Source organism: Dipodomys spectabilis, unplaced genomic scaffold, assembly GCF_019054845.1.
Source record: "Dipodomys spectabilis isolate Male_0828 unplaced genomic scaffold, ASM1905484v1 ptg000593l, whole genome shotgun sequence".
NCBI lineage: Eukaryota > Metazoa > Chordata > Mammalia > Rodentia > Heteromyidae > Dipodomys > Dipodomys spectabilis.
Genome location: NW_024871270.1, coordinates 1 through 72,089, shown reverse-complemented (window position 1 = coordinate 72,089; position 72,089 = coordinate 1). Strand labels below are relative to the sequence as shown.

The following is a 72,089-nucleotide window of genomic DNA, read 5'->3' as shown; positions in this document are numbered from 1 at the left end:
CCATTCCTTCTGTTGGGTTCCATTCAGCATTCCCTTTGTGGTCTCCCTGACTTCCTTCAGCTCTTTGTTAATGGATTCCATGAATGCCTTTAGTGATCTTTGTGTGTTCTCTACCTGGTCTCTCAATTCCTGTATTACTCTTTGATTAGCTTCCTCCTGTTCGTGGGATTCCTGCAGATCTCTTTGAGTGTTCTCAGCCTGCTCACGCCATTCCTCTCTTTCTCTTTGAGTATTCTCAAGTTGTTCACGCAAATCCTGTATCAGTTTTTGAGTAGCTTCCTCACGCTTATGATATTCCTGTATAAACTTCTGGGTTGCCTCCTCTCTCTCCCTATCACGCTCATACAAAGTCCTTTGTACGTTGTCAAACTTTTCATTTATCATGTTTGCCACCAGTGTTTGTAGAGCTGTTTGGGAACTCTCCTCTGGATTATTCATTATCTGTTCTAACCCCTGATTATCAGGATTGGGAATTGAGATACCCAAATTTGCCATTTTTCTTGTGTTCTTCCGGCTTACTCTGCCCATTTGAGATGAAGATAGCACCAGTTTTGTGCTAGAACACTATCTTAAGGCAACCATCAACCAAAGTTTGCATTTGTACAGTCAATAGTCTACAGATACAATCTAGTTCAACAGATACATCTATTCGACATCAAACAACTATATGTTAAAGGACTTCGAACCGCAGAGAAGAATTTTGAAAACCAGAAATTATTAGCGTTAGGGAGAGATGTGGGTAAAAAATAGGAATAGATTGGTGTGGGGAGGCACAGGGAGAGTTAACTATGTCCTAATCACAATGCAGGAAATAGGTTGGGTAGGATGTAAGTAGAGAGAGAGAGAAAAAGAAGAAAGGGAAAGGGAAATGAAAAGAGACCAGAAAATAAAATAGAAAGGTAAAAATTAATGTTATTTTAGAGATTAAAAGACCATCTATTTATAGAGGAATATGAATATGTTGAGAGAAAGGGAGGGACATAGAGGAGATGAGAAAAACTTTAAAAAAATGCTTAAAATATTATATAGGTATAAAGAGGTAGTACTGCTATTAATGAATTTAAGTCTCAGAGGTTTTGAATTGAGTAATAAGTTTGTGGATTAAGTGTGTACACAATGGGGGATAGGGTCTACTGGTTAACTACGGGTTTATCTGAGGATGTGCAGGACAAGAGTTAAGTCACATACAGATGAACAAAGAGGAAAAGATGGAAAGGATAAGAAAGTGAGAAGAAAAGATCAGAAGTTCAGTAGAGCTAGAAAAAAAAAACAAAAAGATAATTAAGAATGAAAGAAAAAGAGAAAGAAGACAAGAAAAGAAAAGAAAACACACATTCACGTATTCCTAAAATAAAAATTATAAGAGGAGAGAGAAAAAAAAAAAGTTAATGGAAAACAATTATTTTTTCAGAAGAGGCAAAAATTAAAGATTAATAAAAGTTTTAGAAAAGCAAAAAAAAATTTTATATATATATAAGGTAACAAAAAATGAAAAAAAAAAAACCAAAACAAGGAAAAGAAAGAGAAAAAAAAAAAAAGAAGAAGAAGAAAGAAAAAAGTTCTTTGATTTTTTTTTTTTTTTTGGGAGGGGTGGGAAGAGTCCTGTATCTCCCTTTTGTCTGTAGCCAGAGTCTGGTTGGAGTCTCTGGTCAGCTTGAGGTCCTGTGGCTTGATTGGTTTCTTAAGTCAGTTTGTTGGAACAAGCAGAAAAATGCTCTGCTTTACCCAAGTTTTTGAGATCCCCCTCCCAGGTTAGTTTACTGGGAGGGTGGTCTGCTTTGAGAATCACAAAAGAGGGGGATGCAGTGATGAGGCTAGGTTCTGGGTAGAGTTGAGGCCTTTCAAAGAACAGTAGCTTTTCCCTGGGGCTATTTTGTGAAAAAAAAAACTCACAGCACCCAGCCTGGAGCCATTCTCAGGGTTTCTGTTTTTCAATTGATTGTGGTGGCTGCTAGAGGGCGGGGCAGCCTCTGGCTCTCGTTACCAGGTGAGGAGAGCCACTCCAATGGCTGGCGCCTGAGCTCGGTGACTTTTCCCTGAATGGAACTGAGTCTGTGAGGTCACTTCGCCGTTAAGTTCTTGTGACCTGCTAAATGGCTCGTTTTATTCCAAGGCCTGAGCTGGAGCTAGCCGCTCCTCCGAGCTTTGTTGGTATCCAAGATGGAGATCACCGGTGCTGGGGGGGGAGGGGTGGCCTTCCCTCCTCTGCTCGCAGAGGAGTGAGGAAGTGGGGCTTCTACTCACGCGGAGTCTTGGATCCCGGGTCGTCTCTGGTCTGCAAAGTGCAGGATGAAGTTGTCCGCTCCTTGTCGGTTCTTGGTGGTGTTGAGTAGAATCCGCTCGTCCGCTGCGTCTGGCTCCTTCGTCCCGGACTGCGTCTTGGGTATGCCTCCGCGGCGGTGGTCGCCGCTGCGACCCTGCCGCCGCAGCGGCAGCTGCTCAGATGTGTCTGCTTGGCTTCCCCTCTCTTGACTAACTCTCTGTCCTCTGATGGCACACTTGGTGTGATTCTCTGGCTTGGGACTGTTCACTGGAACTCTGAAACTGTTTTCTATGCAAGAGCTTGTTCAGAATCTAGCTTCTCCTCCGCCATCTTCCCGGAACTCTCAATGAGTACATTTCTTATCAAGCATTGTAGCCTCCTCCTTTCCCTTCCTATCCCTTCCCATCCTCCCCCCTACCCCCTCCACCGGTTCCTCTACCCCCCTCTTCCCCACCAAAGTTGTAAAATTCATTTTTCTACATAACGACTTATACATCTCATTGTGTCTTGCAATAGCACAAGAGCTCATTGTAATAGCCCATTGTTATCTAGAGATTTTGTTTGGGTGCTGGTCCTGAAACTTGATCAGAACTCAGTTGTTATTCCTATTTTTCTTCCTCAAGGCTACTACTCTATTACTTAAGCCAAGGTTCCACTTGTGACTTTTTGGTGTTTAAATGAAGATAAGAGTGTCATGGACTTTTCCTGGTTCACCTGGCTTCAAAATATGATCCTCACATATCAGCATTCTGAGGAGCTAGGATTACAACTGTGACTCACTAGACCCAGAGAAGCAATTTTTTTGAGTGAATGGAATTAAGAATACAGATCATCCAGGAAGATTCACTCTCAGTACTAAATAAATCATCATGACCAATTTCCATGAATACACACACATACACCACACACACACACACACACACACACACACACACACACACACTCACACACACACACACACACACACACACACACACACACACACACACACACGGAACTCAGTGGTCTGTATCATCTTTCCCCAAAAGAATAGTGCCTTCTTAAGTGGCAAAGTATGGTGTCACAGGCCCATAATCCCAGCTACTGAGAGGCAGAGGTATAGGAGGATTGGGTTCTGAGGCTGGCTTGAGTGAAGCTAGCACAAGACTCTATATGAAAAGCAAATTGTAAAAAAAAAAAAGGTTGGAGCCTTAGAGGGCTCCAGTGGTAAAATATCAGCCTAGTAAGTGAACGGCCCTCAGTTTTATCCTCAGTTCTATGGAAAAGACAATAAAGTATAGCATCTCAGTCCATTTTGTCAAGATTTAACAAAATCCCGAAGCTGTATACTTCATACGGAAAAAGAGGTCTATTTCACTCACAATAGTGGTGGCTGGAAATTTTAAATAGCATAGTAGTGCATGGGACAAGGCCTCTAGGTGCATCACATCATAAACGATTTTGGAATCATGGCATGTTCTAGAATGAGAGTGAGTAAGGGCTTAGGGTGTTTTTTTTAAAGTTTATTTTATTTGTGAACATACTGTACAGAGGGGTTACAATTACATGGGCAGGATAATGCATACATTTCTTACCAAGCATTGCAGCCTCCTCCTTTGTTTACCCTTCACATCCCTTCCCAGCCTCCCCCCCACCTAATCCTCCCCCCCCCACCCCCACACCGACCTTGTAAAGCTCGTTTTTAGCATGACAACTTGTACTTCTCATTGTTGCAACAGGTCCACCTGTATCCTTAAATGACTTGTTTTTCCCCATCTCCTCCACAAGTTATAGTGACATCAAATATAGTGAAAGCAGGGGTTATACTGTGGGGGAGGGACATACAAAGCAACAAAGAAATAATCTTTAAATGCGTTAGAAACACATGCATGAAAGAAAAAAACATTAAAATATATATCTAAGGGTTCATTTTCCTAACATCACATTGTCTGACCTTTTCCGCTTGACTCATACACATACTAGATATTGCAAATAAGGGAAACCAAGGGACCTATGTTTCTTTGGGCCTGGCTTACTTCACTTAATATAATTTTTTCCAAGTTTTTCCATTTCTTAGGGTGTTTTTTTACAACTGCTAACAGTGATCATGTTAGTCCCTTGAGAGTTAATGAGATAGCATTAATCCATTTATGACAGAATCCTCTATTAAAGGTTCCACCTCCTGACACTGCTACATTGAGAAGTTAAACTTCAGTGTGAGCTTTGATGGTGACAGGCCATTAACAGGCTTCTGGCAGAGACAGGTGAGACCATTGGAAGCCGAGGACATTCATACAACTAGGAACCTTGGACTGCTGCTTGGCTCTCATTGATTCTGGTATTTGCTATATTTGGGACCATATCACAGCCAGGATCCATCGAGTCCATGTCTGTTCCATGTGCCAGCTTCAGTTATGCTGACTGACACAAACTGCTGGACAATAGGGAGGACAAGGATGGAGATGGGCACGAAAATGGAGGTTTGGCATTCTTCGTGACACTTAATTAACATTACTTGATTTATGTAGAAAAAAATCATTAGAAAGCTGAATGTCTACATAGAGCCATGTAATAACTACTGTATGACCCAGAAAGATACCTTGTAGAGCAGTCTGTTTACACATAATGCAGACATTCCTCTGAACACAAAAGATAAAAAAAACCAAGTTCTGGCCTACAAAATTAATTTTCATTAAATATATGGTTATGGACCAGTACTAGGTCTTGAACTTATGGGCCTTCTTCTTACTTCCACACTTCCAACTGGGATCTATACCTGTCTTTAATATTTTATTAATTTTTTCAAGGATAGATCTAAACACTGACCCTAATTTTTGTCTAAAATAAATTTTGAAAGTTTTCCAGTGAGTGAAGTGTTCTATTTCACTTCGTCATTCTATTATCTTCAAGTTTCTAGTGTTTCTTGGAAATTAAAGACAGGCTCTAGGTAGCATTTAAAAGGAAATCTTTTTTGCCTAGTCCCGGTCTATAATCCTAGATTCTTAGGAAGCTGAGATGAGGAGAATGTTGCCTTAAAGCAAAGGCAGAGAATTCCATGACATATCATCTCCAAAATTGTGTATTTTTTACATATATAATATTATATGATATATTTAATATGTAATATATTTGTGAAATATATACATACTATGTATGTATATATATACTGTGTGTGTGTGTGTGTGTGTGTGTGTGTGTGTGTGTGTGTAGAGCACATGGGCAGCAAAGATGGCGCTGAGAGGGAGGAGAGTGGGCAGAGCCCGATTTACTGTAGAGCACATGGGCAGCAAAGATGGTGCTGAGAGGGAGGTGAATAGGCAGAGCCCAATTTGCTTTATGTTCAGTGTGTAAACAGACCATGGAAGCTTAGGTGCATGATAGGGTGTGGCCTTGACAATGATTGGTTTCTCTTCCTTTCCTGCCATGCCACCCACTCTTTTTTGCTTTAAAAATGGCTTGCTCTGTGTTAATAAACGAGTTTTCCTGCTTGACGACTCCCCGCTGCGTCTGATTGTCTCCCCGGCTGAGGGAGGCTGGGGAATGGGTCTGTGGCCGGCTGCACTTACCTTTCCTCGGACCCTGTCCATCTTTCGTGGGATGGACGGACGAAGACCCGACATCTGGTGCCCAACGTGGGGCACGAAAGGAAAAGATACCGGCCGAGGCTAAGTGGTCTCTCAGGGTAAGTGAAACCCTTAGTATGGGTAATACTATCTCACAGAAGAAGGAGGAGGAGGCAACATTAGGCTTAGAAGGAGTAAAGGAGGATTAGGACTTGGGAAGTGAGAAAGAAAAGGAATGGGTCAAATTCAACGGAGAACGCACTGAAACATACACAGTGGAAGTCAAAACAAGGGTGAAGGTTACCCCCTCTGATTCAGGTGCCCCTGATGGTCCTAGGCCCCCTCCCTATTCCCCTGATTGGAGAGGAGGTACGTGACCTGCAAGAGGGACCTGCAAGACTCGGACCCCTACTGACCTTCCATGGAGGGGCCGAGGGCTGGGGAAGTAACCTACTCGGAGGCCGACCCTGGAAGTAAAGGGCCACCGGAAAGCCTGGACCCTAGGCCACAGAATTCACTTCTCTAAGCGTATCCGGTCACTCTGGCACCAGGAGCTTATAGGTCCTTGGAATGGTATCCATGGGAAGCTAAGGATCTTAAAGAGCTCTGTAAGGTGGTGGCGGAGTACTGCCCAAATTCTCCTTGGGCTCAAACCCTATTACAGGACATTGCTTTTCACCCATGTGTCCCTAGGCTGGATGTGGCCAAAGCTGTCCTTACTAGTTCTCAGTTTATTAAACGGTGTGCTTTCTTTAAGGGGGAATGCAGAGTGAAAGCAGAGAATAACCCGTGATACCTATTATTTATGCCATGTTAACAGAGACTGGGGAAGGGTACTACACTGGTTGTCCAACAGGCAACAATACCTGGCCCATACTGTGACCAGGTGAGGCAGGCAGGACTTGCTGCTTGGTACAAACTGGATGATTGGACTACTGAGTCCCCCATAGCAGGAGTGAGACAAAAACCGGGTAAGCCTCTAGCTGAGTTTGTAGACCAACTCTAACAGAGTATTAACCACAAGCTGCCAGCAGGAAACCTCCGAGATCAGTTTATAAAGCTGCTAGTCTGGGAAGGGATGAATGCAGACCACCACATGGCCTGCAAGGGATTGAGAGAGTGTTCCCTGAGCAGGTGGGTGGTGGCCTCACAGGATGTGGTAATGCAACAGGACCAGTCCCAATCATTAGCTTTAGCTTTACAGGTTCAGACATCTGCTATGACTGAGGCTATTACCCAGGCACTGGAAGCCCAGGGTCGAGGAACTCCAGGACCAATGAGGAGAGGGACTTGTTTTAAATGTAGGCAGGAGAGGCACTTTAAGAGGGACTATTCACAACAATCCCTCCGACAACCGGCCTGGGTGGTCCAAACCGCTCCCTACACCCTCCCCCAGGTGCAGGAAGGGGTACCATTGGAAAAAGGATTATCGATCCAAATTTTTTGTAAATGGGAAGCGTTTAAACTAGGGGAGGGGCATCCTCCAGCCCCGTTAACTCAAGGAGGAACCCCCTCTTCTGTGAGGCCCAGGCAGCCTCGTGGCTGGGTGACTGAGGTCCATTGGACCGTCCCCCTGGTAGAAGGAATCCACCCTAAAATGAGTATTCTCATAGGCAGAAAGAGGTTTCACTGTTTAATTGACATGGGGGCAGATCAAACCATACTCAGGGAGGAGGAAGTACCCTTGGACTTTAAGCTTGCACATGGGCCCCCGATATTGGGGGGTAGGGGGCAACTCCCAGTCCAAAGAGACAGTCGCCCTTATGAAATGGACTAGCCCAGATGGAGAACAGGGAAAGATATGCCCTTTAGTGGCAAAAAACCTCACTGCCAATTTACTAGGGCAAGACACGCTAAGACAAATGGAAGTCGTGGTCACTACAGACCATTGAGCAGCCTATGATGATATCCTGGATGGAGAAGAAGCACAAAGACTTAATCAGGATCTAGAGGGAGTTAAGGAAAAGGATTTTTTTAACTTTCATAATTACAGAGAAGAACATTGGGGACCCGCTCGGTGCACCCCCAATCCTAAAGGCCACTGTCCCCAGAAGCCCAGAAGCCCTATCTGGGTGGAGCAGTGGCCATTGACCAAACCTAAACTTGTAGCCCTCCATGTTTTTACTGATGGAGGTAAAGCAGGCTCTGCATATGCAGCATTTGAGGAGCAACAAAAGACCCCGAGCCAACAAAGATTTCAACCTTGTCAAGGGTCAGCACAATATAAAGAAATGCAGGCCGTAATTATGGCTCTTCAGGACATTCAAAAGCCCTTTAATTTGTATTTTGATAGCCTATATATGATTAACTTGCTTCCTCATATTCCCCAGGCACATAGTAAGCTGGATGAAAACAATATTTCCCCTCTTATGGTTATCCTTAAAGGCCTATTAGAAGGGCGGGAGCCCCTATTCATATTCAGCACTTGAGAGGGCATTCAAAACTTCCTGGGTTTTTATCCCTAGGCAATAATTGGGCAGACCAGTTAGCGACTTGCATGCAAGTATTAATGTTACAAGAGGCTACCTGTTTGCATGATTTAACCCACATTAATTGGAGAGGTGTTCAGCATAGATCTCCTCAGATTCCTGTAAAGGACCTCAAAAGGATATTACATACCTGTAAAACATGCCAGCCCTTCTTAAAAGTACCCCCATTACAACCACCAGGGGTAAATCCCAGAGGCCTTAAACCTAACATCCTCTGGCAAATGGATGTTACTCATCTCCAAGCTTTAGGCAAGTTTAAATGTATCTTTGTCTCTATAGATTCTACTCAGGAGCATGGTGGGCCACATCATATACAGGAGAAAGAACTAAACATTCATAAGCACATTTTCTTCAATGCTTTGCCATCTTGGGTCTACCAGCACAAGTTAAAACCCATAATGGACCCTGTTTTGTTAGTAAAGCAATGTCAGAGTTTTTTGACAAATGGCACATTAAATATTACAGGAATTCCTTATAATCCCCAAGGCCAAGCAATTATAGAAAGAAATCACCAATGTCTTAAGGAGCAATTATTAAAACAAAAAGGGGGAGTTAGCCCCCATATACAGTTACAGATAGTTTTGCTTACCGTTAACATTTTAAATTTTTCAAAAGGGGCAACTGAATCCAGATTACGGAAGCAATGGGGACAACTAAACTCTAAGCCCCAAGTGAATGTCAGGTGGAAGGACCCCCTGACACAAAAATGGAGAAGACCTGACTCCCTAGTTACTATGGGCAGGGGATTTGGATTCATTTTTCCCATAGGGGAGACAGCCCCCATTTGGATCCCTGCCAGGAACCTTAAGTTTTTACCAATCTCCTCTATACAGTAGAATGCCTAAGGATAAGCTAACCAACAAGGAAAGAAAAATGGCTATGGTGGCCGAGGCTGGTGTTTAAAAGAGAAAAGCCAAAAAGATAACTACTAACCATCCCCAAGGGCAACCAGCCCTTGAGAAGCTCTTGTGTTCTCTAACAATTGCAGTTGTTGATACTACAGCTGTTGGCTGTCCTGACCCTCCCAGTCTTGGCAGTGGCCCTATGGAATCTGCATCAACCTCAATGGGTGACCTGGGCAATGATCAGCACTGGCAATGCAGAAATCATCAATAGCACCACAAGAGAAGCTGTCCCTTCGACCTGGTGGCCTGACCTTCATTTTGATCACCACCCTATGTCATTATGTATCGACTGTTTAATATTTCTGTAGGAGCCAATTATTTTAATGTTACCTGCTGTAATTGTTCTTTTACTAATTGCTCGTATAGCAGCATTATTGAATCCATACTTATTGCTAAACAACCACTTTTTGTTATGCTTCCAGTTTAGGTCTTTTTCAACCCCACAGGCAAATAGCTGGATTAGAACAAGCCTCCCCTCTGGGCTCTGAAGTGGCAAAGACTGCTATCCCATCCTTGACTAATGTAAAAGGACTGCTAATGACATTTTTTTGGCCTGGTAATGCTTTTGCTGATGGTTTTTCTATGACTTCCTTGCAAAACTCTATGAGCTTAGCCAGCCAGTTACATAAGATCAAGCTCCAAGTGAATAAATTTCCCCGAGAGGAATCGCAGCCAGAGATGGATAAGAGGGGGTGTCAGTCTGACCAACCTAAGACAGGGCCTTCAGCTTCGCTTTGAAGAAGTTCCCAATGATGGGTAAGGCAGACAAGGTGGTCCACCCAACCTAAGACAGGTGGGTTCGCTTCTTTAAGCAAAGACTGGGGAGATGTTGGGAGCCTTTGGGAGCTGACAGTAAAGCTCAAAGGTCATTTTGACCCCTGTGCTTGCTTAAAGGTACGTACAAGGAACTGTCTTACTTAAAAGACACCAGTTGCCCAGGATTGCTTTGCTATGTCTGCAGAATTTGTTTTAAATTTTCCTTGTTTTTCTGGACTATAGTAGAATGGCCTGAGTGTGGGGTCCCACGAGGATGCACCATGCCGCATGTGTGGAACTCCCAATACCCAAGCTGCTCCCATATTCTGAAGAGGATGACCTTACGAGATACTGACTTTTATATATGCCCAGGAATTAATTGAACTGCTTTGGACATTTCTGTGGTGGGACTGTTTATTACTGTGCTAGGTGGGGATGTGAGGTAACTGGGATGGGCCCTTAGATCATGCACAAGGGCCCTCCCTATCCTTATCTGGCAAATCTCGCCCCCCAGACTTGCCTTGAACCCCCTGCATAGCCAATGCTATCCTTACCAATGTAATCCTGTTAAAATAACCTTTACAGTGGAGGGGAAAGGATAACTAACTGGGAGGTGGGTCTGCATTAAAACAAAAAAGGGGAATCTGTAGAGCACATGGGCAGCAAAGATGGCGCTGAGAGGGAGTTGAGTGGGCAGAGTCCAATTTGCTTTATGTTCATTGTGTAAACAGCCCGTGGAAGCTTAGGTGCATGATAGGGTGTGACCTTGACAGTGACTTGTTCCTCTTCCTCCCCTGCCATGCCACCCACTCTTTTTCTGCTTTAAAATGGCTTGCTCTGTGTTAATAAATGAGTTTTCCTGCTTGACAACTCCCTGCTGCATCTGATTGTCTCCAGGGCTGAGGGAGGATGAGGAACGGGTGAGAGGCCGCACTTACCTTTCCTCGGACTCCGTCCCTCTTTCGCGGGACAGATGAAGACCCGACATATATATATGTGCATGTGTGTGTGTTTGTGTGTATGTGTGTGTATACCTCACAAATTAAGCCAGGTTCAGTAACTGAAAGATTCAATAAGTAAACTTGAAAAAAACAAAGAACTGAAAGATTTCCTCCCATATCCATCCTTTCTTTAAATATTATGTGGGTTGTAGTCTAAAAAGGTAAATCTTCCACCAAAAAGGAAAACCTTATTTTTGATACATCCTAGACCTTTTTTCTCCAATATTTAAAGTACTAAAACACCTACCTGGACAATGGGTATTGTCCATGTCATCCAAAATGATGAATGATTGTTAGATGAACTGTCCAAGTCTGTAGATAAGGATTCAAGCTGGAATTCCCCAGTGTGAAATTGAATTGAAGACCTGGGTACTGTTGTTTTATTATGGAAGGGCTCTGAACCCTTTCTCTTGAAAAAACTTTCTTTGTAATCTGTGAATGTTATTTTTAGGCCTGCACACAGCATCATATTCTGCAAATAGTGGTAGGTATACTGCTAGCAACTCTCCTCCAATCCTGTCTCTTATTTGAGATAGAATTTGTGATCTTATTGTCCAACTATCCAAAGGGAAGGACTTTGTCCTCTTACCAGCATCTCCCATTGTTCCTCAGGAAGAAAGAGGAACTAAACTAAACCATAGATTCATGGTGTGTGATCATACTGGAACAGGAGTTCTTCTGCAGGAAGCAGAGGAGAATGGAAGGAAGAGTGGCACTTCTCTTCAGTATTGTTGGTTTGTCATCATAGGACAATTGAAATTCCAATGACAGGCAGGAAGTCAGGTTTTCCATTGTAGAGGAACAGGAAAGGTGTAAATTTCTACATGAGATGGGCGTACTGGAACAATTGTAGGCATTGACTTAATTTTGCTGCTGGCATTCTAGTTTAAGTCATTTTTAATAAAAAAAAAAATAGATGGCCATGATTTCATTGAATGTCCTGTCCAATATTGATTTGTGGGTATCAAGCAGGCTGTAACTCATGTCACACATGAGTGCAAGAATAATAGGGTTCAGCTCATTACATAGTGGTTCATCAGGATATAAGAAATATTCCTCGACTTGGTTGAGCTAGACTCCATTATTTGTTCTATACTCTGCCTATGCTTTGAGTCTGCAGTTTACAGTTTCAAGATGATATTTTGTCCTTTTGGAGACAGGTGAATGGAGCAATATACGTGACCTCCAAGACAATTATCTGTATCTGGCTAAAATTCATATATTCAAATGGGAAATTTGCCATCTCCATAAAATACAAAAGATGACTCCCAAGCACCAGATGTCTACTTTGCAGCCATTGTGGTTTTCATGCAGGAATATTTGGGGGGGGGGTCCAATCGTGGGGTCTGAACTCTGGACCTGGGCTCTGTTCCTCAACTCTTCAGCTAAAGGCTAGCACTCTACCACTTGAGTCACAGTGCCACTTCTGGCTTTTTTTTTTCTGCTTATGTGGTGATGAGAATTGAACCCAGGGCCTCATGCATGCAAAGCAAGCGCTCTACCACTGAGCCACATTCCCAGCCCTGCAGGAATATTTTATAGGGACAAAATCAAGGTACCAAATATGTACTTAAGCAACCACCCTTGGGTAATCCTTGTGCTTATGCCAAAGTCATTGACCTTCACATTTCATTTGTCATCCAACAGGATGCTATTGGGTTTAAGGTCTCAGTGTGCATGTCTATTTTTGTTAAAGTAATGCACAGTACACACAGTCTGTTTGAACAACCTAATTATTGAATAGGAGGTATAATTTTCACATTTATCTCAGGAGGTCTCTGGGTGGCCAGTTCCATTACTAAGTATTGGTGCTCATCCTTCTCCCTCACCTGGTACGACCTGATCATGTGTCTGTGATGGAAAGTCTTAATAATATCCATCTCAATTTTGATCTGACAATTGTTGAACTCTCCCTTCACTACCATCTTGAGGTTTATGAGGTGGTGCTAGGTCAAATTTACATTTGGATAGCTACATAGCAAATGATCTCCTTCATACTGTATTGTTCAGTGAAAACATCTTCCGTCCATAGCCAATGATTGCATTCACACTGTATTATTCAATGAAAATCTCATCCTGCCATAGCCAATGATCTTCTTCATAATGTATTGCTCAATTAAGGCTCCTCCTCTAAAGAGTTTGAGGATAATTCACTGTGTTCTCTCATCTTTCTGCTAGGATGGCAAAGAGTAAATCGCTAAGAAAATAAAAACCCCAGAGCAATAACCAAAAGGAAATACCCAAACCCAAACAACACAAAGTTCCCACTGCCCCCAAAAAGTACGCGCGCGCGCGCGCGCGCACACACACACACACACACACACACACAAACACACACAATTGTCAACGTAGCACTGAGTCAAGCAGGTCACCAGGAACTTCCAGCACTGTAATAGATTGTAGAGACTGTTCACAATGGCTGCAATAGATCAATCACAGCTTGGCATGAGCCAACTGGCTCTTTTGGTCTTGAGCCTGGAGGACTACTGCCAAGGTTTCCACAGGGATGCGAGGGTAGAATAGGATGCCACTGCTGCTGCCATGGCAGTGTTGCAAGAAGTACAAGGGAATCAGCCAATGCCTTCTGTCCTTGGTGGCTGCCAGGTCCTAGTGTTTGCTCCCAGGGGGACATCAGCCAGTAGACTTTGTCCTTGAGTACAACCCATTTTCTTAGGCCTGATCCTGCTAGATCCCTGGCCATATGCAAGAACCAAACATATACCCACCAGTGGCTTCCATTCACCACATGTGTAGGTTTTGGAGCTTGCTCCAACACTCAAATAACAAAGTAGATTCCTATGTATTTCTAGGAGAAAGGGGTGCATGACAGTGTCCAACTGGGAAACTTTCACTAAAGTGGATCCAGATATTTTTGAAGGTAGGTAGTATTAGCCTCCTATAAAATGACTATTGCCAAGATGAATCCTCTGTAGAAATAAGATTTTCCTTTTCAGTATTTACTAATACAATACATCCATGTATTAATGACAACACATTACAACTTTAATATAAATTAAGCATGTTTTCTATTCAACTCAGTGAATTTTGACAACTATTTAAATATGTAATGCTAACAGTCCTCTGGCACTTTTTTCAATAAACTGGCACTTTTTTCATTTACATTAAAATGCAAAGAAACTAAGACCAAGAACGTTTTTGGCTTAGGTGGGTCATGGAAGCTGCTGTTTTCTTACTTATAAATTAAATCCAGTAGGACGCTACATGGCATTCATAATCTGAAAAGCTGCTCTAACTTTTGGCTTTTAAAAACCTCTTCAATTTACTCAAGATATTCAAGGACTTTTTTTTATACCTGGAGTGACTGGTATAAAAAAAAATAGTGGTATCGTTTCAGAATCTTCTGATAATGTAGCAAAATTCCCTATTCCATACAGCACCATGGAGTGGGTTACTAACATCTATAGGAGTGAGAGAAAAGAGAGCATCATCATACCCCATGATAGTTTCTTATCAGATAGTTTACAGCAGAAACCTTGAAATCCATAAGTTATTGTGTTGATATGTTCAAAGTGAAGGACAAGGGATGGAGTAGGGGCTTATGTGGTTGAACCCCTTCCTAGCAAATTGGGGGTCCTCAGCTTGAATTCTCCGACTGCCAAATCCATCAGTCTTTCCTACAGCTAGAGAAAGAGTACATCCTTTAGAGAAAGAGATATATCTGGGTGTTTCAATGCCATTGTGATGCTATAACAAAACTCCAGGTCCCAATAGCTTAGAGCAAGGTATTTGTAGTAAACAGACATTCTGAAGTTCAAGATCTAGAACCTAGAAAATTCAAGATACAGAGAGGTCAGCTTCACCAGGTTTAATGTGCTCACTTTTTGCTGCGTCCTCATATGGTAGAAAGGCTAGAAACTTATTTTAAAGAAAACAATATAGTTGACAGACTTCTTTCCACCATCCAGATGAAGTTTAATTTGTTTCAGATCTCTATTTTTTTTCTTCTCTCATGGTCCTCCTCCTCCTCCTGTTTATTTGTTGTGCTTTTTTTAGCTGACTGGTCTTGAACATTTGAACCACCAAAGAAATGGAAGTTTGGATTCCAAGTACGTACCACCAAAATCATCTGCTGCTACTTCTATTTTGGAAGTAAACCACTTACCTGCCCCAAACCCTGTGCTTTATTGTCCTTCGTGTATTATGTTTTTAAATTTTTGGTCTGTTTCCAATTTTGCAGGAGATTTATCAAGAACCCTTCACAGATAATAGGCAAATATTCTACCACTCAGCTACAAATTCCTTGCATAGATTTTATTTCTTCATTGGTTGACTTCATGTTAAACCAACTTACTGAATAGTTCTTGGTGTATACCTGTAAACATGTTTGAATTTTTATGTAGACTACCATGTCATCTTGCTCACAAATTACAGTGTTTTCTTTCCATTATGAGCTTCTTCTTCTTCTTCTTCTTCTTCTTCTTCTTCTTCTTCTTCTTCTTCTTCTTCTTCTTCTTCTTCTTCTTCTTCTTCTTCTTCTTCTTCTTCTCCTTCTTCTTCTTCGTCTTCGTCTTCTTCTTCTTCTTCTTCTTCTTCTTCTTCTTCTTCTTCTTCTTCTTCTTCGTTAAAACATCAAATGTGTCATCGAATTCTATCACTGAAAACAAATTTATCTCTTGATTGCATCAGAAATACCTCAGCTAATTTTTAAAAAACAGTGTGTGTGTTTGATAGATATTCTACATAAGCTAAAGCTATTTTCCTTCAGTTTCAGAGTTTTCAGAAATATTAAAGTATTAAATACTTTTGTGTCATCATCTGTTCAGATGAATATATGGGATTTCTTTGTTACTCAGTATGATAAATTGCATTAGGTTTTCTAAATTTTAACTATGTAAGTAGGGTTGCAGCTTGGTGTTAGAATAACTTGATTACCATGTGTAAATCCAGTGTTAAATCTTCAGGAAAACACACGCATAGGAAAGAGGGAAAAAGGATAAATGTAAACGGTCCTTCATTTCTGATACATATTTTCTTTTGTTTAGGATTTTTTGCCTTTCTCTTCATGAATAAAATTACTATAAATACATTCTCATTTTGTCATGGGGATTATAAAGTTAATTAGGATGTGTTTCTTCTTTTTAAAAATTTCTGCAGTAGTCAAATAAGAGATATATAGTATATGTATGAGTCAAGCGGAAAAGGTCAGATAATGTGATGTTAGGAAAACGAACCCTTAAATATGTATTTTAATGTGTTTTTTCTCTCATGCATGTGTTTCTAATGCATTTATAAGATTATTTCTTTGTTGCTTGTATGTCCCTCCCCCACAGTATAACCCCCGCTTTCACTATATTTGATGTCAGTATAACTTGTGGAGGAGATGGGGACAAACAAGTCGTTTAAGGATTCAGGTGGACCTGTTGCAACAATGAGAAGTACAAAATGTCATGTCAAAAACGAGCTTTACAATGTCGGTGTGGGGGGGAAAGGGGGGAAGGACTGGGTTGGGGGGAGGGGGGAGGCTGGGAAGGGAGGTGAAGGGTAAACAAAGGAGTAGGCTGCAATGCTTGGTAAGAAATGTATGCATTATCCTGACCATGTAATTGTAACCCCTCTGTACAGTATGTTCGCAAATAAAATAAAATAAAATTTAAAAAAATAAAAATTTCTGCAGTAGTCAAATAAGAGATATATTAGGTGAGGTGGCATATACCAATTATTCCAGCTATTCAGGAGGTAAAAACAGGAGGATCACAAGTAGAAGACTAACCTGAGCTAAGCATGGCCTATCCTCACAAAAAATAAATAAAAAGAAAAAAAAACAAAAAAGAAATGAAAACTACCAACCAAACAAATTAAAAAACACCATATGAATAAAAAGGCTCGAGACATACTCAAGTAGTAAAAAACTTGTTTACAATGGGCAATTTTCCGGGTTTGACACCTAACAATAAGGAAAAAAAGAAGGTATTATCTTTGACACAATTGCCCATGAAATATTTGGTTGGAGTTGTTTATTCTCCCTTTCATCTTTTTCCTTTCCCTTTCTTTTATTTTTCAGACGTACTTTTGGTATAACCTATATAACAACTTTCAATCCTCCAATTTAGCCTCCTAAGAGTTGAGATTACGGGGCTGGGAAGATGGCTCAGTGGTAGAGCGCTTGCCTTGCATGCCTGAGGCCCTGGGTTTGATTCCTCAGCACCATATAAGCAAAAAAAAAGAAAAAAGCCGGAAGTGGCACTGTGGCTCAAGTGGTAAAGCGCTAGCCTTGAGCTTAAGAGCTGAGGGACAGCGCCCAGGCCTAGAGTTCAGGCCCCACGACCGGACCAAAAAAAAAAAAAAAAAAAGAGTTGAGATTACATGCATATGTTATCACACCTGGCCTTTTTTTACAATAAATTGTGTTGGCATAAGTTTAGTATACAGAAAAGTTCAAATGTAGTAAACAATTTGTATGTCCCCTCATTCTCCTACTGTTAATGGAATGTACCAACAGTATGTAACCACTGGATGTTTGTAAAATAAAAAAGCAACATTGGTCTTCTGTTGTTAAATAAATTGCAACCTTTACTTCATTTTGCCAATTTTTGTAACACTTATTTGTCCTTTTCTAGTATCCACTACTTTGCTTTTGCCTCTGGCTTTCTCCTTTCTTCATGTTACCTAATCAGCTCTTCCATTAATGAGGAAAATTAAAAGTAGGTTAAAAATCACCACTTGCCAGGCACCAGTGGCTCATTGTTTGTAATCATAGGCATTTAGGAAGCTGAGATCTGAGGATCACTGTACAAAGCCAGAATGAGCAAGACAGTGGAAAACTCATGATAAAAAATGGCATTTAAAAGATAACCCAAGGGCTTGGAATGTGGCTTAGAGGTAGTGTGCTTGCCTAACATTTATGAAGGCTTGAGTTTGATTCCACAGTGCCACTTAAACAGAAAAAGCTGGAAGTAATGCCGTGGCTTAAGTGGTTGTCACAGATGTGCAGGCAAAGGAACATAAAACAAGGCTGGTGGGAATGTGAACTTGTTGAACCACACTAAAAAACAAACAAACAAACAAACAAACTAGGACTACCCTGTGGTCCAGAATACCAGTTTGGGGCATTTACCCAAAGGACTACAAATCAGGATAAAGGAAGGCCACCCATATAACAGTTTATTGTCAAGGTATAGATATAGCACAAATGCCTTCAATAAATGAATGGATCAAGAAAATACGGTATATATACACAGAGGATTTTTACTCTTAGATTAGATTTTTACATCATTTGTAAAGTAGTGGATAGATCTGGAAAAATTTTTGTGAAGTCAGGATGCATGTTTTCTCTCACATGTGGAAGATAGGTCCACTTTTTAAATATACAAGTAAACACATAAAGGTTTTGTGCACATATACATAAACATATTGCACAAAGTACAGTAAATGTAAGAAAGACTTTAAATGTTGTAATTAATTGGAAAAACTAACAGTACAATAAAATGAGTATGAAGAAACTGAAAATTCAAAAGTGGGGAGCAGGTGAATGAAGTCATATTTTTCAATGCATATCCAATGAAACTAGGAAAATTGAAGGGAAGGAATTGAGTTTCAGGGATGGGGGAGATGATGAGAAAAGTGTCATTGATCGGGATTCAATGTACTTATAAATAAATATGTAATTACTATAATAATGCCTGAGCTTCCCACTTATGATTTCCATATTCACACTTCTGGGAAGCCATCCTCCTTCCAAACCACCAGGAACCACCTCATCTTACTTAGAAAGGGTACCACTTTACAGTCTCTGTGAACCAAGGAATTGTAAGAAGATCAAATTAATGCTGTCCATATATCCCAAGCCATCAATATAAGGCCAGACACCATGAAACAATTACAAGAAGTGGCAGGGGAAACACCATGGCTCCTAGAACACAGGTCCAAACTTTCTAAGTAAAGATCCAGAATTACAACAAATCAAAGAAAGACTAGATAAATAGTATTGGATGAAACTTAAACGTTTCTGCCTGGTAAAGGACATAACAAGCTAAATAGAAAACCCACTGAAAGGGAGAAGAATTTTATGAGCTTTGCATCAGACAAAGGCCTAATAGAAAAAATATACATAGAGCACAAAAAAGTAGCCCCCAAGAAACCCTCAAATAACACCCCAATTACACCCCATTACTAAATGAAGTAATGCCCTAAAGAGAGACTTCTCAGAAGAAGTAAGAATGGCCAATTGATACATGAAGAAATGTTCAACAAATCTGAACATATAAGTAATGTAAACCAAAACAACACTGTAATTCCACCTCACCCCAGTAAGGAAGGCCAATAAAAATGTTTTTTAAAGTGATTAGCAACAAATGATGTCATGGATGTGGCCAAAGGGAGCTCTATCACTGTTAGTGAGAATATAAATTGTTCAACCAGTCTGGAGGCTGAGATGTGAGTATTGTGGTTTGAAGCCAACTTGGGCAGAAAAGTCAGTGTGTTTCTTATATCCAATTGGCCATCAAAAAGCCAAAGTAGAGCTGTGATTCAAATGGGTAAAGTGGCAGCTTTCATTACAAAATCTCAGGGACATTACACATATCCTGTGTTCAAGCTCCAGTGTGTGTGTGTGTGGGGGGGGGGTATGTGTGTGTGTGAGAGAGTGTGTGCTCGCGCGTGCACACAGGTGTACACCCACCCTAGTGATTTCCTACCTGAATCACATATTTTTGTCTATTTAAATTATTAAGAGAACAAGGTTTATATTTCCTGTGAGGTATTTTTGTGTCTCTGTGTATGTATGTGTCTATCTGCTGTAGGTGTGTGTGTCGGTGTATGCATCTGTTTGTGCATTTACTTTTTATCTTGCTTATTCTCCAGCTGGGTTAACAATATTGGCAGACTTGAAAGGTGTACACTACTGTTTAACGTTAAGACAATTTTCCAAGATTCTTTTTCAACAAGTTACATTTGAATTGTCCACTGAAGGACAGAGAGTGTGGGGAAAGAGAGAGGGATAGAAAGTGGACTTGTAAATCTAAGACTGCAACAGTCATATTCCAGAACAAGTCTGTAGAAAGAGGTATAAACTAGATCCAGTGTTGTATCTTCTGTCAACTATCTGTAAGAAAGCCCCCAGTTGGCCACAGTTGTGGATTGTAGGAAAAAAGACAATTCTGTAAAAAAAAAAAAATTCAAATGTTCTGAGACATTTACACAAGTTCTGGACATCACTTCCACTTGAGCTGCTGCTGTTGTGCAGGCCCAGTATTTGATCTGAAGCAAAACTTGCCATTACAAAAGTTAAGCCCCAATGTCTAGTAATCTCTGAAAATCCTGTGTAACTCCTTAGTCCTCATAGCTGATACTGTGACCTATTGGGAAAGGCAGAGAGCGGACTTCCAGCTATTGAAGATTTCTTCCTTGGTGAATTAGGAGCTATCACCTTCAGTCATGTGGTTCCAGCACAGACTTGGCTCAGGGCTATGAACCTGAGTGTAGAAGTTTCAATCTCTATAGTGTGAAAGGAAATTTGGCCTTGTTCTAAGCTAGCAGTTTGGTGGACCTCTGGTAGCTGTGGACAATAAGTCTCCTTTTGTGAACATTTACTTTAGATGTAGGAATTCCTAACTAACTAGTAGCAGTGGTCACCCCAGGTTGGAACAAGAGAGCCACAGTAGAGGGACAGGGGTAAAGCTCACACTATCTGCCATTTTGTGCTTCTTGAATTGACAGGTTCTGCATTTTAGTAATTCAAGAATAAAAATTAACATTACATATAGATTTTTTAAATTGCCTCTTTGTTTTCCAATCTACAAGATTATTTTTCTAAGGGAGCATTGTGAGAATCAAGGAGTCAAAAACCCCCACTATTAACCAAATGTGAGACCTACAGTAAGTCTTTGCCCTTTTGACCTCAGTTAATGTATCTTCTAAATATCTTCCTGCTGTCCTCTGGAAATTCTATGGAGCCAACCTTATGTGTCAGATGAACGTATGGCCAAAAGGACAAAACTGTCCTTCCTGTGCCAAAGATTAGGTGGGGTTGGGGTGAGGCCAGGCCAGGCCAGGCCGTGGGGGACAGTGCTAAGATAGCAAAACCTGCATCCCTCCAGATCAGGCCAGTAGCCAACAATGGCATGTGATCCACATCATCTTTTTTCCAACTTGTTGGTCAAACTCCTGTGAGTCCCTGCTCCAAAGTGCTGACTGTAGGATCTGGTCCCTGAGAGGCATTCATTGAACTTCTCTACAGTTCATGGTCCACTTTACATAATGAAGACTGCTGCCAAGTATGTGTGTTTGTATGTATACAGAATGTTATACTTAACACTATGTCCTGATATTCTTATGAGAATTTTTTGCTTAATCCATGTAAAAAAAACTAGTGCCAAAATACACAAAAGGTGTCAGCTAATATTCCCAGGCATGGGTTAGTATTAACACTAGCATTAGTATAAATCAGAGCACATAGAAGGACGCATCTGATCTACCAGTTGAGAATTCGGGTATCATTTCCTCCTCTGCTGCATTTCAGGCAGTGAAAGACAAATCTTTTCAGTAGACTTGGGGAAGAAGGAGTAAACACCTGTGAGACCAAAAGAAGCCCCATGCTGGCATATGAGTACTGTCACACACACACACACACACACACACACACACACACACACACACACATTTGTGGGTCCATCAGTATTCTCAAGCATCTCCCCTGATCTGTGAACTCTATACAGCAAAGGCTAGAATTGGGTGGAAACAGGATTAGAGCAGCTTGTCCACACTTCACCAGCTGTTTGAATGATCTTCCACTGCCCAGTAATTGATAGATGTTATCTTAGATGCTCTGCTCTGAGCTGGAGGGACAGTATCTTCCCTTGGGAAGACAGTGAAGGTATTAGACAATCTACATAGGTAATATGAGCAGTCCTGCATCATAAAAATACTTCCTTTAAATGCTAGTTTATTAGAAAGCTTTGAGCACACTTGTCCAGTACTGACATATATTCATGTCGTCTCCCTATTTTGTTTAAATAAAAATCTGTATTTATGAACTCTCATTTCTCCTTGCCCCTTCTGGTATATTCGTGTAGTATCTAATGCCTCACTTTAAAGCTTCATTCCCCCCTCTCTCTGGTGAACTTTGGTGAGAGTTATCAAAGTAATTTTCTTATTTAATGCAACCAAGACAAAGCTGATGAAGAAAACAATGTTACCTTCAGGTTAGCATAGATATCTGCTCTGATAAAGGAAGATGATGGTCTTACAACCATCATACCAAAGGTCCCTCTGGAGATAGGAGATTGCATTTCCTCTGCCTTCCTAGCTTCCAGGGTAACCTCTGGCCTCCCAGTAAAGGAATTCCTTTCTAAGAAAAAAAGCATGCCACCAAATTGCACAAGGCCAGCACATCCACATTATTTCTGCTTAAGAACACTTCTCCTACCATATACTGCTGATTCACACCCATAACCTTAGCCATTCAGGAGTTTGAGAGCAGAGGACCTCCGTTCAAAGCTTGCTGGGGCAAGAACAGTCCACAAAACTTTTTATCACCTTCACCACAAAAAGCCAGTAGGAGAGTTGTGGGCCAAGTGGTACAGTACTACCCTTGAACAAAAGCGCTCAAGGACAGTGCCCAGTCCTGGAGTTCAAGCCTAATACTGGCACACAGACACACAGACACAGACACACACACACACACACACACACACACACACGAAAAGCTAGAAGTGGAGCTGTGGCTCAATAGTATAAGATGAGTCTCTTTTTGTACATTTTTATTGTAAAAATGCTGGACAGAGGGGTTACATTTACATGAGCAAGGTACTGAGTACATTTCCTATTGATCATTGTTACCTCCTCCTTTGTTTTCTCCCTACCCTACCTTCCCTCCCACCTCCACAAAATACTCTTCCCATCCCACCCCCACCAAAGTTGTAAAGTTCATTTTCAACTTAGTGTTTTGTACATCTTATTGTTACACTGGGTCAACTGTATCCCCAAAAAACAAAGTTCAGTCTTATGTGAAAATTTTCACTAAGGTAAAATGTCAATGCCCAGAGTTCAAACCCAATATCAAAATACATTTTTTTAAAAAGACTACTTTTAATAAGCTTTCCAAACATAACTGGTTGTCTTCCTTTTATGGTACTGAGGTTTGAACTCAGGGCCTCATGTTTTCCAGATACACACTGTAGTATTGAGCCACACTTGTATAATTTTTGCTGTTTTTGAGACAGGGTCTCATTACCTGCTCAGGTGTGCAACTGGATTTCAGTCCTCCCACTTTCCTCTCCCATCACTGCTGGGATGAGAGGTGCACACCCCTGTGCACAGCTTCTTCTGTTCAGATGAGGTCTCAAAGAATTCTGCCTGGGTTGATCTGGAAACACAACTTTTGCAGTCTCAGCCTCCCCAAAAGCTAAGCTTTTAGGTTCACATCACTATGCTCGGCTTATTGAAGCCCTAAATTCAATCACCAATACAAAAATTGAAAATGAAAATAAATTTAAATGGAAAGGCAGTATGGTAAGAGCAGGGAAAAAGGATGGAGCAATGATCTTGGGCAGCTCCTGAAGTCCAATCTGCTGGCTTTATTTGCCAACATTGGAGAATAAAATGAAACTATGTAACAAGACAGCCCTGTCTGTTTTTCCTTAGCAACAAGACAGCCCTGCCTGTCTTTTCTCATTTATGCCAGAGCCAAAGGGCTCAGTAGACCACGACTAAAGGAGGAAGTTAGAGCTGTGTAAGATGAAAAAGAACAAGCCTGGGACATGTCTGGAAATCAAGAAAGCTTCTGGAGCCTTAGAACTCTTAGGCATTTCAGAGACTACTATTCCAAAAAAAAAAACAAAACAAATGTTCAGAGAGAAAGTCAAGATGTGCTCTGAGGTGTGTAGATTCCCTTACTCAAAGAACATACAGACCTCCCAATGGCACAATCCTCCCTGCCAACTATAGTTCTTCACAGTGAGTGTCAGGGGGTAAACACACTGCCCTTTTCTACCCGCCAGACACCAGCCCACATCCTGAGAGCACCAGGACAGCAGGGAGGGAGGGCTCAGCCCTATAACAGCCCAAAGATGAAGCTCAGAGGACCACACCTAATCACATAATGTTCTCAGACCTCATAAAGTTCTAACCGCTGCCAGAAGGAGTCCTCAGCCTTTCAAAAAGAACAAGCTGTAATACCCAGTTTTACAGCCTATCCCCACCCGCAGGACTTCAAGGAGGGCAATGAACCTAAGCAAGAAGGAATGAAGGGACAAGAGACACGAAGAATGACAGCAAGACAAGGATTCTGATCAAGATGCAAATTTTTATTTTTCACACAGGGGTATTTATATGCTTAGAATAAGGAAGCTTTTTCATTGGCGGTAGCAGCTGCAGGATGTTTGCTTAGGGCAGTGTGAAAAGGTGTTCATTAGCAGCTACCTGGTGTTTGTTTGGGGCAGGATGAAAAGACCAGATTCTGTAAACAGCCTCAAGATGTTCCAGTGAGATAGTCAAGCCTATCATGCAGAAAGACTCCCTTTAGGGCTCCCGACAACAGCCCAAACTCCCCACCCAGTATTAGTCCTACTGAGTGACATGCAAGCTAAGTAGGGCTCTCTGATAATTTTCCTAAAATTATCAGGCTCCATGCCAGTGTCCACTCATTTGTCCTCTGGTGACAAAGCCTCAGGGTCCTTCAAGACAGAAGCAGCCATGACCTCAACTCCACCTTCTGTGGGCAGTTCAGCAATCCTTACTCTTTTGCTCCCTCAGGGGTTTGTTTCATTTGGGGATAATCTCACAAACACTGTCTCCTAATATCACTGTCCCCGAGGGGCGACTCCCTACCCAAGCAAACAGCCAAACAAGCTGGAGGTGCTCTCTTTGGGAAAGACACACCAGCCTTCCCATGAGCCCATTTTGAGGAGCTCCCCTTTCCCCAGAAGCCTTGGAAGGGGCATCTGCTCCATCCAGCAGCAGGCCTGCCATTCCTACCAGACCCAAACTGACCAAGCATCCTCTAGTGAGCTGAACACTCATTTCCAAGTTGGGAAAGCTGCTGTCCCCAAGTTCTTTGTCTGAGTAGATGCTAGGCAGCTTCTTGTGCCTTCAGGTGCCTCAAGTTGCAGACTCTGCAAAACTATCCAGCAAGGTTTCACCTTCCAGCCTGTCTAGTGTACAGCTAGCCAATCCTGGTGTCTGCTTGAGCTCTGGCTTCCCTGGACATGCAGTGTTAGGGAACCTGCAGCTCCTCCTGCCAGTGCCAGCGTTGAATTGCCCACCAAGAGCACCAAGTACTCCTGGTCTGTCTACTTTGGTCTTTGGGATTTTGCCCCTCACCAGCATGGGACTCTCTGGTGCATCCAGTTTTAGGGGGATATTTCTGGGTAGCAAGAAAGTCTAACTTTTCATTAGGAAGCCGGCAGTCTACTAATACAGGCTCATCACCTGTCCCCCTGCCAAACTGGATAGCCCTGTTCCTCCAAGGTCCATTGCCCACCCTGTGTTTAGGGGCCCCTTGAGTCAGCTTCTGCATCCTGAACATGCCCATGTATTCTGAAAAGAGCCCAGAGAAGCCTTTGACATATGTTGTTCCCCAGAAGTCAGGCCACAGTGAGGCTTCTGCAGTGCACAGCCTTGCTCCTAGCACAGTCACTAACAGGGCAATGCCCCCAGGATCCAACGCAGACCTCTGACTTGGGTAAAAAAGGCTGTGCTTGAGTCGCCCACAGTCAGCAGTCAGCAGTCCTGGCACATTGGTATCTACTATGTCCACCCCAGTAGCTATGGGGGCTTTGACATAAAGAAAGAGGCAGGCACACCTGTGTAGGCTAACTTTGGAACAGCTCCTCTTCCAGGTGCAGGCGTGGTGGCCTTTGAAGCACAACATGACAGTGGACACACTAGAAGATCACAGCACACACTAGAAGAACTTGGTAAGCCATGGTCCTGTGCTCAGAGACCTGACAGGCAGGAAATCAGAGAGAGAGAGAAAGAGAGAGAGAGGCTAGCTCTGATTTGTACCAGTTTAAATATCCTTGCCGAGAAAATTTTCACCAAGAAATAAAATGGAAAACTTCTAACTCTAACTCTGATGGAGTAGCTGGGATCAATCTAGACTTCCTCCATAAACAATCACAAAAGAGGATGTCATGTGAAAAAAAAATATGTATATAAATGTATATATAATATAAATATGTAGGCATATATATGTGTATTCACATACGCAATGTGAATATGTATTGTATGTATAATGTGTGTGTGTGTGTGTATATATATATATATGTATATATATATATATACATATATATATGTATATATATAACATATATATATATGTATGTATATATATATATATATATATGTATATATATAACATACAGGGAGAAAAAAATACATAGTATTTGAAGGAATAATTACCAAAACCATCCCAAATTTGATTGAAAGCGTGAACCCTTCTATGCAGGAATCTAGCAGCTTAAAGAAGTCAATTAACATAATTACACAGGTCCACACTAAGACCCATTCTAATTAAACAGTCAAAGACAGAATATCTCCCAAAGCACAGAGACACAACTCATCACACACAAGTGATCTTCAATGATATTATGACAAATTTCTCATCCGACACTAGATTAACTATTAGACAGCAAGGGCAACAAATTTAAGGTGCTAAAGGACATATCTAATACCAACTTTTCTAACAAATATATATACTTCCTCCAAATGTGAGCGATGACCTAAGTACCTAACGATGGCTCAGGAATATAATCCTAACTACTCAGGAAGGTGAATTGTGAGGATTGTGGCTCAGATATTCTGGACCTTGTCCCCTCAGGAGCAAGTTGTAGGACAGCTGTCCTTGAGAAGGCAGAGGCCTTTTTGCCATTTCATTGGTGGAACAAGATATAGGATAAGGTGGGCATCAAGAATTGAGGCTATTGGTTAGTGTCTCCACAGAAGCAACTTATGAGATTCAGGAGTCTTCTATAAGGTCAGAGGACTATGAGTACTGTCCTAGTGGTTTCAGGAATGGCATAATATGACCAGAGCAACTTCAAGCCCACATGGAGTCCTTAGCCACAGTCTTTGAAGCCTATGAGCTACAGTAGCAAGGCTGGCAAGCTATGATTGGTCCACTTTTTCTCTGACCTCACTGGCCCAGACTCTGATTGGTCCATTTCCTCTATGATGTCACTATGCTGGGCTGTGATAGCTCCATTTTGAGAGGTCATGCAGGATATATAGGAAGCCACTATACTCCAACCTATGTCAGTTAACACCTTTAGGAGCTCTTGATTGGTGACCCACTGGACTGTCTCAAAGCTAAATCCATGATACTTTTGGCTGGGGGGTGAGTTGTTACTTGGATTTTAGTATTTATTTTTACTTTTTCTGGGTTTTTCATTATTTTATTCAGTTAATTTTAGGTAGACTTGCTGCCTGCCACCATAGCAGAAGCATGGAAGAATACAAAGAATCATCCTCCAGATCTTTGAAGGAGGAGATCATCAAACAATACCAGATGAAAGAGCTCATTGACCATGGCACTAATGGACAAGTGAAGCTGGCCCATCCTCACCTCACACACATGGCAGTGGCAGTTAAAATACTCCTGAAAGGAGAGTTCTCCAGTCATCAGTTAAAGAATGAGGTGGACATTTTTAAGACAGTATGGCAAAAACACATCATGAGGTTGTACCAGGTGATGGAGAAGGAAGAGTATGTGTATTTCATCATGGAACTGGTCAGTAGAGGATACCACCTGGGTTGGATCTGAAAATTCTGCAACCTATATGAGGATGAAACCTAGAGGCTCGTCACACAAATTATAAGTGCTGTTCACTACCCACACTAGAATAGAATCACACACCAAGACCTTAAGTCCAACAACATCTTGTTGGATACCAAAGGTAATATGAAGGTCAGCGGTTTGGTCTGAGCATCTGGTTCACCCTGGGGCAGTTGCTATCAAATATATGTGCTGCTGTGCTATTCAATCCCCCTAAATTTTCCTGGAAAAAAGAAATGATGGCTGGGTGCCAGTGGCTCACACCTAGCTATTCAGGAGGCTGAGATCTGAGGATCACGGTTCAAAGCCAGCCCAGACTGGCTCTACACTCTGAGCAGACTCATACTGATACCAAAGACTAATTTGAGGAGGAAATGGCAGTGGATAGAGGAGGCTAGCAAAATAACTACCACTCTTCTCAGAACAAGCTGTTGAATGTGGGCCTAAGAACAGAGCAGTTCCAGACAAAGGGGAGGAGAGCCCTAAGAGATATCAAAGATAACTTCACTTGAAACACAGAAGACCCTGTTATTGAGATGGGAGAGATTTGTAGGTGGTCTACTAAAAAAGAGTTGTAAGTGGGATTCAAGAATGGAGATCAAAACATTTTGCCCAGCAACACCCTCAGTCCAGCCAAGAAGACAGATGCATCAACTGCCTTAGGTTTCCTCAGGAGAGATTCCAGCCAAGGGGCACCTTATACTGCAGTGTAACTGAACGTTGTAGTTATCAAAGCATGTAATTTTTGTGCATTGTATCAGTTCCTTGCACATTCAAAACTACTTGAATTACACTTGAAATACACCCTAGTCTTTAAAAATATAGTTTGATTTATTTTATTCTTTGCAGTCTCATTATATAGCCAAGTCAGAACTTAACTTCATAATTCTCCTGCCTAGTATCCCAAGTGTTGGGATTACAGGTGTGTACATCTATGTTATCCATCATACTATTATTTGCATGTTTCCTTAAGTTTAATACTTTATTTTATCCCTTGGCAGTACTGTGGTTTTGATTCAGAGGCTGGTGCTGGGCAAGCAAGTGCTCTACCCTTTGACCCCTGTCCCCAGCCCCTGTACTTCATTTTACTTTAGATGAGTTCTTATTGTATTATTTTGCTTGGGTCAGAATCAGACTGTGATTGTAATGTATTTTCCTGCTGGGAAGCTTATTTTGTCCTTTTATATTTTTTGTAAATATAATTTTTCTTCTTATTAAAAAGAAGGTACACAGAGATGTTACATTTATATAAGTCATTTTAAAATTCAAAATCTTATTTTAAAAGAGTAAAAAATGCAAATAATCACTAAAATTTATCTCTAGAAAAAAATGACTACCAGATTAAATTTTTTTGGAGGCTAGGTAAGTGGCATTTGGTATTGTTCTCACTTCAGCTCTAGACAATGCTTCACAGTTCCAGGCCTGCATGACCTAAATAAAAACAAGTAAAAAGTAAGAAAAATGATCCTTTAGGGCACAGCTGTGGAAGATTTGAAATACTCTTGTGTATTGTATTGACCATTTTTACATTTCTGTGGTAATGAAAAGTGATATAACAATTATGGTAGAATTTGACACATTCTTCTAACAAAACATAGCATGACCACATTACCCAGCAATCCCATTGCTCATTGCATAACCAAAAGAACTGAAAAGAAAAAACTAATAGCTCATATGCCAATGATAACAGCAACATTTACAATAGTCAGAAGTTGGAAATACCTAGAGTGTCTATCAGATGAACAGGTTTATAAAATATGAGGTATGCATAAATGGATTATGACATCCACAGAAAAGCTGCAATTTAATATATGTCTGTCATGGATGGACTCCAAAAATAATCTACTATTTATGTGAAACATATTGACTAAACCATTTCATAAGAGAAACTGGAAGATTAAAATTTCTGGGGCAGGTCATTGGGGTGATTATTACTCAATGATTGTGTGGATTCCATCAGTATCGAAAAGATAGTTCACAAATAGAGGTAATGGTTACAAAGCAGTGTAGATATAATTAATGTCACTGAATTTTATACCTGCCTAGCAAGCATGAAGCCCCGCGTTCAACCCCCAGCACATCCAAAAAAAAACGCTAAATCTTCCTTCTGTTACCTACCTTGAGTGGTAGGTGCTTTTCTACTGTTTTGATTGTATTCCTCAGAGGATCTCTGGTGGATCTCTGATGTTTAGTCATTCATTACAGAAAATCCATTATTTGAATATTAATTCTGAGTTTTAAAGGAAACCTCATATATTAAAATGAGAGCAATGCTTGCAGTATTAACTCAAGAGGCTAAAGCAGGAAGATCCTTACACAGTTAAGGCTTCATAGAGAGGTCATGTCTAAATCACTGTGGTATCTGCTGAAACTGGAGGGATAATTATTTGTAAGCAATTACAAGTGAGAGATAAGAGAGAGATAAGCTTTTGATCACATTATATTTTGGTCATGTCAGCTTGTATTTAATATTTACATGATTTTTAAAAATTTTCCTTTTTCCCTTACTCTCAGTATGTCATTTTGAAACTTTGTACTATGTTCTCATTTGCCACATTAAAAAAAAACATAGCTTTTCTTTATATCATATTAAACATTTTTTTTATTTTTTCTATATTACAACTACTTTTATTTATTTTTGAAAGCTTTTAGCATTTTTTTTTCTGCATATAGGGAGTGGCCACTCTCTCAGAGATTTTTCTCAGTTCTGCCAATTGAACCACAGATCAACTTCCAGATTCATTCTTTTGAAAAGTCTCATGCAAAGCCCAGCACAACTAAGGAGGATGAAATCTGAGGATCTTGGTTTGAAGTCAGTCTGAGCAGCAAAGTCTGAGATTCTTATCTCCAATTAATCACCAAAAAGCGGTGGGTAGTAGAACTCTAGCCTTGAGTAAAACAGGGCAAGTTCAAGCCCTAATACTGGTAATTACACAAACAAGTCTCATGGACTTTCTTGCTTGGGCTGGCTTTGAACTACAGCCCTTAGATTTCAGCCTCCTGGGTAGTTAGAATTAACAGGCATGAGAAACCAACTGCTGACTTATATTAATTTTTTTGGTCGTTCATGGGGCTTAAACTCTGGGCTTAGGTGCTGTCCCAGCGCACTTCAGCTCAAGGCCAGCACTCTACCGCTTGAGCCATAGAACCACTTCCAGTTTTCTGATGGTTTATTGGAGTTAAGAGTCTCACGGACTTTCCTGCCCGGGGTGGCTTGGAACTGTTCCTCAAATATCAACCTCCTGAGTAGCTAGGATTACAGGCGTGTGCCACTGGTACCCGGCTTATTTTACTATTTTTAACCATCTCTTTCTTGCCTTCAACCTCAATACTTTTTAAAATTTTGTCCAGTAGACTTGATCTTTGGGCCACATTGCTGTTTCTTAGTTATTTTGAAGGGGGGTAGGGGTTGAACTCTCAGCTTGGGTGCTGTCTTTGTGCTCTTCAGCTTAAGGCAAATGCTCTACCAGTTTACCCACAGAGTCACTTCAGCTTTTCTGGTGTTTAAGAGTCTCATGAACTTTCCTGACCAGGCTGGCTTTGACCCATGATCTTCATATCTCAGCCTCCTGTGTAGTAGGATTACAGGCTAGAACCAGCAGTGCCCTTCTGTTTCTTAGCTTTCTGACTCAAGGATGATGTTTTACAACTTCAACTACAGCTCCACTTCTAGCTTTTTTTGGTTTATTGGACATAAGTTTCAAATGTACTTTTCTGGGTAGTCTGGCTTCAAACCATGATCCTCAGATTTCAGCTTCCTGAGGTGCTCTGATTATACATATGAACCACAAACCCATTGATCATTTAAAAATATTAATATGTTTTATTCACTTTTATTTTTAAATTTTTCCTTGCTTTTATTGTTGTATATGTTCTAGTCCTGGGACTACAAATCAGGGCCTGATACAATGCCAGAGATTTATTTCAAGACTAGTAGCTTAGCACATGGGCCAAACTATAATTTGTGGCTATACTTGTTTTGTCTTCGTGCTTGACCTAAAGCCCTGGGTGCTGTACTAGAAAGTGATTGCCCAGTTTGCATCTTTGGTCACAGCTCAACTCCAGGTTTTTGTTTTTTTTACTTCTTGGTAGTTAATAGGAGATGAGTTTTATGCAAAGCCTAGCATGAATCAGTGGGCTGAATTCTGAGGATCATGGTTCAAAGCCAACCAGGGCAGGAAAGCCCATGAGACTCTTAGCTCCAATTAATCAATGAAAACCTGAGAGTGGTAGAGCTCTGTCCTTGAACAAAACAACATAAGTTCAAGCCACAAGATAGCACACAAATGCACATACAGAGAAAGCTTCATGGACTTTCTTGCATGGGCCAGCTTTGACCCATGCTCTCAGATTTCAGCCTCTCTTCATCCTCTCTCCTTTGAAAATTTTATTGGTCCTGTAGCTTGACCTCTGACTCTAAGGCCTATATGTTAGCTTTTAAACTCAAGGCTGGTGCTTTACCACCTCAGCCACAGCTCAAGGCTTTGTGCCATGTGGCTAGAGATAAGAATGTCAAGCACGTTCCTTCCTAAGCTGACTTGACTCTGCAATGCTCAGTTGTCAGCCTCTTGTGTAGTAAGGATTACACACATGGCCATCAACATTTGGGTCATTTTAAAACTTTAATATGTGCTTGCTTCCACCTTTTTTCCTTTTCTTTTTCCATTTTTGCTTGTCCTGGGAGTAGAAATTGAAGCTCAGATGTTGTCTCATGGCATACATGGGACCAACCATAACATTTGGCTTTTGAGGGGAGGTTAATTGGAGAGAAAAGAATCATACAGAGCTAGGCCAATTTCAGGAGGCTGAAAATTTAGGAGAGTTCATGACACTCCTATCTCCAACTAACCACTAAAGTCTGAGAGTTGTAGACCATTGAGCAAAATAGTGCAAGTTCAAGCACCAGGACTGGCAAACACACACACACACACACACACACACACACACACACACACACACACACACACACGTATCTTATGAACACCTATACCTGAGCTGCGCTTTAAAGAGTACCCTCATATGTCAGCCTGAGTATATAGAATTACAGACATGAGCCACCAATGATTGTCTCATCAAAACCTCTGTTACTTGGTCTTTCTTCTCTTCTTCTACCCTTCTTTTCATTTATTTCACTCCTTTTGTGTGTATTGGTGCTGGAGCTCGAACTCATGCAAGGCCTGGCCTAATTCAGAAGGCTGAAATCTGTCCATCATGGTTTGAAAGCAGCCTGAGCAGGAAAGTCCATGAAGCTCTTATCTCCCTTCAATCAACAAAAACTTATCCCCAGTGTGGCCACCACACACAAAACAGTTTACTGTAATTTCTTGATTGGGTTTGCCTTTACATAGGATCTTATATTTCAGTCTCCTGCATTTCTAGAATTACAGACATGAGCTAACAGTTCTTAGTTCTCTACTTCCAAGCATTTAATTTTCTTATTGTGATCCTGAGGCTGGATCTCTGAGCCAGGGCACTGTTTCAATAAGTTATTCTTTCAAGGCTGGTGCTTTACAACTACAACCACAGCTTTATTTCTGGCGTTTTTTGCTGGTTAGTTGGAGACTTATGCACTTCCCTGTCCAGGCTGGCTATGAACAACAACCTTCAGATTTCATTCTTATGAGTCAGTAGGATTACACATATCGACCAAACATTCATACATGGATCATTTTGAAAATTTAATTGGATTTTCTCACAGGGGGGGGTTCTTTTTCCTAATCCTGGGGCTTGAACTCAGGCCTTGGGCACTGTCCTTGAACTTCTGTTACTCAAGGTAAGAACTCTACTACTTGAGCCACTGTGCCACTGCTAGCCTTTTTTATTTATGAGGTACTGAGGATACAAATCCAGGGATTAAAACATGGTAGGCAAGCACTCTGTCACTAAGCCACATTCCCAGCCATTCTTATACCTTTCTATTTGTATTTTTATTTTCTTGTGTATGCTGGTCCTGGGTCTAAAAATCAGCCCAGTTGTAGTCCCAGAAGTTTTTATTCAAGACTAGCACACTAAGACATGAACCACAGCATAACTTGTGGCTATTAGTTTTTGTTTTGTTTTAAGTAGCTACTTAGATTTGAGTCAATGAATTCTCCTACCGGGGCTGGCTTTCAACTGTGATCCTCAGATTTGAGCCTCCCGTGTGGCTACCATCACAGATGTGTGCCACCTATGCTTGGCTCATTTTAAGCTCTGGAATTGGTCATTTATTCTCCTAACTTTTCTGCAATTATTTATTTTATTGTTTGTGTGTATGTTGGTCCTGAAGTTAATATCAAGATCTGGGTGCTGTCCCAGAAATTATTTTCTCATTTCTGCCATTGAAGCCACAGCTCAATCACCAGGTTTTATTTTTCTTCCTTTTGGTGGTTAATTGGAGATAAGAGTCTCATGTAAAGCCCAGCAAGACACAGGAGGCAGAAATCTGAGGATTGAAGTTGAAGCTATCCTGGATAGGAAAGTCCATGAGACTATTTGCATCAACTAAATACTCAAATTCAAGCCCTAGGCACACAGTAAAAAAGCTCCATGGACTTTCCTGTTTGGACTGGTCTTAAAATGTATCTTCAGACTTCAGCTCCATGAATAGCTAAAATAATAAGCAGGAACCACCAGTCCCAGGCTTATTTTCAAATCTCAAATGGTCATTTCTCCTCTTCTTTCAGTTTTGTTTTTGGTCGACTTTGGGCTGAATTATGGACCAGGGAACTGTTTCCCAGTTTTTTTTCATGAAATTTCAGTACTTTACAACTACTATCACACCTTCATTTCCAGCTTTTACTGGGTAGTTGGAGAAAAGAATTTCAATCACTTTCCTGCCCAGGCTGGCTTTTAGCGGTGATCCTCATATTTCATCTTTCTGAGTAGCTAGGAATACACACATAAACCAATAACTCATGACTCATTTTGAAACTATAATTTTCTCATTCTCCCATCTTTTATAATTTGTGCTTTTTTTTCTTTTCTTTGTAAGTGTCTGTGCTAGGGCATCAGCACCAGGATCTGTGTGCTGTCCCAGAGCTTTCTGTTTAAGACTAGCACTCTACCACATGTGCTAGAGCACAGCTAGTGGCATATTTTTGGTGACAAGTGAGACATAAGAATCTCAGGGATTCTCCTACCTGGGCTAGCCTTCAACTGTGATCCTAAGCTTTCATTCTCCTGAGTAGCTGATAGAACATCAGTGAGCTACCAATGTCATTGGATCTGTCATTGAACTCTGTCATTGGATCTTCCTTCTGCACTTCTACCCTCCTTTAATTCTTCTGTGATTGTCCTGGGGCTTGAACTCAGTGCTTGGTTGCTGTCCTAGAAACTGATTGCCCAATTCTGCCACTTGAGCCATAACTCAATTCCCAGGTTTTTTTTTCTTTTATTTTTGACAATTAATTGGAGATAAGAGTCTGAGACAAAGCCTAGCATAAATCAAGCTGGCCTGGGAAGGAAAGTCCATGAGACTATGACCTCCAATTAACCACTGAATAGTTGGGAGTGGTAGAACTTTATCCTTGAACAAACTAGCACAAGTTCAAGGATGGCACACACAAGCTGCAGGATGGCACCGAGATGCACACACACAAAGTCTCATGGATTTTCTTGCTTGTGTTAGCTTTGAACTCTGATCCTCAGATTTCAGTCTCTCTTCTTCCACTGTCCTTTTTATTTATTGTTTTTATTTGTAATTTTTAGTGGTCCTACAGCTTGACCTCTGGCTCTGGGGACTATTTCTTAGCTTTTTAAACAAAGGCTGCTACTTTATCACCTCAGCTTCAGCTCAGGGCTTTGTGCTAGGTAGCTTGGATAAGCATCTCAAGCACGTTTATGCCCAGGCTGACTTGATATCACAATCCTCAGATGTCAGCCTCTTGTGGAGTTAGGATTATACACAGGACCAACAACCCTTGTGTCATTTTAAAACTTTAATATGTGCTTTCCACTATCTACTGTTGTTTACTCTTTTTTTGCATGTGTGTGTTGTTACTGGGTCTACAAATTGGGGCTCATATTCTGTCCCAGAAGTTTTTATTCAAGGCTATCCTCTATTACATGAGACACACTATAACTTTTTGTCCCTTTTTTGGGGAGGGTGATTAATTACAGACAAGATTTTCATGGACTCTCCTGCCAGGGCTGGACATAAACCATCATCCTCAGATTTTAGCCACTTGTATAGCTAGTAGAACATGTATGAGCCACCAATGCTTGATTCATTTAAGCCTTTGTCACTCACTCTTCCTTGGTTACTTCTACTCTTCTTTATTTCTTCTGTGCATGTCCTGGGGCTTCAACTCAGGGTTTAGGTGGAGTCCCAGAAAATATTTTCCCAGTTCTGCCACTTAAGTCATAGCTCAAATTCCAGCTGAATTAGGTGGCTGAAATCTGAGGACCATGTTTCAAAGCTAGCCTGGGCAGAAAATCGATGACACTCTTATCTTCAATTCACCACCCAAAATCTGGTAATGCTAGGGTACTAGCAAAGTATGGTACACAAACACACACATTACAAATACAAACACACACACACACACACACACAAACATACACACACACACACACATACACCCAAAGTTTCCTGGATTTTGCTTCTTGACCTGGCCTTGAAAGTTGATCCTCAGGGGTTGGGAAGATGGCTCAGAGGTAGAGCGCTTGCCTTGCATGCATGAAGCCCTGGGTTCAATTCCTCAGCACCAATAAGCAAAAAGAAAAAAGCCAGAAGTGGCGCTGTGGCTCAAGTGGTAGAGCACTAGCCTTGAGCTGAAGAGCTAAGGGACAGTGCCCAGGCCCAGAGTTCAGGCCCCACATCTGGACCCAAAAAAAAAAGAAAAAGAAAAAAAGAAAGTTGATCCTCAGATTTCTGCCCCCACGATCAACAAGCACCAGGCTTATGTTTCAATTTACAATTGGCCTTTCTTCTCTTCTCCTACATTTTTTTAGCACCAGGAATTGATCTCTGGATCAATAAACAATTTTTTTTTTAGCTTTTTCAACAAATACAATGTTTTACAACTACAATGATATCTACACTGGGTAGTTGGGTATAAGAGTCTCATGTACTTTCTTGCCCAGTCTAGCTTTGAACCTTGAATAGCTAGGAATACACATATGAACCAAAACCAATGCTCATTTTGAAACTGGCTTTCTCTTTTCCCATCATTTTTAGTTTGTGGTTTTTTTTTTGTTTTTTGAAATATGTGTCTAGGATTTCAACTTAGTGCTTAGGTGCTGTTCCAAGCTTACTGTTTAAGACTACCACTCAACCGCATGAGCCAAAGTACAGCTTGTAGCTTATTTTTGGTGGCAAATTAGATAGATGAGTCTCATGAGTCTCATGGACTCTCCTGTCTTGGCTGGTCATGAACTGTGATCCTTAGATTTCATCCTCCTGAGTACCTCGTATAACATGTGTGAGCAACCAATGTTTGATTCATTTCAACCTCTATCACTGATAGAGGTTTTGTATTTCTATCCTCCTTTTCTTTTATTTCTTCTGTGTTTGTCCTGCAGCTTGAACTCAGGGTCTGAGTGCTGTACCAGATACTATTGCCCAGTTCTGCCAGTTGACCACAGCTCAATTCCAGGGTTTTTTTTTTTCTGTTTAGGTGGTTAATTAGAAATGAGTAGAGCCAGTCCACATTCATGAGGCTGAAATCTGAGGATCAACGTTTGTACCAGCCTGGGCAGGAAAGTCCATGATATCTCCAATTATAACAACTAAAAAGCTGAGAATAGTAGAGCCTTGAGAAAAACAGTACAAGTTCAAGCAACAGGACTCTCACACAGACATACAGACACACACACACACACACACACACACACGTACACACACACACACACACACACGTGTCTTATGGACTTTCCTAATTGGTCTGGTCTTTAAATATTATCCTCATATTTTAGCCTCCTGAGTAACTAGAATTACAGTTATGAGCCACCAATGATTGGCTGATTGGCTCATTGAAGCCTCGGTTATTGGTTCTTCTTCTACCCTTCTTTACATTTATTCATTTCATTGTTTTGTGGGTGATGGTCCTGGAGCTAGAACTCATGCAAGGCTTGGCCTGTTACAGGAGGCTGGAGTCTGACCATCATGGTTCAAAGCCACGCTGAGCAGAAAGTCTAAGATCCTTACCTCCAATTAACTGCCACAAATCTGGGAGTAGTACAGTTCCAGCCCTAGGATGTGCCACAAAGAACTGTCTTCTGGGCTTTCTTGCTAAGTTTGGTCTTTACACTGGATCCCCATATTTCTGCCTCCTGAGGTTCAAGAATTACAGGCATGAGTCACCAGCCCTGGGTTCTATTTTTCTTATCTTTTTTTTTTGTGATCCAGAGGCTGGATCTCTGAGGCACTCAGGGCACTGTTTTGTAGCTTTCTCACTCAAGGCTGGTGCCTTACAACTCCAATCAGAGCCTCACTTCTGTTTTTTTGTTTGTTTGTTTTGTTGGTGATTTGATGATGAGACACCATAATCCTCAGATTTCATCTATCTTAGTTTCTAGGATTACACACATGAAACAAAAACTCATGGCTCATTTGGAAAATTTAATTGGATTTTCCAATACATTTTTTAATTTCTATTTTTTATTTCTATATGTATGCTGGGCTTAGGGCTATAAATCAGAGCCTGGGTATTGTCCCAGTACTTTTTATTTTTGCCGGTCATGGGGCCTGAACTCTGGGCTTGGGCACTGTCTCTCAACTCTTCAGCTTGAGGCTAGAGCCCTACCACTTGTTCCACAGTGCCACTTCTGGCTTTTTTTTCTTATTTTTTGCTGAGGAATTGAACCCAGGGCCTCATGCATGCAAGGCAGCACTCTACTACTGAGGCAACTTCCCAGCCCCGTCCCAGTACATTTTTAATACTAGCATGCTAATACGTGAGCCACAGCACAATTTGTGGATTTTGTTAAAAACTGTAGTTGACTAATTAGAGATGAGTCCATGGACTCACCTGCCTTGGCTGGCCTTGAACACTGAGTCTCAGATGTGTGACCCTTGAGTAACTTTAATAACAAGTGTAAGCTACCTCAGTTTTTATTTTATCCTCTGAAATTTGCTCTCCCTTTTCTTCTTCTACCTTTCTTTTCATTTATTTATTTTATTCTTGTTTGTACTGGTCCTGAAGCTTATCTCAAGATGTGGGTGCTGTCCCAGAAATCAGTCTCATTTCTGCCATTGGAGCCACAGCTCAACCTCCAGCTGTTTTTTTTTGTTCTTTTCTTTATTTTTTTGGTGGTTCATTGGAGATAAGAGTCTCATGCAATGCACAGAATACCTCAGGAAGCTGAAATCTGAGGATCACAGTTTTGAAGCCAGCCTGCAAAGGAAATTCCATGATTCTCTTTATCTCCAGTTAGCTGGTAGTGATCCCACCAAAAAGCTGAGATTGATAGAACTCCAGCCTTGAATAAAGTAGAACAAATTCAACTCTCATGACTGGCACACACAGAAAAATGGCCAATGGGTTTCCCTGCTTGGGCTTGCCTTTTAAATGGTATTTTCTGACTTTAGTCCCCTATGTAGTTAATATAACATGTGTAAGCCACCTGTGATTGATTAATTTAAAACTCTGTCACTGGCTATTACTTTTCTTCTACACTTCTTTATTTCTTTTGTGGTGGTCCTTAGGCTTTAACTTGGGGCTTTGGTGTTGGTCTTTTTATGTCTTCTATATAACTTGTTCCAGTTTTGTTCTAATGTTTCATTTGTTTATATTGCTTTTTATATCTTACATAAGTAAATTTTTATATCTCAAAAAAGTAACTTTTAGCTGATGGATCATGCCTGTTATCTTACTCAGGAGGCTGACATCGAGGATCACAGTTTGAAGCCAGCACAGGCAGAAAAATCTTGGAAATTCTTATCTCCACTACACTACCAAATGTACTAGAAGTGAAGATATTACTGAAGTAGTAAATTGCTAGACTTGAGCAAAAAACTCAGAGCCCAGGTCTCAAGTTCAAACCCTGGGACTGGCACAAAAAGAAAACTTTCATTAACTTATATTATACTAGGATTACTGGTGTGAGACACCAGTTGGTTTTAAGAACCAACTTTTGTAGCAGCTGCCACTTTTGATGTTTTCCCTAGGAACTTTTATGTTGTTTTTTTTCCATGCCTTACATTTACATTCCATTAAATGGCATTCTTATTTCTTTTGTTTGGAGGGACATATCAATAATTCAATGACAAATCAAAAAAGGCATGTCTTGAATTTTTCTTTAATTTAAATAGGAAAGGGAAACGCTGAGTCTAAACCTAGCAGAGAGTGAATGACAGTTTGTTTAATGTATTCGTGAATGTGGGAGCCTGCCGTTTTGGGTGCTTTCGTGGTGGGGTCATCCTGCAGCTTCACAATAACTTCTATGATGTCACAACCTCTTTTTCCATCACAACGGATAGGTGTCAGCCACTGATCTCACCCTTATGTGGACTTAGATACACAAGGAGGAAAAAAATAATTAGAAGAAATGACTATTAACTACAAGACCACAGCTTGATGAGTTTTCCTGACTGAATTCTGATATTACATGAGCAGAGCAGGCTCACCTCTATACAAGGGTACTAAGCACTAAGGCTCATCTCTACACAAAGCTACTAAGCACTAAGGACCAGGCACTGCCGTAGGCAACTGGAGAAACATGTGAATACAGCTATGAATGGCCTTCTCCATGCAAATTTCATGCTGAAGGAGAAAACCAGAAATCCCAATGATAATATCAATGAATCAGAAAGATGGTAATCTGGGGAGACAACTTCACATTGAGGATGGGAGGAAGAGACATATGATCTAACAGCAGGGGACTTCATCCATGCTGGCACCAATCTCAATCCCAGATCTCATCCTTCTGAGTAGACAATTATAGGTATGAAGTACCTGCAGTAGGCTCTTTGATATCAATATCTAACCAATGTGTGCTAAGTTTCTTGGAAGTTTCTTGAGAGGAAGGTTCAAAATTAAGCATATTATGTATCCTAAACATTCATTTCATTATCTTCTAATTATTTGAATATGAGCTGTATTCCTCACTTTTTGGAAAAAACCAAGACAATTTTTTTTTCATTGTTCAAATCCTGGGGAGGGAAGGAAAATCACAGCTTCTTTGCCAAACTAGAAAGTAATAGTCATTTCAACTTACCAGTTTTTCCAAATAGTATGTCTTGTCCTTGATGGATTTTTCATCTTCAACAATGTTAGATGGATGAAATTATAAATGGGAGAAAAGCAACCACATAGTAGCAAGTTTATCACAATGCCATATAATCTGTCCACTTTCTATCCAATGAAAACATTTGCCACAAGAATTAAAAATCTTGAATAAAACCTTGGAGATTCTACTCTTTATACAAAGTTGTTTTTTTGTTGTTTTTTGTCAGTCGTGGGGCTTGAACTCTGGGCCGAGGGGCAGTCCCTTAGCTATTCAGCTCAAGGAAAGCACTCTAGCACTCGAGCCACAGCACAACTTCTAGTTTTCTGGTGGTTATTTGTAGATAAGCTTCATGGAATTTCCTGCACAGGCTGGCTTTGAACTGCAATCTTCATGTCCCAGCCTCCTGAGTAGATAGGAATACAGACATGAGACATCAGCACCTAGCCAAACTTGTATTTTCTTCAGTTTTGCTGGCTTGAATGATTACCAAGGAAAAAATAGAATCTAAAATTATTATTTTGTGCTAAAATTTGCAATAGTTTTGCCACGAAGAATAGTGAAATATTTAGAATTACATATTTTGAGAAAATGTAGCTTATTAGCTTTTATTGTTCTAAAATAATAGAATCTCTTTTTTTGTAGACACTGTACTCTGAGTTCAGAACTTGTACATGTTGACAGACACTCTATTCTGTGGCCACATCCTTCTCATTTTTAAATCAATCATCATTTAAATAATTTGAAGCTCACAGGCATCTTTTGTTAAGATTAAGTAAAATAAGCCTAAACTCCTGCCTTTTGAGTAGCAGAAGGAATCCTAATATCTAGAATATATAGACAAAAAATGAAACACCCTAAGAACAAATAATCTAATCAATAAATAGGCAAGTGAATTGACTAGATAGTTCCCCAAAACTGATGTAGGTGTCTAAGGAATACATGAAAATATTCAACACCGTTAGTAATCAAGGAAATGCAAATCAAATCTATGTTGAAGTTCATGTCTGCCTAATCAGAATGCCTATTAAAAAAGAAAACAGAAATACTTGCAAGGAGGTGGGGAAAGATACCCTACACAATGATGGCAATTAAGTGAATCATTGCAGCCCCAACAGAAATCAGTGTGGAAGTTCCACACAAGAAATCCTACATATACACCTGAAGAAATGTAAGTCAGCCTTATAGTACAGCTATTTGCACACACATTTTTTACAGCATGATTCAAAATAATCACATTCCAGAATTGGCCACCACAGGCAGAAAAGTGTGTAAAACTGTTATCTCCAATTAACAATTAAAAATCTGGGAGTAGGACTGTGTACCAAGTCGCAGAGTACCAGCCTTGATGGAAGGAAGCCAATCAAGAGATTAATGTCCTAGGTTCAAGCCTCAGGACTGGCAAACACACACACACACACACACACACACACACACACACACACACACACACACACACACACACACACACACACAATGCTTACTATATTTTTTAGCCAAGTTTCTTATTCCCCTAAGATTCATACATCTATGACAGATCTAAATGTAATGGGAAAGAGATATTTATAATGATAAACTTCTACTGAAGAACCCAATTTTTTCTTGTTTTTTTTTTTTGTGGTCTTTGGACTTGAACTCATGGCCTGAGTGCTGTCTGTGTGCATTTTCCCTCAAGGTTGGTGCTCTACCACTTAGATACAGTGCCACTTCCAGGTTTGTGATAGTTTGTTGGAGATAAAGAGTCTCAAGAACTCTGTCCTCCACACACTGATTTCTAACTGCAATTCTCAGATTTCACATTCCTGAATTGGTAGAATTAGAGGCCTGATCCACCAATGCCAGGCTAGAACCGGAGTATTTTCACCTTTGCTCATTGGAAGAGTTCAATTCTTTTTCCTCCAGAACACTTACCAAGCACAGTTCTCTCTCGATGGTAATCAAGCAAATACAGAGGCACCAGTAGCTCACACCTGTAAATCCTAGCTACTGAAAAGTCTGAGATATGAGGATAGTGGTTCAAGGCCAGCCCAGACAGGAAAATCTGGGAGACTTTTAGTCCCAATTAACCACAAAAAAAATGCCATATGTTGAGTTGTGGCTCAAGAAGTAGAGCTCTACCTTGATCAAATACCTCAGGGATAGACCTCAGGCCCTGAGTTCAAGGCCCAAGACCAGTGCACATGCAAACACACACAATTTAATAACATGGTTCTCAAACCTAGCAAGGTGCCATCCTAATCCATTAATGTCATGCTTTGTTATGAGAACTGGAAAAGTCTAACGTCTGGCGTGGGCTGGTAAACAGCATCTGGACATAGTAATTAGCTCACAGCCAGTCAGACCAACCCAGACCGGAAGCAAGATTGAGTTGGTACAGGCACATGGCACCTACTCCCTTATTCACCCAGACTGGAATCAGGAGTGAGGTGACACAGGCAAGCAGCCCCCACTCACCAAGACCGGCAGACAGAGTAAGGTGACAAGGGCACCAAGCCCAGACTTATCCAGCCAGGAAGCAGTAGTGAGGTGATGCAGGGACATGGCCCCTACCCACCCAGACCGGAGGCTGTCGTGCGGTGACACAGGCAGCATGGCCCTTACTCCCCCACTCATGCAGACCAGAAGCAGGAGTGAGGTGAAACAGGCACGTGGCCCCCACTCACCTAGAGTGGAAGCAGGAGTGAGGTGAAACAGGCATGCAGCCCACACTCACCCAGACTGGAAGTGGGAGTGAGGTGGTGCAGGCACACGGCTCCTACCCCCCCAGACCAGAAGCAGGAGTGAGGTGACACAGGCATGCGGCCCCTATTCATCTACCCAGGAAGCAGAAGTGAGGTGATGGTCGCATGACACACCAGAGGCATGATCCTAGCATTCCATGGCAGCTCTCTTCTCTCCCAGCCTTTGTGAAGGGCTGCTAGGTTCCATGATGCACTCCGGAGGTCAAGGGGCTGGAGCCAAGGTTGCTGCTGCCTCCCCCAACTGTTACTCCACCTGCTGCAGCTATGGTAGCAAATTTAATAAGTTCTAATTCACAGACCATATACTATGAACTATTAGTGTCTTCAGGTACCATGTTTCACTTGCTAGTCACTTAATTGTATAGTTGCCAATTTCTTAAGTGTTCACTGACTTGTAAATATGCTGGAATGGAAATCCTAATATCACTGATGTCTTTTAATTTCTAGGAATCATGATTTTGAAATGACCCTTTCTGAAGAGAAGAGGAGGGGACATAGACTCAACTGTTCAAGAGTGCCTTTGGTTGACACTCTATTGGCCCAAGAATGAGTCAACACAGCTGGTATCCAGTTGTTTTGTGTTAGTCTTTGGGTCATGTTTTCTGTTTGGCCTTCTTAGGCTTCTCTTTGTAGACACAGAAGATGGGAAAGTAATTGCCAAGGCTTATATAATCAGGAGCCATTTACTTCCTGCCCTTCTGAAATGGCATCTCACTACATAGCCAAGATGGCCTTGAACTTATTTTGCTTCTGCTTCAGCTTCCCAAGTGATGGAATTACAGGCTTACCATACCATGCCGAGCTATCTCTCATGGACCATTTGAAATAGAAAAATCATGACATGTGCGCTGTATCTACTAAGACACTTGTGCAAAGACCAAATAATTTACAACCCTGTTGTTAAGAATATAGACTCATATTCAACTGAATTTCAAATTCAATTTTGGTTTCTTACCTGCTTTGGGTTAAAGAGGTAGACACTATATCACTGAGTTTTATTCACTTGTACAGAAATGTGGATGGTGCCAGGGACAGGTGGCTCATGCCTATAATCTTACTCAAGAGGCTGAGATGTAAGGATTGTGTTTTGAATCCAGCCCGGGCAGAAAAGTCACCATTAGAATAGGAGGACAAGAGCCAAACTGATGAGCCAGATACTCTTCTGAAAAATGGTTTAATATGGTACAATGTTTCCCATATGTCAGTTTGTCATTCTGCTTCTAGTCAGAAAATTTATAAGGCTCAGAAAAGGATTCAAGCTCTCTGTTAAACCATACTGTAGCCATTTTGATTTTTATTAAAGGAATAATCAATTTAGACATTGGTAGCTCATGCCTATAATCCTTGCTGCTTAGGAGGCTGAGATCTGAGGAACATGATTTCAGGCCAGCCCAAGCAGAAAGTCCATGAGACTTGTCTCCAATTAAGCAGTGATAAACCCAGAAGAAGAGGTATGCCTTAATACAGTATTATTCCTAAGGAAAAAGCTTTATTTAAGCTGCCCTAAAACTTCGGGTCATATGTTGGGACATTGCCACGTACAATGCTGCTGGACCCTGCCTTCCTTTGGTGTGTTTGCCTAGAGCCTGGCTTTCACTCCTGTGGATATAGGCTGTTTAGCCCACAACCTTGGGGGTGGCATGATCCGTGTATGGAATATACTGCCCAGACAAAAACCTATGATGGAAGCAATGATTGACAAGGTGTTATTCCAAAGTTACAATGGTAAGGATGTATTCTGTTTAGCTTTTTTCTTTAGTTAATTGCTTTTTAAAGTTTATCTGCTTATTTAATGTACTCTAGGAAATCAAAAGTTAATATTTGGAATTTTTGGTGCAATTTGCAACTAGGCAAGTAAGAGCACCCATTGCCCCCAAATTCAACATTTAAAATTATTAAAACTCTGTTCAGATGTTTTAGTCATCAGAAATTTGAGCCAGGGATGGGAGCTCACACTTGTAATGCTAGCTGCTGGGTCTTGACAGATACAGAGAGGATTATGATTTGATGTTAGCCCAGGAAAAACATTCAAAATATTGGATCTCAATCAATATTGAACCCAATGCATTGTGCTTCTTATTTCATCTACTCAGAAAGGGTAAAAAGAAGGATTATGGTCCATGCTGGTCTGGTCACAGACATAAAACCCTACCACAAAAATAGCTAAAGCCAAGCCAGGCGCAGGTGGCTCATGCCTGTAATCTTAGCCACGCAGGAGGCTGAAATCTGAAGATCACAGATCAGAGCCAGGCCAGGCAGCCCAGTGAGAGTCATATCTCCAATAAACCACTAGAAAACCAGAAGTGGTACTGTGGCTCAAACAGTAGAGCCTTCACCTTGGGCTGAAGAACTCAGGGACAACACCCAGGCACAGAGTTCAAGTTACATAACCAAGAAAAGAAAAATGAGGACTGGGAAGGTGGTCAGTGGTAGAGCGCTTGCCTTGCATGCCTGAAGCCCTGGGTTCGATTCCTCAGCACCACATAAGCAAAAAGAAAAAAGCCAGAAGTGGCGTTGTGGCTCAAGTGAAGAGTTGAGGGACAGTGCCCAGGCCTAGAGTTCAGGCCCCACGACTGGACCCCCCCAAAAAAAAAGAAAGAAAGAAAGAAAAATAACTAAAGCCAAAAAAAGCAGGTGTATGGCTCATCTGGTAAAGTACCTACCTAAAGTGCATGAGGCCCTGAGTTTAAGTTCTAGGATAGAAAGGGGGAAAGGATGTGAAGGAATAGAAGGAAGAAAAGAAGGAAGGGAGGAGTTATTCTGTATATTGTACTTGCCTAGCTATTTCATTAAGGTGGCTTCTCATTCCTTTTTTTTTTTTTTTTTTGGTCGGTTGTGGGGCTTGAACTCAGGTCCTGGATCCTGTCCCTGATCTTTTGTGCTCAAGGATAGTGCTCTAACACTTTGAGTTACATTTTCACTTACGGTTTTCAGTGGTTAATTGGAAATAAGAATCTCATAGATTTTCCTTCCTAGGCTGGTGTTGAACCTTGATCCTCAGATCTCAGCCTTCTAACTAGCTAGAATTACAGGTATGAGCCATTGGCTCTGGTCACTCATTTGTTTTCTTTCTTTTTATTTGTAAGTCATGGGACTTGAACTCTGGGTACTGTCCCTGAGCTCTTCAGCTCAAGTGAAGTGCTCTACCACTTGAGCCAGAGCCCACTTCTGGTTTTCTGGTGGTTAATTGAGGATAAGAATCTCATGAGCTTTCCTATATGGACTGGCTTTGAACTGCAATCCTCAGATCTCACGATTACATGTGTAAGCCACCTGCACCCAACTTCCTCATTTATTTTCTCATGGTGAGTTCAAGCTGATTTCTCTACTCCTTGTAGTTCCTAGCAACTACAAAGTAGTCCTAGAGGTACCTCATCGTTTATAGTAGTCCTTAGGACCAAGTGACTGCTGAGTGCAGGAAAGCAGATGAGGCCAATATAAAATACAATGCTATCTATCTATCTATCTATCTATCTATCTATCTATCTATCTATCTATCTATCTATCTATCTATCTATCTATCTATCTATCTATCTATCTATCTATCTATCTATCTATCTATCTATCCAGTGGAGAGAACTAACACAGTCCCCCACTACCACAAATTATACAGTCGAATTTCCCACATTTGGGGAAATGTCAGGCAGGGGTCAGCACATCTGAAGTGCAATAGATAAGCCTGGCCCTGGAAAACCATCTTCATGATCATAGTATCTCCCCTGCCAGGTAAGTAACAAGTGCCAGGTAAGTAACAAGGCTGACTTGGTATTTAAAAAACCAACAAACACATGAGAGTAGTTCACATTTGTAATCCTAGCTACTCAGAATGCTGAAATCTGAGGATTAAGCTTTAAATACTAGATAAATTTTGCTGAATTTTTATTAAAGCTCCTTTGGTGTTTTTAATTGAAGGTTTTATTTATTTTCTTATTTTACTGTTTCTTACTGTGACTACCAAAAAGCTGAGTGACTTCCGTGGCTTGTATTCCTGGATTACTTTGGAGGTGCTCTAAGACTTCATCAGAGGCCAGACTTGTTCTACTCAGTGGAGTAGCCAGCCACAAAGTTGTAAGTGACAATACTTACAGTAAGCAAAATTACATAAAATTAAAAATTCAGACACACATTTACACTAGCCGTATTTCAAATAAAAATAGAATTCAAGTTTCAGTGAATGTTAGTAAAGTTACAATGCATTCATTTTATCTGTGTCCCCTGTCACACTGCCACAGAAGAATGGAATACTTAGGGCATATCATGTGACTCCCAAGGCCTGGATGTACTTACTCTGTTCCTGTACAGAAAATGTTTGCCTGACCATGTACCCTAGTGAATATCATTTATTATGCAGAGCTACCCTCTTTTCTATATGCTGTTATTTCTCCCTATCCTTTTCTCCCTCCCTCTCTCTTCCCTCACCCAATCCCTCCCTTTCCTTGTTTTAGGGATCAAAACTCATGCATGGTAAGTTGCTAAGCTGAATCTCAGCCCTGTGTATGATTTTGTGTTTGGTGAGAGGGTACTTTTTCAGGGCTTGAACTTTGGCCCTGGACACTATCTCAACTTTCTTCCTCCCTCCCTCCCTCCCTTCCTTCCTCCCTTCCTTCCTCCCTTCCTTCCTCCCTTCCTTCCTTCCTTCCTTCCTTCCTTCCTTCCTTCCTTCCTTCCTTCCTTCCTTCCTTCCTTCCTTCCTTCTCTTTCTTTCTTTCTTTCTTTCTTTCTTTCTTTCTTTCTTTCTTTCTTTCTTTCTTTCTTTCTTTCTTTCTTTCTTTCTTTCGTTCGTTCTTTCGTTCTTTCTTTCTTTCTTTCCTTCTTTCTCTCTTTCTTTCTCTCTTTCTTTCTCTCTTTCATTTTGTCAGTAATGGGGCCTGAACTCTGAAATCTGGGCCTGGTCACTGTCCCTCAGCTCTTTAGATGAAGGATAGTGCTTTACCATTTGAGCCACAGCACCACTTCTGGCTTTTTCCGACTTATGTGGTGATGAGTAATGGAACTCAGGGCCTTATGCATGCAAGACAATCACTCTACCCCTAAGCAACCTTCCCAGCCCTCATTTTATTTTAAAAATAAAATTCAAAACATGCCTTTTATGAATCCTCATTCAATTTATTGAAACATAGTATATATTCTTTAAGCTGTTTTTAAAATATTTTTAGTGTAAAAATATTGTACAGAAGGTTTACAGTTACATGAGTAAAGTAGTGGGCACATTTCCTAGTGAGCATTGTCACCTCCTCCTTTCTTTTTCCCCAAACATCCCTTCCCTCCCCACCTTCCCAACACCTCCCATCCACCACAAATGTTGTAAAGTTTGTTTTCAACATAGTGTTTTGTACATCTCATTGTTACAATGGGTTAAACTGTATCCTTATTTAAGCATCTTGTTATGTACATATAAGACGCAGGTCACCAGAAACAAATACAGTGAATACAGAGTAATACCCTGGAGGAAGAACATACCAGAGAAACAAAAAAAATCACATAGTACATTATAAATATGTTAAAAACAATAGCAAGGAAGAAAAAAGTACTTGAGTTACTATCTTGAGGTTTATTTCACTTAACATCATCCTATATGGTCATATGTACATAGCTTTTGATTTTTTCTTCTTGTCCTAGACATATACTAGATATTGAAAAAAAGGGAAACTATAAGACCTACGTTTTGGGGGGGCCTGGCCTACTTCACTTAATATAATTTTTTCCAAGTCTTTCTATTTCCTAACAAGTGGGGTGATGTAATTCTAATGGAGGCATAGAATTCCATTGTGTACATGTTTATGTGTGTGTGTGTGTGTGTGTGTGTGTGTGTGTGTGTGTGTGTATAATATATATATATATATATATATGTATATATACATATATGTATATATATATATGTATGTATACATATATATGTCACATTTTCTTGATCCATTTATCTACTGAGGGACACCTGGGTTGGTTCCATATCCTAGCTATGGTAAATAATGCTGCAATAAACAATTGTGCTGGTAGCTTTAATATAGCCTTGTTTGCGATCATTTGGGTAAATGCTCAAAAGTGGGATTTCTGGGTCATAGGGAAGCTCTATGTGGAGTCTATTGAAGAATATCCATACTGCTTTCCAAAGTGGATGAACAAGTTTACACTCCCACCAACAATGCAGTAAGGTTCCTTTTTGACCACATCCCCTCCATCATCTGTTATTATTAGAGTTCTTGATTATAGCCATTCTAACTGGTGGAATCTCAACATTGTCTTGAGTTTCATTTTTATTCTTCATGTGTCTATTGGCCATTCCTATTTCCTCTTCAGAGACCTTTCTCTTTAAGTCTTTAGCCCACTTATTCATGGGGCAGTTGTTTCTTTGAGGATCGGTTTTTGGGGAATTTAATTTTTTGAGTTCTAAATATATTTTAGATATGAGACCCTTGTCCATTGTATGGCTAGTGAAGATCTTCTCCCAGTATTTGGGCTTTCTATTGATCTTGCTAGCTATGTCCTTTGCCATGCAGAAGCTCTGCAGTTTCACGCAATCCCATTTGTCCAACCTTTCTATGATTTTATGTGTTTCTGGGCCTTTATTAAGAAATTTTCGGCATGTGCCAAGGAGACCTAGAGGTTTTCCTTTTCCTTCCTGAAATGTTTTCAGGCTATCTGCTTTGACTCCAAGGTCTTTGATCCATTTGGAGTTGATTCTGTTGCAGGGTGCTATATAAGGATCTAGTTTTAGTTTTCTACAGGTGTGAAATATAGTATATATTTTATAAGTCTTTGTCCATCTCTCTAGAGGCCTCCACAAGTTTATATGTATTTGTAGCTTGGGAAGGGAAATAAGATTTAAATCAGGACAGTAGGAGGCTATGGTTTATAAGACTCATTTGAGACCCTTTTGGAAGGAATGTTGACTTTTTCCATCTGATATCCTACAGATGACAATCTTGGTACAGGTATTGAGTAGTCACAGGATAGAAGCTTGTACTGATTTCTCCTGACTTTCCCCTGGGGACAAAGAAGGTGAAGTAGCCATAGGCATGAATCTGTAGGGGGATTGCAATTTATTTGTACTGACTGTATATTTCTAATTACTGTTGCCACAGGCCAGTGGGTGAAAGGTTTTTTTTTTTTCCTTTCCTACTTTAGCTGTAACTAGTTATTTTTCATTTTTTAAATTTTATTTTATTGTAAAGAGTCTATAGAGGGGCTAGAGTTACATAAATAAGGCAATGAGTACATTTCTGGTCAAGCATTGTTACCCCTTCCCTTGTTTATCTTCCACTATCCCTTACCTCCCCCACCTCCCACACTCCTCCCCTCCCCACCCGAAGTTGCAAAGTTCATTTCCAACATACTGTCTTATGGGTGTCATTGTTGCAACGGGTCATCCTGTGTCCTTGTTTTAGCATTTTGTTATTTCCCTTCCCCTCCCCAAATTAGAAAAATGTATCTACAAGATGCAGGGTATCAAAGTCAAGCACAGTGACAACAGGGGATATACCACAGGGGGAAGAATATACAAAGGAAACCAAACACTTACATAATAAATCTAAAACAACAACAACAAATGAACCCCAAGATATAGTAATTTGTTTTTATAGGATATTTATTCTAAAACTCCCTAGACATCTTAAGTTTGGACTATTTCTTTTTTTTCTGCCAGTCCTGTGGTTTGAACTTAGGGCACTCTACCGCTTGAGTCCCAGAGCACCACTTTGAGCTTTTTCTGAGTAGTATATCTTATATAGAGTGTCATAACTTTCCAGCTTAGGCAGGTTTCAAATAATGATCCTTAGTTCTCAGCTTCCTGAGCATCTAGGAGTACAAGTATGAGCCACTAGGACCTGGCTTGAATAATCCCATAGTTTTAACTAGCTGTTTTCATATCCCCTACCAACAATGCTTTCTCATACTTTTTAAAGTTATCTCTAAATAGCTTAGGAAGGAGTTTGAGCATTGATTAATCATTTTTTCACTTTCATTAGTATATACTAGTTGCACACACTGAGAGGTTTGATGGAGTTACTTCCACACACGGATATGATATACTTGCTCACATTCATCCTGACATCCCAGTGCCCAGCCCTTGAATTCAAGGCCCAGAACTACTGTGTACATGCAAACATTCACGGAGACACACACACACACACACACACACACACACACACAGCAGAACAATTAGCAAAGGTTATACTATTGATCAGGAACTGCAAGGAAACATGGGAAGGTAGATTGTCTTTTCCCAGTTTCTCTGTCTTCCTCCATTCTCTGCTTTTCCTCAGAACAACTCAAGCCCTCCACACCTCGCTTCTGTCTGTTTGAACACCCTGAGCCTGGCTTCCAGTATGCCATTCATAGGGAGCTGCCCTTGCCTGGATAGATGGTCCTCAAAGTAAGCAGACAGTCTCAGGTTATATTTTATTTTTCCATTTGGAGTGTGAATGCAGGCCCTGGGACCATAAGCAGCATCTTGAAGTGTATGGACAGCTGTTTTGAGCTACAAAACTCACGTCAGAAAACAAGCAGAGGAAGTGGGATGCAAAATACACAACCTGAACCAATAGATCTATAGGTGACTGAGAGCCAATTTCCACATTAATGTGAATACAAGGGTGAGTCCATTTGAAGACAGGTCTCCAACGATTTAATGGGACCCCATGGACAAGCCTGGCAGGAAGACACGTGTGCGTGTGTGTGTGTGTGTGTGTGTGTGTGTGTGTGTGTGTGTGTGTGTATGTGTGTGTGTGTGTGTGTGTGTGTGTGTGTGTGTATGTGTGTGTTTGTGTGTGCCTGAAGGCTGGGCTGGGGTTCAGGCTGAGGCTGAGTGCAACCTGCCCTTATGCCTTTTTTGCTGCTCTACCACTTCATCCACAGCTCCACTTCTGGCTTTTTTGTTAATTGATTGGAGATGAGATTCTGATGGACTCTCCTACCATGGCAGGCTTCAACTCTGATCTTCAAATCCCAGCCTCATGAGTAGCTAGTATTAAAGAAGTGAGGCACTGGAACCTGTCAGGTAGCCTCTTAAATAACAGAGCTATTTTTAGGGAGACAGGAAACACCTCAGTCCAAAAGATGGTGTTGAGTTTTCATGTTTTAAAAGAAAAAATGCACTCAATATTGAAGTGTGAAGTAATATTGAAGGAAAGAAGACAGCAAACTTTCATAAATCTGGTGTTGTGAAAGCCCATCAGACATGAGTGTTTCATATAGGAATCAAAATAATATCTATGTGGCAACATTGAGACTCACCCATGTGGTCACGTGAACTGGTTGAAGACCTATTCTCAGACTGACTAACCTTCAAAAGTCTGGGATTCTGCTCTGTGGAAGATGTTTCCCAGTCACACTTGTAAGTCTCTTAGTTCTGTTTTTCAAACTTCTCATCCCTCATTCTTAGTATTCACCAAGTATCTTTTCCATTGCTGCTCCAGAAGATGCTTTCAATGTCACTGTAAGAAGTGGCGCTGTAGCTCAAGTGGTAGAGCGCTCGTCTTGAGCTGAAGAGCTGAGGGACAGCGCCCAGACCCAGAGTTCAAGCCCCACGGCCAACCAAAAAAAAGAATCTTTGGGGCTGGGAAGGTGGCTCAGTGGTAGAGCACTTGCCTTGCATGCTCGTGGCCCTGGGTTCGATTCCTCAGCACCACATAAGAAAAAAGCTGGAAGTGGCGCTATGGCTCAAGTGGTAGAGCACTAGCCTTGAGCTGAAGAGCTGAGGGACAGCGCCCAGTCCCAGAGTTCAGGCCCCACGACTGGACCCCCCCCCCCAAAAAAAAGAAAGTAATATCAATGTCACTGTAAGGATTCATCTAATAAGAGAAACTTGTTTGAAGAACTTTAATACTTATATTAATAATATCATTACTAATAAAGAGTATTATTCAAGAACTACTTTAAGATAAATAAAACATGATTCAGAGAAGTTATGTAGTTTGGATATTAAATCTGATAACACACATATATTCCTAGGCCATTACAAATCTGTAGTTACTTCAATCTTACAATACAAATGTTCTTAAGAAAGAAAGTGTTGATAATATAAGCAACCCAGTAGTTGTTGAATGAGATAAATATAGTGAGGACTTCTGTTGAACTAGTACACACTGGTTCTTGCTCTGAAAGCATCACCTATCTGTTCTGAGAGCCAGTCAGGCTTAAGTAGGACACATGCTTCCGGATGACAGACCTGCCTGGCATTCACTGCCTAAGTCCATTCAGGCCCACAGCCCATAGGCAATATAGAACAATCTTCAGAACAGTCATCCTGACTTTAAAGTTCAAGCCTCTAATCCTAGCTCATCAGCAGACTGATGTCTGAGGATTGTAGTTCAAAGTCACCCTGGGCAGCAAAGTCTGGAAGACTCTTATCTCCAGTTAACCACAAAAAAGCCACAGTGGAAGGGATAAACTGAGAGCAAGGGAGGGGTGTAATTGTCCCCCAAAAATGTATTCATTACCTGACAACTGTTTAATTTAACTGACTTAACTGTTACCCCTCTGAACGTCATATTCCTAATAATATTTTTTTAAGAAAAGGAAAGATGAGTCTGGGAAGGTGGCTCAATGGTAGAGTGCTTTCCTTGCATTCATGAGGCCCTGACTTCAATTCTTCAGTACCATATAAGCAGAAAGAAAGCTGGAAGGCACACTGTGGCTCAAGTGGTAGAGCACTAGCCTTGATCTGAAGAGATGAGGGACAGTGCCCAAGCCCAGAATTCAGGCCCATAACTTACAAAAAAAATAAAGAAAAGGAAATAAAAAAGGAAGAGTATTGCTGCCAGGCTCAGTGGCCAAGTCTGTAATCCTAGCTATTCATGAGGCTGAGGATCAGTGATTGAAGCCAACTTGGGTAGGAAAGCCTATACGACTTTTATCTCCAATTATGTACAAAAAACCTAGAAGTAGAGTTGTGGCTCCAGTGGTAAAGCAGTAGCCTTGAGGGGAAAAACATAAACTACAGGGATAGTATCCATTTCCTGAGTGCAAGCCCCAGAAAGGCACAGAATAAAAGAAGGAAAGACACTATGAACTTGGTTTATCTGTACCTGAGATGTCCTTGTTAGAGACGATTATGGACTGAAACTCTGAACAGGGCATACAAGGTCTGGCATTTTTTCTGCACAAACTGTGTGCACAACCATCTTAACTCCTTCGCTATTCTATAGTTGCAGGTTGCATTATCTTCTCACCATGGAAGAGGTCCAGTATTTACTTTCCCTAGGGTACCTGCTTCCTTGTCTTCTGCTCTTTATTCATGGACAGCAGTATTTTAACTGAGAATGCAAGGAGGAGGATTGGCAAGGCCTTGAAAAAGAGAATTTGCTAGAAGTGGGTGAGACGGTGGTGATAATGCCCAGGACCAGGTGAGCATTTTGGTGATGATTGGGCATGGTGTGTCATTCTTTATCAATATGCTGAGGGGCCATGGGCATGAAGAGGAGGCCTCAATGCCTCCTGGGGTCATTCAGATTACACAGATATAACCCAGCTAATCTTCCTCTCACTTTCCCAGCATGGAGTTATGGGTCCTGCCTGGAAGGGGACTCATGCCCAAGTATGGACAGCTATCCACACAACATCCAGTTGTGTCCTCTACATTGTTACTACATTGAGAGCAGTGCAGCACAAATCACATGGAGCATGTCTAAATCATTAAAGGGATGGGAAAGTGGTTTTATGTTATATGGACCAAGACAGACAGAGAACACCATATAAGTTCCCTTTCAGAGACTCCACTTCTGTTCAATGGCCAAGAGAACATACAGGAAAACCTCCAGAAGGAGGAGCTATGTTCCTAACCTGGACCCTTCACTGCATGATTTCCGAAAGCTTATGGATACAATAAAACTAAATCTCTCCAAGATCAGGCACGAAGTCTCTCAGAGACCATTGCCCACATCTGTGAGGAGAGCATAGGAGGTAAAATGGACTGTCAGGGAGGGGAATAGCCACAGAGTGTCTCCGTGACATCTCTGGCATCCAGTATTCAGATAATTAGGGAAAGGTTATGAAAGCCTATTTGGTGTGGATAATGAATCATTGCAGCAGGTGGCACAGAGGATGGGAAAGCTAGTTGAAGAATACATGGGTCCCATCAAGTCCTAAGATGTGCAGATCTAGCATCAAGAGAGCTGGACTATATGTTGGATATGTTACATGATAGCCTTTGCTAATGCCAGGTCTTAGACATGTGTTATACTACAGTGACTCTGCTGTCTACTACCACAAATGCATGTAAGAGAGAGAAACTTGATACAGTTGCTGACGTCACCAAGATCATCTTAAGGAAGAACTTCGTAGACATTATCATCTGATTGTGTGTGGGGTCTGGGGTGGGGGGGGGTGTATGTGTGGACACTAGAGATTCAACTTTGGGTCTGGACAGTGCCCCTGAGCCTCTTTTGCTCAAGGCTTGTACTATAGCTCTTAAGCCACAGCTCCACTTTCAGCTTTTTTGATATTTTATTGAAGTCTCACAAGTATTTACTTACAAGATAAACTTTAATTATGAGGTGATATGATTTTAAGGATGATATACTACTATGCAAATGCAATAAATAAAAATGGGAGGTAAAAAGCCACTCTAAGGACTATATAGGAAGTTTTATGAAAGCCATGAAAGTATATCTTAAAAAAGTGTTGTTAGTGACTTAAACAGCAGTGCTAAATTTTTTGTCCTGTATAAATGAATGAAGTCAGTTATTTCTGTTTAAATGTATAATGTTATTTTTCTCTTTTTACTGTTTGTAATCCATACTATTAATATTAATAGGTGTAGGAGACTCAAGCTGAGCTGTTGAACCTGGAAAAGGTTTGAGAGGTTGGAACATCACCTGAATAGTACTCAGAAAGCTGAGAGCTGACTATGCAAAGGTTAAAACACAGCTCTGTGAAGTAAGACAGGCCCAAAGAAATATAAGTCCCATGGTTTCCCTTATTTGAAATAACTAGTATATGTCTGAGACAAACAGAAACTGTCAGACAAGTTGATGTTACGTGAAATGAACCCCAAGATAAGGATTCAAATGTTTTTTTTTCTTTCTTGAGATTGTTTCCAACATATTTATAAAATGATTTCTTTGTTGCTTTGTATGTACCTCCCCATGGTATTAGCCCTGCTTTCACTGTAGTTGATGTTGGTATAATTTGTGGAAAGGAAGGAAAAAAAAAACCAAATTGTTTAAATAGGGATACTGGTGGATCCATTGCAAGAATGAGATGTACAACACGTTATGTCGAAAAGCGAACTTTACAACTTTGGGGGGATGTAGGAAGACCTGGAGAGAGGGGTGGGGGGCGCTACGTGGGGAGGGATGGGAGATGGGAAGGGATAGGAAGGGAAAACAAAGGAGGAGGCAGCAATGCTTGATAAGAAATGTACTCATTATCTTGCCCATGCAATTGTAACTCCTCTGTATGGTATTTTCACAATAAAAAAAATTATATATATATAAATAGGGTTACAGGTGACCCCATTAAAACAATGAAATGTATAATATGTTATGTTGAAAAATGAACTTTACAACTTCGGTAAGGGGTGGGGGGAAGGAAGGGGGGTTGAGAGGGGAAGGGATGGTAAGGGGAAACAAAGGAGGAGGCAACAATGCTTGATAAGAAATGTACTCACTATCTTTTCAATGTAATTGTAACTCTTCTGTATGGTATTTTCACAATTTAAAAAAAAAGCACAGCTGTGGAGAGTGTTAAGCTATTGCCCCCTTCCATAGTGCTTTAAAGGCCTTGAAGCCTGGGAGGTAAAAGAATTGACAACTTAACCTAGGAAGCTAGATAAAATAGACCAAATGTCTGGATTTTCTCTAGGTTGCATTCTCCTTTCTCAAAACAAAAAGGGAACCAGTGTTTCTCACTCACTGTGGTGGCTCTGATTGCCATATAGAAGCTTCATTTTTGCATGTATCCATGGTAACCTTCCCAGTGTGAATCCAAATAAATATGATTGCTTGTATGACCTGGGGCCCAAGTGCCAGTAAGCCTTGGGACCCCAGGTCCTCATTGATTTTTTTTTTTCTTTTTCTCTATACCTGTCCGTGTATTTTCTAATTTTCTTCAGCTTGGTATCCTATTGCACTGCCTTGGGTTGCAATTAGCAACAAATATGAAAATTCTTGAGTTGTAAAACATAAAGGACTTACAAACTTTCTTATCCCAGATGGCTTCAAACCACAATCCTCAGATCTAAGCCTTCTGAGTAGGATTACAGGCATAAGCCACTGGCAACCAGCATGCATCTGAAGACTTGATGTCAGTGAGATCTTTCTTGGGGAATGTCTGCATATCTCAGTCCTCCTCAGCTCTGTTCCTTCCTGTTACCCAAACAGAGTCAACACTTTCACTCCTTTATGTTCAAAATCCTTGAGGTTAGTGAACTGACTTGCCTGCCATGTACCTCCTTTCTATAAATACAACAGTGGGTTTTACTCCTTACCATCGATTAACTAAATTAACTGGGATCCACACAGAGGTGACATGTCCTTTTCTGGATTGCACACCGTACACCTATGTTTTACTTTATCTAATAAAGTTAACATAACTTACCTTGTTTGAGGGTTCTTAGTTCCCATATTTCTTCCTTCTCATCCCTCTTTCCCTTGCACAGTGGGAAGAACCATTTGGAATTGTGAAGAGTGAGTTTTTAGTCATTTTCTGAAAAGCTTTGCCAATGGATCTTGATTTCCAAGTCCTGAGTAACTGGCCTGTAAAGCCTTGTTCTTTAATCTCTCCTCAGCTGACACAAATGACCATATATATCTAAAAAAGGCTTTGGGAAATGAGTTCAGGTTATCAGTTAGGAATCCTTATTACCTGGTCACTGTGCATAAGTTGTTTTTGTTTTTTTGTTTTGTTTTGTTTGAATAGTGTACAATTAGTACCAGAATTAGACTTCCAAGTATTTTTTTTAATTCAAAGCTAGCAGGCTCTCTTATTTGAACCACAGATCAACTTCTGCCCCACACTCTTTATCTTCTGGTGGTAAATAGGACAGAAGTTTCCCACAGGAAGCCAAGGGCACTACACAGTATCCTCAAACCTGAGGACTGTGGTTCACAGCCAGCCTGGGCAGGAAAATCAATGAGCCTCCTATTCCCAACTAATCAGCAAAAGGAAGTGGAACTGTAGCTGAAGTGGTAGAGCAGCAACCTTGAGCATAAAAAAAGCTAAGAAAAAGCTAAGAAAAAAAGTTTTAAAAAAGGTAAGTGAAAAACAGATCTAGCACTAAGACAACCACAAAATAATTTTTTTTAAAAAGTGCAAGAGAGCACAAAGAGTCTTAAAAATGATAAAAATTAACAAGAAACTGGTGGCTCACACTTGAAATTCTGGCTACTCAAAACACTGAAATTGAGCATTACTATTCCACGCCAACCAGGACAGGAAAGCCCATTGTGTGTGTGTGTGTGTGTGTGTGTGTGTGTGTGTGTGTGTGTGTGTGTATGAGTGTGTGTGTGTTCCTTTCTGGGATATGATCTACAAGTTTTTGCTTGACCATTTCCAATCTTTTGGAGGTTAATTTGAGATAAGAGTCTCATGAACTTTCCTTGTCTCCTGACAATGAACCGCAATCAGTATAAGTCAGGACCTTGTGGGAGTGTCTATACTTACCTCCTACTAACCACCAAAACCAAAAATGAACCAAATTGCAACTGTTACTAAAGTTTTAGAGCATTCTATCCTTCAGCAGGATTGGTGAGGCCCTAAAAACAAGACAGAGAACCAACAAATAAATAAATGTATTTGAAGAAGAAAAGAGCCAATTAGTTTTTTATAATATAGACTCAAATCTTTAATCCAAGCTGAAATGTAAAGATCACAGTTCGAATCCAGCCTGGGCAGGAAAGTCCAACTAACTTCTTTTTGAGTGTGCTAGACATGGGCTTGAACTTGAGGGTTTTTACTCAAGTTTAAAAATACTACTTCCTGTATCATGTGCTGAATTGGAGACGAGACTGATGGACTTTCTAGCCCAGGCTGGCTTTAATCTGTAATCCTTAGATTTTAGGATACTGTGTAGTGCCTTGGTTCCCATGGGACTCTTATTTACTATTAACCACTAAAAGAAAAATAGAGGCGGAAGTTGAGCTGAGGCTCAAGTAGTAGAGCCTGCTAGCTTTGAAATGAAAAACAAAATACCCAAAACAAAACAAAACAACCCTCAGCGAGAGTCACTAGGCCTTGAATTCAAGCCTCCTCCCCCCCCCCAAAAAAAGACCTCAGGAGTTGAGTTTTTGTTCCTGCTAGCTTTGAGCAAAAAACAAAAGGCCAAAAATCTCATGGACAGTGAAGTAGTGTGGCCTAAATATAGAGCCTGCTAGTTTTGATCTAAAAAAAACAAGCCAGGTGCCTCTGGCTCATGCCTGTAATCCTTGCTACTCAGGAAGCTTAGATCTGAGAATCACATTTGGAAGCCAGCCTCGGCTAAAAGGTCCCCTGGTGACTGTTTTTTCCAACTAAGTAGAAGTGGCACTATGTCTGAAAATAGTAGTGTGCCTGCTGTGTCCCTGATGGACAGTTCCTAGGCATTGAGTTCAAGCCCCAAAACTGACAATATCAATAAATTAATTAATTAAATACTGAGCATAAATGAGTAGGCCCTAATAATAAAGGACATGAACTTTGAAAAAGGGGGAAGGGACAATCAAATAAATGAAAAGGTGGAAAGGGAGCATATTAAGGCCTTCTAAATCAAAACTGTAATTCTACCTGCTCAGATTACTGAAAACTGAGGACTTTGGTTCAAGCCAGTTCAGGCAGGAAAGTACAGGAGACATATTTTACTGTGTTCAGTATGGGGGCTTGAACTTGCTATGTTTTGCTCATGGCTACAGGTCTACTTCTTCCAACCTCTAGGTGGTTATTAGAGATAATTGTCTCATTGACTTTCTTGCCCAAGACTGGCATTGAAACATGATTCTCAGATTTCAGTCCTTTCTGTAATGCTCTTGACTTTCTATTGATATTCTAATCTCCTATTAACCACAAAAAAATGCAAAAGTTGAGCTGTGGCTCAAGTAGTGAAACAGGTACTATTAAGGTAAAAATAAATAAACCTCAAGGAAAGTCATCATGACTTAATTTCAAGACCTAAGAACCACCACTCAATTAAAAAAAAATAGAACCTCAGTCACTGTGACCTGAGTTTAAGCCCTAGAAAAAGAGCTGCAAAAAAGAAAAACAGCCTGTAGTTTACCTGTGGTCAAAGTTGTAGGTCATGGTAGTTTCAAGGGAAACAAAAAATCAGCATAATAGCTAGTGCCTAATAACAAATGCCAAAAAGAAAGAAATAATAAATAACTGAAAAGGTGAAAGAAGAGGTAATTAAAGATTTGTAAATGTTGACTCACACTTATAATTCTGAATGCTAAGGAAACAGAAATCTGTAGGTCATGGTTCAAAGCCATACTGGACAGGAAAGTCCATGAAACTTGCTTCAGTGTGTTCAGTCAAGGGACTTAAAATTGAAGTGTTTTGCTCAAGGCTACAGCTCTACTATCTTCCACCTATTAGGTTGACTGGAGATAAGAGGCTCATTGACTTTCCTGCCCAGGCTGACTTTGAACTCTGATCCTCAGATTTCAAGCCTCTCTGTACTGCCCTGGACTACCCATGGAATTCTTGCCTCATATTAATCACTTAAAAAAGGCAGAAGTTTAGCTGTGGCTCAAGTAGTAGAGCCATCTACCCTTCAGTTAACTAAGTAAATCAATAAAACCTCAGAAAGAGAGGAGAGGAATGAGAGTGAAAGACAGAACGTCTTACAATAAGCAAAAGGAAAGAAATGTATATATCACCTGGAAGAAATAATTGTATTGTCAAAGCTTATAGAATTGTATTGTCAAAGCTTATAGAATTCACAAACTTTATCGACCATAATAATGACAATTTGCATTGTGAAGGTTAAAATATGTTTGTGACTTCAACTAAATATCACTATTCCACAATATTCTGAAATAAGAGAAATTTAGGTAATCACCTAATCTCAATAATAGTAAAAATCTCAGAAAGAGTCACCAGGCCTTAATTTCAAGCCCTAACACCAACGTGCCTAACTCTGGCCAAACACACACACACACACACACACACACACACACACACACACACACACACACACACAGAGCAGGAGCTGAGTTCTCACGCTTGGAGCAGAAGCCAAATGAAACAAAAGTAGACTGTAGTAGACCTATGGCTTAAGTAATAAAGCAAGCTGCTTTTAAGAGAAAAGAAAAGAAAACTTGAGTATGAAGGCAAGGCCCTAAGCCCCTGACTCTTCCCAGAATGGAAATCAGTCATGGAATCCAACAGAACGTGCCCCTTCAGTTCTAGGCCCTCCTATCAAAAATAGATGGTAGGCTTGTTCTTGGCTTCTGGCACAAGTACCTTGTGTAGAGGAAGCCCCTCCTCTTGCTTCCTGGATCCCAGGGTTCAGCCTCTCTTGTGAGTCAGGGTGGGAGGTGGATGGCAGTGTGGCAAGAGGTTCCAAATAGAGTGGCAGCTGTGCTAATTGACTTGAGGCTGACAGCTGGATGCCAGGGCTAAGTGATAACAGGTAGCTATCTCTGATTACCCAGCAGTAGGCAGACTGAGTTGGAGCACGTGCTGGCTCTGCCTATCAAGTCCACCCCATCTCCTCTGCCCCGTAACAACCAGAGGTTTAAATGGGGATCTGAGTTGGCTGTGTCAGATTCCTGCTCCCCAGCCCTACCTGTTTTCCTCTGTGTACACCACTGCTGAGGACACGCATCCAACTGCTTTGCAGCCCTACACCGTGAGGGAGATCGTGTACATACAGGCAAGCCACTGTGGCAACCAGATTGGCGCAAAGGGGAGCATGACACTGGCCTAGGATCCTAGTCTCAAATTTAGGGGGATGAGGAGGAAGAGGACGGGATTGGAGGGTGCAGGTGGTGGTGGTCATGTCTAGGCTGAGGTAGGTGGGGCTCCATAGTAGTCCCTAACCTCCTAGAAATCAAGTCCCCCAGATAGTTTCCCCAATTTCCCTAATTTGTGTGGCCCAGGTGGGTGTGGTTTTTTAAGCAAGGCTGGGGTGGTTTCAAATCCCTTGCATGTCTTAGTCTTACCTGAGACTCAAGTCATTGTACTTAGTTTCCTGGGAATAGACTAATGCATTTTTGGTCTGATTTGAAAGAAAGGAGTGCAGTGTCTTTGAGCTGACAGATACAGAGGATTCCCTTTTTGTCAACTGATGAGTATTAGATAATTGAGAACAGTTCATCCACCTTAATGCAAATTTCTCTGAGTTTTCATGCCCTATCTCAGTTCCCTTAAGTTGGGTGTTTTCTAAATCCGTGGTTGTCGGTGTATGCTCTGAGGACCCTTGGGGTTCTGGAGACCCTTCTAGCTGAGTCTTCAAGTTACTGCTTTGGCAATTTCATGTCCATATAAGGCCAGGTTCTCATCATAGAATCCAAACAGAATATGGTATCCCGTAAGATGGAATAAACATAGGAGAACCCAGATGTCTTCTATTCAGCCAGATAGCAAAGAGATTAACAAAACTAAAATACCATCAATTTTTGTGCTTTTTTTAATTTAAAAAATTAATTTTTTTACAAAAATATTTGTGTCAACAGGACTTGGGTTTCTTATAGTTATTTTAAAATCCATTGTTTGGACAGTTAACATTCTAGGCCATAATACACTTCTAGTTCCATCTCAGTTTTGGGATATGCTAAGCGATGAGCACAACATTGACTGCACTGGCAACTATTATGTAGACAGCAGCTTACAGCTGCAGAGAATCGAGGTGTATTACAACGAGTGAGTGTCTCCTGTCTGGCTTCCAATACTGTGGCAGAATAGGTCCCTGGGGAATACTAATGACAAGGAAGGAGTTCCTGCCTTTCTTAGGGTGGTATTGTAGTTCGAATTTGGGGCCTCAATCTTGTAAGTCAAGTGCTGTATCCACCTGAGCCACTCCACCATATATTTTGTTTTAATTTTTGAGTATAAACTCTTGAATTTCCTCAGGAAAGCCTTTTACTGAATTCCCCCTACCTGTACTTGCTGACTAGCCACACCTGGATTTTTTTTTTTTTGTCATGGGGCTTCAACTCTGGGCATAGGCATTGTCCTTCATCTCTTCAATCTTTCTTTTCCTTTTATTACCAGGGGTTCCTTTTTTTAGAACTCTCTGGGCTTCTGGGATAACTCCTTCTAGCTTAGTTTAATTCATTAATTCTGCTTGTTGTCACATATTTGGAAATTTTAAGTTTTTATGTTTACTATGCGTGAGCCGCAAAACCGCTTGTGAAGTTGTAGGAGTTTTTGGAGGCAGCGTCACATCAGATGATTGATTGGGGCATCGCCCACATTTAATCTTTGGTCCTAGTCTTTATTATTTAGAGAAGTCATCTCTATTGGACTGGAAAGAAACAACATGCTCTGTTCATGGATCAATAGAAAAATAGCCAAAACGAGAATAAAAGCAATGAATGTACAGCCAAGAAGAATATAGTAAGAAAAAAGGTAGAGGCTATAAAGGTGCAGCCAAGTGTATGGGAAGCCTTGAACCAACACCCCCTTCCTGCAGGCATGCTTCCTTAAAGCTCTTTGTCTAAGGCGATCTCATGCAGACTCCGCAGGAGGTGGCATGACACCAACTATTTCAGGTAGTTTCTTGGAAATGAGAGTCTCCCAGAATTTCCTGCCCCAGCTGGCTTCAATCTGCGATCCTAAGATCTCAGACTTTTGAGTAGCTAGAATTTCACCCTTCAGCAACCAGAGCCCAGTTGCATTGCCCTCTTTAAAATACAGATTAAGTTTCTAAAAAAAAATTTTTAAATTGAAAATTTTAAAATTTTAAAGAGGGATGTCCAGTCACTAATATATATGTGAATAGTCCAAATCATAAAGCATAAATAAAGTGTCTCACCCTGAAATCTATAACACTTCTGGACTTCAGCATTTTGAATATGAATACTTAGCCAACAATAAATTCTTTTTAAGGTTTTTAAAGTAAAAAACATTGTTGTGATGTAGAAAAACCCAATAATAATGTGTAAACACTGCTTTTAAGTGATATATATTGTCTTTCCTAATACAAACAACCTTACTGAAGTCTACAGAGTAGATTGTCAGTTTTTGTAACTGTCAATGTGAAATTCATTTAATTTTATATAAAGAGTTTCCATTCTACATCATTGTATACAAACAGAATCGTAGATAATTGGTTTTCCTGTGTAATAAACCAATGAAAAAGTGCAAACAAGAGGACAGAGCTATTTAATGTATTTGAGTTTTCTAGATCTACATTTGGGGATGTCCCCACCTTCGTATTTTGTGGTGATATTGCTTAAGTAAGATATAAGACTTTAATCTTGTGGTTCCTTGGTTGAGAGTCGTTGTGTGGAATTGTGTCACTGCTATGAACAGTATTTTATGTTGTGTCTTTATTAGATCCTGTATATCAGGCAGGATGGCCAGTTTTCTTCATGTCATTGTTTAGGAAGGGGGCAGTCTCAAACTTATGTTTATATCATTTTAACTGATATCCCTTTTGAAAAATCAGGTTAAATGGCAAATTGCAAGTAATTGCCCAAGGTTGCTCTGAGTATTTGAATACAGGGAAATGTGCTATTTGATAACAATTATTGAAAAATTATAACACAAGAAATATGAATTTTATGTATTTTCCCCAGGAAAGCATTATACTTGAATTTCCCCTACATCTACTTGCTGAAGAGCCACACCTGGCTCTTTTGTTTTATTTGTTTGTTTTTTTTTGTCGGCAGTGGCACTTAAACTCTGGGCCTATGCACTGTGCCCCAACTCTTCTGTTCAAGACAAGCAGCCCTACCACTTAAGCCACAGTGCCATTTCTGGTTTTCTATCAGTTTATTGGAGATAAGAGTCTCACAGACTTTCCTGCCCAGGCTGGCTTTGAACAGTGATGATCTCCAACTCCACAGTTGCTAAGATTATAGGCATGAGCCACTGGTGCTGTGCACCTAGCTACTTTTAATTGGGGAAGGGAAGGAATAGTGGGAGAACAACAAAGGAGTGGGTAACAATGTTCGACAATAAATGTTCTCATTTCCTTACTCATGTAACTGTAACTCCTCTATACAGCACCTTTACAATAAAAATAAAATTAACAAAAAAGAGAAAGCTTCTTGCTGATAGGCAATGATGACTCACACCAATAATCCTAGCTACTCAGGAGGCTGAGAAATGAGAATCATCGTTCAAATCCAGCCTGGGCAGGAAAATCCCTGAGATCCTTATCTACAATAAACAACTCAGAAAACTGAAAGTTGGACTGTGGCTCAAGTGATAGAGTGCTAGCCTTGAGCTGAAGAGCTGAGGGACAGTGCCCAGGCCCAGAGTTCAAGCCCCACCATGAACAACAACAACAAAAAAAAGTGTTGTCATCTTGCTTTTGCCCCATTAGACTCAAAGCCTGATGCTCATCTTTGCCTCCTGAGTAGCTGAGATTTCAGCCACCATGCCCAAAGCAAAGGAATAAAATGCATGGAAATAGACAACTGCAAACGTCCTTAAAGTTGCTGAAGCCTCTTGCATGGTGATTCATTCTCAAGATATCTTTTCTGTTTCCATGTCTGAAATGCTGTAATTTATATAATGAATGCTGAGAGCCACTTAGAATCATAAGCTCTGCTCCTAAGTTCCTTGTCAAGTATAGGCCCAAGTCAACTCTTGTTCCCACAGGCAACAAATATGTTCCTCGGGCCATCATGGTGGACCTAGAGCCTGGCACCTTAGACTTAGTAGGATCGGAACCATAGAGTTTCAGATCAGACACTTCATATTTAGTACGTCAGCATGGTCCATAGAAGATGGCTAACAGGCACCCCTCCTTCCTAACATCCAGACACTCCAGTTCCCAGACCTGAGCTGAGCCTTTATTCATCTAGATATCATCCTCACCTAACCCACCTATTTCAGTCCCCGGGAGTCATGTCCCTGTCCACTCAATCAGCACAGATAAATACCAGTCTGCAAACAGCCTCTGAAGGGAATGAACAGCGAGCAGGGAACGCCTCCAACAAGGTTTCAGCGTTGCTGGCCCTTTCAAATACCTGGCAATAACAGGGAACCATTTCAGGACACCAGAAATCAAAGCACAGGTATGTGTGAGCAAGGTGCAGACAAGTGCCTGCAGCTTAGCTTCCCTCTGACCATTCTGTTCTCCTGTTCCTCCTGTGAAAGTAAGTACTTTTCCAGTATTGAGGCAGGCTCTGTTCATTTTTTTTGGTCGGTCGTGGGGCTTGAACTCTGGGCCTGAGCACTGTACCTCAGCTCTTCAGCTCAAGGCAAGCACTCTACCGCTTGAACCACAGCATCCCTTCTGGCTTTTTCTGTTTATGTGGTGTTGAGGAATCGATCCCAGGGCCTTGTGCATGTGAGGCAAGCACTCTACCACTAAGACCCCTTCCCATCACCAGGCTCTGTTCATTTTTAGAAGTACGTGGTTTGGGTTAAAATGTATCTTCCTCCACATTGTCTTTACTTTCTTTAGAACCTGGTTGATTTGTAGGGTCCCAGATACATTGAAAACATTTCCTGGGGGCTAGGAAGGTGGCTCAGCAGTACCGTGCTTGCCTTGCATGCATGAGGCCCTGGGTTCGATTCCTCAGCACCATATAATCAGGAAAAAAAGCCAGAAGTGGTGCTGTGGCTTAAGTGGTAGAGCACTAGCCTTGAGCTGAAGAGCTGAGGGACAGCGCCCAGGCCCAGAGTTCAGGCCCATGACTGGACTCCAAAAAAGAAAACATTTCCTTTATTTCACCAGTGTATCTAAAATAATAGCCAAAGTTGCTCAGAGGAGCCTATAGTCTTCACAATACATATAGCAAAGTCATTATTCCTGGAGTATGTGTCTCATCATGTCTTTGTGTCTGATAGGCCAGAACAGAGCAGGCAATAACTGGGCCACTACACAGAGGGAAGCGAGCTGGTGGAGTCAGTGCTTGAAGTGGTGAGCAGAAAGGTGTGTCTGTCTCCAGGGTTTCTAGCTGGCCTACTCCCTGGGAGGTGGCACAAGATCAGGCATGGGCACCCTGATTCTCAACAAGATCCGAGAGGAGTTCCCAGACAGCATCATGAACACCTTCAGTGTCATGCCCTTGCCCAAGATGTTGGACACTGGCACCTTAGACTCAGTGAGATTGGAACCATTTGGCCAGAGTTTCAGACCAGACAACTTCATATTTGATATGTCATCATAGTCCATGGGAGATGGCTAACGGGCACCCCTCCTCCCTAACATCCAGACACTCTAGTTCCCAGTGCTGGGCTGAGCCTTTATCCACCTAACCCTATCATCCTCACCTAACCCTACAACACCATCTTGTCTGTCCACCAGTTGGTGGAAAATGCAGATGAAACGTTCTGCATTGACAACAAGGCCCTGTATGACATCTGCTTTTGCACCCTGAAGCTGCCCATGCCCACCTATGGAGACTTGAACCACCTGGTGTTGGCTACCATGATCAAGGTCACCACCTGCCTGCGCTTCCCTGCCCAGCTGAATGCAGACCTGCGCAAGCTGGCTGTGAACACGGTGTCCTTGCCCTGCCTGCGCTTCTTCATGCCTGGCCTTGCACCCCTGACTAGCCGTGCCAGCCAGCAGTACAATGCTCTCTCAGTGCCCAAGCTCACCCAGCAGATGTTTACACCAGGAACACGATGGTCACCTGTGATCCCCGCCATGGCTTCTACCTGACAGCGGCTGTCATCTTCCGAGGCCGCATGTCCATGAAGGAGGTGGATGAGCAGATGCTCAACTTGCAGAACAAGAACAGCAGCTACTTTGCAGAATGGATCCCCAACAACGTGAAGACACTTGTGTGTGACATCCCCACACATGGCCTCACGATGTTGGCCACATTCATTGGCAACAACACGGCCATCCAGGAACCCTTCAAGCACACCTCAGAGCAGTTCAGTGCCATGTTGCAGCACAAGGCATTCTTGCACTGGTATACAGGTGAGGGCATGGATGAGATGGAGTTCACTGAGGTTGAAAGCAACTTCAATGACCCGGTGTCCAAGTACCAGCAAATCAAAGATGCCACTGCTGATGAACAGGGGAAATTTGAAGAAGTCTTGTGGAAGAAGAGGTTTAAGACTTCCCATTGCTAGCAGTGCAACAGGAATGCCAGAGCCTGCCTACTGCTTCTCAAATAAATGGTGCTTTCCTGAGCTACTGTTGTTCTGCAGTGGGACCTTGCTATGTATCATCATGCTCAGCCTTCTCTGTCAGGAACTCACTGACAGTGAATGTAAAAATGCAGATTTCTTTTAAATATGATTGTTTTAAAACCCTATTTGTATAAATAAAGAAGTATACATTTTATACCCTGAGCCCTTATTCTTCTTTAGAATCCTTTTTATTCTTTCAATGTATTTGAAATATAAATTTGGCCAGAAGGATTTAATCTTAGCAATATAGGACTGGTGCTCAAGAGGAGTATTAAATTCATGGTTTTTCTGCTATTTTGAAGAGGAGGATGACAAGTGCCAATGTTGTTGTTTTTCTCCCTGGCCCAGTTTTATAGTTTTCAATCTCTCAAAAGCATGCAAGTAGCAAAAAAGCAGTTTGAAGAGAAAGAAAACTAGATCCAGATGCTACTTCTCCTTCAGACAACCACAGGTTCTTGTCTCATGTCCCATCAGAGGGATTTCAGTCACATTCCCCAGAAACAGTATCAGGAACACTGATCCCTGTGTTTAGAGTTCAGTTGGCAATGAAGCAGCACTCACAGGATGAGTGCAAGTTCCTGGTTGCCAGGGTAGTTTCTCAAGGTGTCTGGCAGCTTTAAGTACAGAAGTGATTCAAGCTGTTTGAGGGAGTGAGAGGCTGAGAAGCTGACCAGTCCCATAGTGTATCAAGAACTGCTTGACACAGTACTTCCAAGTCAAACAGAGGAGGGGAGACATGGCCTCTCCCAATGACCCATTCTCATGTTCATTTTTCCAGCAGTCAAAGCTGTCTGAGGCCCACAGGGTGTTGTAAGGATATAAGGGATGGATGGATCTAGCCTGTTGGGTATGTTTACTTTACATGAGTGAAACAGAAATCTCAATTGCTTAGAACCTACAATGGCCAGGAAGAGGGTGAACACTTCTGTTTTCACTGGAGGCCAAATCAATCACTGGTTCTTTTTGCCAGAATCTTTCACTCTTCTTTCAGTGAGGCTCCAGGCAGGTTGTCTGTGCCAAGCATTCCTCCATGGCCACCAATAACCTGTAAGAGTACGTTTTTCTTCAGAAACAGGGCTATGGGAATACTGCAACTTATAGAAAGCTCTAAGGAAAAGGTACTTCTGGGTGAGGTGCAAGTACCTTGTTGCTAGTAAAGTTGGGAGATGGTAAGTTCCATAAGTTTTCCTCTACCAGCCCTGAGGTTGGGGTAGGGTGGGGAGGGGTGGGATAGAGATCTTTAAGCCAAGCTGGTCTCACTCATTAGAAAGTAAACTGTCCCAGAGAGTGATCTGTGACTAGAAGCAGGTTATTTTGTGTCCTTGCCCCAGGGAGATCAAAGTGCAAATAGCTTCCATTGTGGGAGTCCTAGGGAGTAAGTGTTGATACCCCTGGGTCTCTTGTCCTAGAACTTACCAGGTTGGATGAACCCAAATCTTCTAAGGCTGCTGGGTCAGAACTGAAGGCAGGCCTGGCCAAGGCACTCTCATTCCTCAGTGGGTTAAGGATTGAGGCCAAGCTGTGATGGAGGCACCACCCATCCTATCTACCAGTGTTTGACTAAGAACATTTTTGTTTTCTCTTAAGTACCCATTTATGAGTCTTTTCATGAGTCTTTTCTGGTGGCTTTGGCTTATTTCTTTACACTTTTGAAGAAGTAGTTCTTGGTTCATAATTAATGACTCATGCCTCACTCCTTAGAAAACTCCTGTTGATAATTTTACCAGTAGACCACCATGTATTTCTCAGGCATGACTTTTGTTTTCTCCTAGCCAGAGCTCTGCATTCATTGCCACACAAGCTAATGTGGAGGTGATTCCTATAGATCGGTGATTTTTTTTGTCCAATTGCTAAGTGCAGCATCTCCCTTATTCTCATGTACCTTAGTAATTGTATCAAATACTTAATAGAGTTCTTGACAAGTTTGATAAACAAAGTTCAGAGGTGAAGATGCAGCTCAGTAGTAGAGTACATCCCTGGCATGCACATGACTCTCAGTTCAGTCCCCAGCACCAAAAGGAGGAAAGGCAACAAATGTTAGGCTCAGGAGAGGATACATTAGGACTCATAGAACAGCAGCACCTAGATTGGCAATGAGGAGTTGTGAAATGAGGGAACATTGGTAGAATATTTGTAGGGGGAAAGAAGAGAGCCCCTTGATGTGTGTACCCTTTTAGAAAGCAGAGGTAAAAACAGGGAATAAACCTCTGGTAGTCAGCCTAGGCCATGGAAGGAAGAAGCCATGACATGTATGTTACTCTATTGGGACCAGAGTGTAAAGTGGCACCACCATACCAGGCCATGGCCCAACAAGAACAGGTTTGTCAGAAACACATTCTTGCATTGGAGAGATGTCTTTTGACCACTTTGGCCATGTTAATATTTCCTTATGCTGTTTCTTTTTCCTTCTAACTTGTCATACCTATAGCAGATCCTGTCCAGGAGACCCATTCTCTCTAATCTTATTCTCTAAGTCTCCCAGTTTATAGCTCCATATATCCTAGACCAAAAAAGTAGGGGGTAGATACTCTGTCAGACATAGATTGAAACTGAAAGCTATTTTTGAAGTAGACTTTGACAAGGTTCAGGTATTGACAGTCTTGTGTTGATATGTGCTGTGATTGCAACCAGGTTCTGGTCTAATTCTGAGATGACAGTGGGAGAGAAATGGTGATAGGACATCATGGACCACTATGGTTTCAAAACCTTCGCAGGTACATCTCCATTCATGGATGTGCTATCAGCCAACATACAGATGTCTGTTAAAGGGATGATGGCCGGGAAAAGGAAATTTATTGGCCACAGATGAGACCAGCCTTTGGACAAGTGGTTGCCTTTCAGTGTGAGGCAAATAATGCCTACCTATACAGAGATATTTTTCAGGAAGCAAGATGATTCACTCACATCTTCTTATCCACAAAATAATCTGAGAATAACTCTGGAAGACCAGAGGTGAGAGTCATGTGCTTTGTGTTTCTACACGACTGCTTTGCTTCATGGCTCTTTATGCTCTTCTGAAACCTCCTTCTGAACTGGCCCACAATGTGCCCAGGAGGCAGGAATCAAAGGGGACTTGGAAGCTTGGCTGCTAATCACTCTGGCCACACTGACTTGGGGCTGTAGGCATGTGCTGCGAATCTGCTCCATTCTAATGGTATGGGCTCCAGTGGGAGCTTTGGTTCTTACCAGGAGAAGGTAACAGTGCCTCTGTTTTTGAGCCATCTCCCAGGTCAGGATGTCTTTATCTGCAGAGGCTGGAGCTTTGCCATATCTCTCATCATGACAGGTTTTTTTCTTCCGACTTTTTCTTCTTTCTTTCTTTCTTTCTTTCTTTC

The 72,089-nt window shown here is 41.2% G+C and overlaps 1 non-coding gene and 1 pseudogene across 1 annotated transcript; one reads left to right on the top strand and one right to left on the bottom strand.

Annotated features, from left to right (window-relative positions):
- The first annotated feature begins 43,373 nt into the window (after positions 1-43,373).
- LOC122100646 lies at positions 43,374-71,949 on the top strand (annotated as a pseudogene).
- LOC122100647 lies at positions 47,143-47,309 on the bottom strand. The gene has a single exon (XR_006146226.1). It is a non-coding gene; the product is annotated as a U1 spliceosomal RNA (small nuclear RNA).
- Positions 71,950-72,089: the final 140 nt, after the last annotated feature.